Raw genomic sequence first — 72,089 nt, 5'->3', positions numbered from 1 at the left:
GTGTGTGTGTGTGTGTGTATCTCTGTGGACAGAGAAAGTGAGAGCCAGAGTGAGAGGGAGCAAGAGGTGTTCGCTTCTTGTTGACTTAACAAGAGAGTGAATCTGGCTCCTCCAACTTCGTCTTGACCAGAATCAGAGGTCTAGGCATTTCTCTTTTATTTTCCAAGTAGGTTAAACTTCTTTGTCAACTGTCGACCTGAGTAGCAGGAATACTGTAGTTTTCGTTAGGATTTTTTTTTAATTATCAGTTTAACCAGGGGCTCCCAAAGGTATGGGCAATGTACCCATTGCTTCTCATTGAACATCGAAGAGTCCTGTGGATTAAAATCAAATTTCCTGTGGATAAAACTGTTCTACTCTTGATGAAGCTGCCTGCACAGGCTGCATGATGTTCAGGGAAGAAAGTTATATAATCCTGTTCTTTTTTGAAAAGTATAGTCTCAAAAAAATAAAAAATAAATAAATAAATAAATAAAAATAAAAGAATAGTCTCCCTTTCTGAAGGCCACATTCTTTTGGAGATGGCACTTTGAATTCTTAAGACCACTTCTCTTAGTTCTCAAAATTTTGTATTCCAAACTCAAGAATTCTTTGTTTCTATGTCACAAATGATTTGGGTGTCCATCATTCATAGACCAGGAATGATTCCTTGTTTCCTTTCAAGGAACCACTGCAGCAGGAGTCAGTCACATGCTTTAAAAAAAAAAACAAAAAAACGTAAATCTCCATGTTCAGGTTCATGCATTAAAACTTTTTACCCCATCAGTGCTGTTACCCTCTTTTCTGGACAGTAAAACTACATTTATTATCCCACTCTGCCACTCCTGTACTTTAGGTAGACAGACATCTTCAGGCCTCAATAATAGTTTACTTTCTTCAAACCAACAGAGTTTCTTTTAAAATTTGTTTTGCTGCAAAGGATTACAGCTTTCCTCTTTCATGGGCAGGCTCTTTTATGTTCTTTATTTTTTCTTGCTACTGAATATTCTTAGTGTAATATCGTGTTGCTGCTGCTATTGAAATTTTACCTTAACATTTTATAGTATATGTGAGATTTAATAATAATGATACCTTGCATATATATATGGCTGTGTTTTACATATTTTAATTTATTTAATCCACACAGCAACTCTCTGAGAAGATACTATTGTTATTTCTAGTTTCCAAATGAGGAACATATGTGATTGGAAAAAATTTTTAAACGTGGAGATTGTGAACAGTATATGCAAATATAAGAAATTTAAATATGTTTGATACCTGGCATTGAGGAGAGATTATGAGTACTAGTAGAGTTGAGTATACGAGCACTGCAAAATTAATAGATTTAAGTAAAAAGTCAAAATGAGAACAGTTTGAGATAATGAATATATTATGCAAGAATACTCAAGTATAACTACATCAGTATAGTAGGAGTGTGATAGAATTTTAAAATAGTTGGTAGCTATTATAAGGTATTTTATAAAATATGATTTTATATGCACAACAAAGGTATAAAAAGGAAAAATAAATTTAATATGACATTTGCCATGTATTGATATTAATTAACTGAATAATGCATATTAAAAGTTAATTTGCAACTATGTAGGGTAAAAAAAGTCACATGTGTTCTTTGCTTTCATTGTCCAATTATTCTTGACCTGTAGGTGTACCACTTGTAACATTTATTTATTTATTTATTTATTTATTTATTTATTTATTTGACTTTATTTATTCATGAGAGACACCAAGAGAGGCAGAGACACAGGCAGAGGGAGAAGCAGGTTCCCTCTGGTGAGCCTGATGTGGGACTTGATCCCAGGAATCCAGGATCAGGACCTGAGCCAAAGGCAAGCACTCAACCACTGAGCCACCCAGGTGCCCCTCACTTGTAACTTTTATTGCTAATAATTTTAGATTAGGAGTTGTTTTTAGAATTTGATGTAAATCATTAAACTTATGTCATTTAAATTGTAGAATTTTATTTAAAATTATTGAAGTTTCATAATATCTCAGAGCTTCTTCAAATATTCCAGACCAAGACATTTTACTATATATAAAATATACTTTTCACTTTTATGGCTTTATTTAAATGGTCTTTTAGAACCCAAAATAAAAGTAGATGTATATATAGAGTGGAAATGTAAAGAAAGTAAAGGAATACCTTGGAAGTGAACTTGGTTTAAATAAACCTATAGTAATCTACTTTAAATATCCATTGCATCAGAAAAGCAAGAAATGGGTTGTATTTATTACATATTTGTTTTGGTTAAAGATAGAAGTTCTTGGGGGTAGTATTTGTAAAACAATGCAACGAAAGGTCAAAAGTGTACTTTTAGAAGAAACATTATAATTAATCATAATTTCGATTGACTTTGATGGAGAAAATCACTATTCTTCCAGGAAGTAAGAAGAAGACCAAATTCACTGATTCTCAAACTTCTACATAGGAACTGATTCTTTTTTTTAGTCAGATGGAAATCTTAAAATATAAACAACTGTTTCTCCACACTCATCTCACTACTAGATAATTTTCAATATTCAGCTGAATTAAGAATGAGATGTGGTCCAAGAGTCAGCATTAAAAGCAGAGCAAAACAAAGCCTCCCCAGCTGACTCTGAGGTAAGGGGAAGTTTGGCAAAACCTGACCTAATTGACCTCCTGGGCCTTCTTACTTTTCATAAACATTATGCATTTACATATATGTATTTCGAATCTCCCATCTTGGGTTTAAGAATAAACTATGTGGCTAGATGAAACTTATGGCAGAAAACGTTTTTTGTTTTTTGTTTTGTTTTGGTTTTGTATTCAGTCTTTGCAGACCATAAAGAGGAAGATATTTCTTGAGTTTACAACTAAAGACCCAAACTAAGATTCTCTTTTGGTTCAAATAAGTAAAAATGAGGTACATGAGACTTAGAAATAAAAAAGTCTACTGATTGAGTGTACTCAGTAGAACAAGTCTACATAGACTATGAAGCATTTTTATAATTAACTACACTTTCCTCCAAGCTTCCTTAAAAGGAACAATCGGCTATTTTTTTTTTTTTTTTGGGACAATCAGCTATTAACATTCTTCAGTGATGCTTTGGAATCTGCTGGATCTCAAGTAAGGTAGATGGTTTTTGAAAAATCAACTTTTTTTGAAGACCATTTTTCTCAGTTTAGCAAACATTCTTTTTTCTGTTCAATCTTTCATAGATCCATTCGTTACTGAGCACTTTTTTCTTCTCAGATGTTACATATTTCATTTAATTTATACACGTCATTTAATTTAATCCTTATAACAACAATCCAGTGGGGTAAATGTCCTAAGACACAGTTTGCTAATGAGAAAACTGAGGATTGTGGAATTTGAGCAATTTACCCAAGATTAGTCAGTCAGTGAGTGGCAGGACATGAATAAAACTCAGATTTATATGAATTGAAATGCCGTACTTTTAACTAAAAAAACATTTTGACTCCACATACACAAAAAATAGTAATAGAGGCTGAATCAGTTTCACCTCTGACTCTAATTTTATGAAAACTTCTAAATAAAAATATGATTTCAATAAGTTCCTTGAAAGGAAAACAAAATTTTGTCAGTTCAGAAATTAAGTAAAGTAATGGAACTACACAATTATAACATGAAATTTCTTTTATGGATTTAATTTTTCTGATAATAAATATTATTTATACTTAGAATTATTAATATTTTATCTATGTGCTCCTTTGTCTTTTTGTTGTTATTAAGATGGATAGTCATTTAAGAAAGCAAAAAAAAGCCAAACCTATGTAATATTGATACTTTTTGCTCTATTTATAGCGTCTTCTATTTAATTAGCAATATATGTAGGGAGAGAAACCACTTGTTGTTAGAGAAGTTAATCCTGTACTTCAACCATTATATGTCTCTCTATGCAAACAGAATAATTTCCATAACTAAGATCTTCGTTAGCATTTGACAGGAAAAGAAAAAAGACTTGCTGGAGTTTGGCTGCAGCAAGGGCGTGGAGGTACCAGAATCAGAGAGCAGAGACTCAAAGTAGATGAAGTAGAGTTTGAACAGAGCATGCTCATGTAGGAGTCTGATTGATCATTTCACATGACTTTGATGCTTCATTCTCCTTCATGAAGCAGTGACCTCATGTTTCTTAATGCCTTTTATTTTATTTTTATTTTTTATGTTTTAAATATTTTATTTTATTTATTCATGAGAGACACACAGAGAGAGGCAGAGACACAGGCAGAGGGAGAAGCAGGCTCCATGCAGGGAGCCCGACGTGGGACTCGACCCTGGGACCCCGGGATCAGGGCCTGAGCCAAAGGCAGATGCTCAACCACGGAGCCACCCAGGCGTCCCTCTTAATGTCTTTTAAATAGTGAAATGTTTTGAGAACCAAATTAACTGCCTTTGTTGTGGGGAAGGAAATGACCTGTGTTTTCACCCAGGTTTCCATTCCGAATGCAAACATAATTTTTAGGTGCCTATTTGCTGATTTATTTATTTGGCTAATATTTATTATGCTTTTAAGGTATGATAGTAACTGAAATGTTTCTTTTCCTACTCTCTCATGTTATCCTCACAGTGGTCCTCTAATGTAGGTATTATCAGTATCTTCCATCTGAGAGAAGATTTCAAGGCATTGGAAGTGCAGGTAGTTATCTTAGATTTATTGGATTGAAAGAGGTAAAGTTTAGACTCCGTGCACATGACTCCATAGCTTGGAGCAAAGGGCATAGGGTGGCCAATGTCATCACTGTCCCAGACATCCCTGCCTGTCTACATTCCCCACAGCATGAGGACACTAAATATATTAGAAAAATAAGGCTCTTCTGTCAGATACGTTGCCAAGGACACCTCTTAGCACTTTTTCTCTCACTGAGAACTTCAGGAGTCGAAAGGCATCCCACGGGCTTCATGATCATCCCCTCATCTTCTCAGATAGAGCTCAGCCATGAAGAGCGAGCTGAGCCGGAATTCCTCAGGAGTGACTGAGTTCATTCTGCTGGGCTTCAGAACAGCTCCAGACATCCAGATCCTCTTATTCCTATTCTTCTTGCTGGTCTACGTGGTCATCGTGGTGGGAAATAGCAGCATGATAATTGTCATCAGGATGGACTCGAGGCTTCATAGGCCTATGTATTTCTTCCTTAGAAACTTGTCCTATTTAGATCTCTGCTACTCCACAGTCATTGCTCCCAAAGCTCTGGCTACTTTCTTGTCCAAGGACAAGAAAATTTCCTACAATGGCTGTGCAGCACAGTTCTTTTTCTTTGCTCTCTGTGTTGGGACTGAGGGCTTTCTTCTGGCCGTGATGGCCTATGATCGCTTCTCAGCCATTTGCTCTCCATTCCTCTATCCTATCCGTATGTCTCAACAGGTTTGTGTTCACTTAGTAATTGGCTCCTACATCTGTGGAGGCCTCAACTCCATGGTCCAGACAGGATTCACCTTCAGCTTGCATTTCTGTGGAGAAAACCGCCTGGACCACTTCTTCTGTGACGTCCCAGCCCTGATCAAGATCTCATGTGTTGACACGTCTGTGAACGAGATGGTGCTGTTCATCCTCTCCTCCCTCATCATTGTCACCACCACGACTGTCATCCTGGTTTCCTATGCTTACATACTCTCCACTGTCCTGAAGATCCCCTCCACCCACGGCAGGGGTAAGACCTTCTCCACCTGTAGCTCTCACATCACTGTGGTGAGTTTGTTCTATGGGACTGTGTTCTTCATGTACGCCCAGCCCGGGGCCATCTCCTCCCCAGAGAAAAGCAAGATTGTAGCTGTGTTCTACACTCTTATCATCCCTATGTTGAATCCACTGATTTATAGTCTAAGGAATAAGGAGGTGAAAAATGCTGTGAAAAGGGTATTGCTGAGAAGAGTATCTTTCCATTGATTCCAGCCATGTATAAAACTGTATGTTAGACTAAAAGCAATATTTTCAATAATTTGTTATAGAATAGTTTCAAGTAAAGCCATCTAAAAGTTTTGAAGATCAAAGTTTATCTTATCTTTATAACATCAATAGATTCTTTAGGAATGAATTTAAAAATCAACATAGATTTTTCATAATCCTACATAACTATTTCATGGTGTGATATCTAGCTACCATGTAGGTTTGCTGTTTATGTTTTATTTTTCTTAGGTGTATGCAAAGTTGCAACTTACAAATACAGTATACTAAATTAATACACACCTGCAGTTTATTATATCTATAAATTGTTTATATTTACAAATGTATATATGTAAATATTTACATATCCATCTATATGTCTGGGGAGGGAGAAACATGAGAGAGACATTACTGAATGTTCTATGCCCTTTGTTTCCTCCAAATCATAATCAAGCTTGCCACTGTCCAATCTGTCGCAAATGCGTACTCACAGTGATACGGCAATGTAAATTATTGGCATTGTCTAAATTATACAAATTGATACAAAGTATTACACCAATAATATCCTTAATAATATCATCCAAAAACTAATGATTCCTTAATAAAAAATAAATAAATGTGATGTGGTTGCTGTAAAACTATCTTGTCATGGGGGTCTTAGTTGCAAATGTTTGATAATCTTTCCAGTATCACTCATGCTTATTTGCTTGTTGGTCTCATTACTGTCTACTTATATTCTGGGGTCATTTTCCCAACCTGTACACAGATTGAAAAATCCTTATTCTTCTCTAGATTTGAAAAATTATTGCCGTAGAGTGACATAAAATCACATCTTACAATAATTTAATTCTTTCAATGTCTGTGGTTAGTTATGCTTTGTACTATTAATCTTTAGAACTTTATCCTATTTATATTCTTTAATTAAATTTGCCATGGGTTTCACTTCATGCTATCAGAATTTTGAATTTCTGGTCGTTATTTTTAAGATAGTTTATAGTGTGATATCTAATTGTTGCATAGGTTTATTTTTCTAGTTTTGTTTTGCTTAGATGTATCTAAAATTGCAACTCATAAATTTGATTCATACTCATTAATTAGATTCATTAATATAACATCTGTATATACATTTGCATGTATGCATAATTATTTTAACTCATTTACTTAGGATCTTCTGGTTGTATTACATTTTTGTTTCTGATCTCATATGTTGAATGTTTGATTAAATATTTTTTTTGTTTTTACTTTAATGACATATTTAAAACTTTTACACAGTTTTCCATGTGATTTGTATTTGTTTTCATCATTATAAAAATAATTTTTCTATTTACTTTAATGTTAAGGATTCTTTAGATGATTTTTCTTATTCCAATATACTTGACTTATTTAGATGATAGCTTTTTATTGTTGATTAAATATAAAAACAATATTGTCTCATATATAAAAGAATATTTGATAGTTTTTACTCTATTTTATGATTTTAAAAACAGTGAAATCAGAAAACTTAATAAATCTGTCAAATTACAGTTATAAAAAACTGAATGAACACACATTCTAAAGTGGAATATGTAGACGTATTTTCTTTAAAATTAGGAAAAATAATAAAATAAAATTAAGAAAAAGACAAAATGTCCATTATCCCCAATACAGTTCATTTTATTATACCTAGTAAGAGCAATGTGATAATAAATTTAAAGTTAAGGGATTAAGTGTAGGATTAAACTGTTTATTAAACATGATTATTTCCAAAGAAAAAATGAAAGAAGCATTTATATAGATGTCTGGACTAACATAAAAAATCAATTTCATATCTCTAGAACAGTCATGAACAACTAAAATATTTAATTAAAAGCCTGCACCATTATATGTGTATCCAAGATTCTCAAGGGTTTAGCTAATTCAGCAAAAGATGTATAAGATCTCAATGTGGAAAATTATAAAATTCTTTGGATTATGCAATAGAAAAGCATCATTCAAAAATTACGAAGAAGAAAGAAAGGAAGAGTGATGTCAGAAGATGATGAAATAAGCCATCTCCTTTCCATATTCCTGAATGATAATTTGACATCCATCCATAGACAAAACTGCCTCCCTCATGGGAGGTTGGGATCCAGGTAGGAGACTGTGCAACCCTGGTGCAGCAGCCCAAGACCATAGAGAACTGTTTTGAGATCACAGGCCTACACCCAAGCAGCTTGACTTGACGACGGGGTCCCAGCTACAGTGCTGGAATCAGATCCATACCCCTGAGGACTCAAATACAGCCCCTTTGACTTGACTCTGTGACCAGTACCATATGGCAGGGCACTCAGAGGGAATCATGTCCATCCATGGGTTGATTAAGAAGCATGCAGACCGCCACTTGGCTGTGGACCCAAAGGAGCTGCCAAACCAGCTCGAGTCCCTCCTGGCCAGAGTCTGAGAGCCCCTGGAAATGAGCCCACCAAACTGGGTCAGACTGTAGATTCTGAGTAGTTCTACAACAGGGTTCCAACCTGCCCAGGAGCAGTTCATCAATTGTCCTGCTGACACAGGGACTAAGCAGGAAACACTCCGTCTGCACCCCCAAAGATCCTGAAAGGGCCATATACTTGACTTAGCCCCTACAGCCACAGTGGCCAGCAGTGCGGGTCCAGAAGACACTCCCCATTTAATCAGAAAGAAATGAAAACGTTAATCTTTGTCACCTGGCTAAGGTAGTGCTTATCAGGGTTTTCCTCTCTAGAGTGACTTTTTCTCTCTTTTCATACTGTTCTCTTGGAAAGCAAATCACTAAGTGTAGCTTCCTCTTAAGGAATGAGGAGTTAAGCTTTACCTCCCTGTGGGGTGTGTGGACATAAATTATTTGGATTCTATATGTGATCCTCTTTGATAAAGTAAAGGCAACTGAAATAAAAATAATTATGAAGACCTTGGGATGGGAGGACACAGCTATGAGAGTTGATGTGATTCTAAGGCCACCTTAGGTTCAAAATAGGGAGACGTGACCTTCAGCTCTTTGTAGGAAGGAGCTGGAAAATATCACAGTGTTACTTGTCATTAACTACAAAGTGGAAGGTGGAGAGCAATAAGTTACAGCAAATCCCCCTGATGCATGTCCAAGTTATACGCAATTCCTGTGTTGTTTATCTCAGGACATGGCTTCTTGAAAGAGAAATTAATTTATAGTTTATTTGAGCCACGTTAATTTTGTGATTAATGAGCTAACAACTTCCCAAGAATTGCTTGCAAAGATGCAATTTCAGCCTGGAACCTTCTGTAGGGAAGTCAAAGCTTTACTTCCGCCCATCTCTGGTTTTCATCTGGGACTCAAACAAAAAGACAGATTGACCAGAGGAAAAAAAAAATATTTTATTAATGTGTGCAGTGCACAACACATTGAAGAAGCCTAAAATAAAAGAAACTTGAAAAGGCTGTTTGGAATTCCAGCTTATATAGCATCCTCACAAACAACAGTAAATTTACAGAGAAATGGGCAGACAGAGGAAAGCAGTTTTAGGCTCCCATGTGGCAAACTGAGAGAAGGTAAATATATGTCGTGAAACACTAATGGAGTAAGCTGTATTTGCAGATTTTTCTAGTGCCATCTCTGGGCTAATAAGAATCTGTCTCCAGGGGGATCCCTGGGTGGCCCAGCGGTTCAGCAACACCTTTGGCCCAGGGCATGACCCCGGGGTCCCGGGATTGAGTCCCAAGTTGGGCTCCCTGCAGGGAGCCTGCTTCTCCCTCTGCCTGGGTCTCAGCCTCTCTCTGTGTGTCTCTCATGAATAAATAAATAAAATCTTTAAAAAAAAAATCTGTCTCCAGGAAAAGAATTTATTTCTTTAGGCAAAAAGAGAGAGCTTTTTCTGGGTTTGTTATTTCTTAATTGCCTTTACCTCAAAATACTTTTTATGTGAAGGAGGCATATTTTGGGATGACATTCTGCTTCCCTTTGTTCCCCCAGATGGATGATTGCTTCTCCCACACCACAGATTTGAAATTTATTTCCCAGGAAGTGTAAAGCAAAGGACTTCTAGACTTGAAGACAGCACAGAACATGAGTGGGCTTTGTACCAAAAGATCAAGCAATTCAAACTATATTCTAAAATGTGAGGTGTTTCAGGATTTCTCCCTCACTCACATACCAGAATACTGGCCATCAAACTGCTATCCATCCCTCAGCAATTCATATTTCCCAAAAGAGGGACTCAAATATACTGAAATTGAGAATTTATCAATAAATGATCTAGCCAGATTACAATAAATTCTCAAAGCAATAAAAGAATCATGTTATCTAAAGAAAGAAAATGTGCATTTTAGATATTTTGCCTTTATCAAAGGTCTTCAATAAGCAATGTGCCGAATAAATGTGGAAAGATAAAGACACAAAAGTATCAGATAAAAATATATGGAGGAAATTTACATGTAGCAGGGTCTCTTTTGCAACTTCTTTTTTTAAAGATTTATTTATTTATTCATGAGAGACAGAGACACAGGCAGAGGGAGAAGAAGGCTCCATGCAAGGAGCCCGTCATGGGACTCGAACCGGGACCCCAGGGTCACACCCTGGGCCGAAGGCTGACGTTCAACCACAGAGCTCCCAGGTATCCGTCCCTCTTTTGCAACTTCTGAACTCTGTAACAAGAAAACAACCATAGATAACGTGAATGAATCAGCTTGGCAGAGTTCCCACAAAACTTTATTGACACTGAAATTTGAGACATATGATTTTCTTATGTCATAAAATATTCTTCTTTTGATTTTCTCCAATCATTCAAAATCATATATTTAAAAGTGAAAAATGTTGTTAGCTCACAGACATATAAAAACTTGTGACTGGTCAGATTTGACCCAAGAGCTGTGTAGTCTGCTAAACAGTTATCTTTAGGGAAATTTAAAATAAGAAAATCAGACTTTATTGTACCTTCGCTTAGTCCATTTTGAAACTTTTTTCAATTTAAATCAATTTTCCAACATGTATTTCACTCATTTGGGGAACATAAATAATAGTGAAAGGGAATATAAAGGAAGGGAGAAGAAATGTTGGGAAATATCAGGAAGGGAGACAGAACATAAAGACTCTTAACTCTGGGAAACGAATTAGGGGTGGTGGAAGGGGAGGAGGGCGGGTGTTGGAGGGGAATGGGTGACGGGCACTGAGGCGGACACTTGACGGGATGAGCACTGGGTGTTTTTCTGTATGTTGGTAAATTGAACACCAATAAAAATTAATTAAAAAAATTTTTTTCCAACATGTAGTATAACACCCAGTGCTCATCCCCTCCCTGCCCTCAATGCCTGTTACCCAGTTACCCATCCTCCCGTTTTGAAACTTTTCATTTCTTTCTGTAGATTCAAGTTTTGGGTCTGTATTATATTACCTCCATATGAAATACTTCCTTACACATTTTTTTAAACTGGGAAATGGACTTTTAAGTTTTTATCTTTCCCTTTCCCTAAAGACAGTCTTTCCCTTTATATCTGAAGGATGCTCTCATTGGATATAGATTCTAGGTCTCTAGTTTCTTTTTCTTTTTTTTTTTTCTCAGCAAATTAAAGATATTATTCTAAAGAATAATTCTATATTATTCTATTATTTCCTTGCTTGCATGGTTTCTTATGAGCATGAGCACTTTTCTGTTTTCCTATTCTTCTTATCCTTATTTCTTTTATAGGTGCCCTCCCTTCACTTTTCTGGCTGCCTTCAAGCTTTTCTCTTTGTCTTTGGTCTTAAGTACTTTGAATATGATGTCCATGTGCAGTATTTTTTGGTATTTGTCCTGGTTGGTGTTCTCGGAACTTAGTGGATCTCTGGTTTGGTGTTTGTCACTTATTTCGGAAAACTTTTAGCGATCCAGGAGCCTTATTTTTTATTATTATTTTTTATTATTATTTATTTATGATAGTGAGAGAGAGAGAGAGAGAGAGAGAGAGGCAGAGACACAGGCAGAGGGAGAAGCAGGCTCCATGCACCGGGAGCCCAACGTGGGATTTGATCCCGGGTCTCCAGGATCGCGCCCTGGGCCAAAGGGAGGCGCCAAACTGCTGCGCCACCCAGGGATCCCCCAGGAGCCTTATTTATCAAAGTTACCTGCAAACCTATCTGTAACTCATCTGAGACTTCAATTACACGTGTGTTGTACTGTTTGATATTGTCCCACAGTTCTTGGATGTTCTGCTCTCTCTTTTAAAAATTTCTCTTTGTGGGATCCCTGGGTGGCGCAATGGTTTGGCGCCTGCCTTTGGCCCAGGGCGTGATCCTGGAGACCCCGGATCGAATCCCACGTCGGGCTCCCGGTGCATGGAGCCTGCTTCTCCCTCTGGCTGTGTCTCTGCTTCTCTCTCTCTCTCTCTCTGTGACTATCATAAATAAATAAAGAAAAAATATTTAAAAAAAAATAAAAATAAAAATTTCTCTTTGCACTTCATTTTCAATAGTTTATATTGATTTATCTTCATGGTCATTCATGCCTATAGTTTTGGGGAGATGTGTGAAGTATGCTAATGAGAATATCAAAGTCATTCTTCAGCTAGGCTACTGTACTGAATTCTAGCATTTCCATTTTTTTTCTTAGAGTTCCCATCTTACCCCTAAAATTAAATTTGTGATCTTCCATGTTGTTGTTTTTTTTAATTTCCATTACAGCCATTTACATATTATTCAAAGTTACTTTAAAGTCTCTGCCAAAGAGGGGTGCCTGGGAGCACAGTCGGTTAGGCCTCCAACTCTTAGTTTCAGATCAGGTCCTGATATCAGGGTTGGGAGATAGAGCCTTATGTCAGGCTCAGAGTGGAGCCTGCTTAAGATGCGTTCTTTCCTTCTGCCTTTCCCCCGCTACATGCTTTCTCTAAAATAAGTAAAATCTTTTAAATAAATAAACAACAAATACATGCTCTGCTAGAAAGTTACAGATAAGTTGAAAAAAAAAAGTAAAAAAAGAGTTTCCTTAAAAATCCCTGCTTGCCATAATGTTAATGTTTTACATAATCATGGAACAATTATCAAGAATAGAAAATTAAATAGTATCTTGACTAACCCTTATGACTAAAAGCAAAAGGTCATAAAAGTGTTGTAATCCAGTAGGGAAACGTGTTCTTCACAATTTCGTTTTTAATTCAAAAATATTTGACTCATACTTTTTTCATTATTGTGGAGCTCTAAACATGTTTAATAGTTTTTGACCAGTGGTTTACTTGGTAACAGATAAAACATTTTACAAGTATGAAGGAACTGTTGTCCATGGCTCAGAAGCTCAAGGAGACCCTATCCATCACTACCAGTGATGAACGGTCGACTCCTGAGAAGCCAGATTTCTTGCTGCACTTAAGCTGTACCTGGTACTTGGTCTCAGTGCTCTGATACAGTGAGACATTTGCCAAGTTGCTGCAGTCGGAAACCTGAGTGAGCATAAGCTCAGTCAAGGTTGATGGCGTTAGTATGTCCTTATAGAATCTTCTTGCAAAGGTCTGTTTTCATCTCCATTTTTTCGTGGTGGAGTAGACTTCTGCATCTGCGTGTACAGCTGCTCCATCCAGGGCCACTGTGCCTGCCTCCTGGTGAAGGGGAGAAGCCCTTATCTGTTGATGGGAATGCAGCCACCAGACACGGCTGAGCAACTTTCTGGAGGAGATGAAAGTGAGGCTGGCCAAGTGCTGAGCCTGGCCTACAACCTCTTGGGGACAGGGTGCATGACTTGGGCCCACCATGGCCCACCATTCAGATGGCAAAGTGAAACGTTGCATTGGTTTATCTTTTCATTTTTACTTTTTTTTTGTAAATTTATTTTTTATTGGTGTTCAGTTTGTCAACATATAGAATAACACCCAGTACTCATCCCGTCAAGTGCCCACCTTAAGACTAAAAGACAACCTACAATTGCATATTTGTATGCAAATATGGGGGGGGGGATATTTTGCAAATGACATATCTGATAAAGGGCTAGTTTCCAAGATCTATAAAGAACTTATTAAACTCAACAGCAAAGAAACAAATAATCCAATCATGAAATGGGCAAAAGACATGAACAGAAATCTCACAGAGGAAGACACAGACATGGCCAACAAGCACAGGAGAAAATGCTCCATATCACTGGCCATCAAGGAAATACAAATCAAAACCACAATGAGATCCCACCTCACCCCAGTGAGATTGGGGAAAATTAACAAGGCAGGAAACCACAAATGTTGGAGAGGATGCGGAGAAGGGGGAACCCTCCTGCACTGTTGGTGGGAATGTGAATGGTGCAGCCACTCTGGAAAACTGTGTGGAAGTTCCTCAAAGAGTTAAAAATAGACCTGCCCTACCACCCAGCAATTGCACTGCTGGGGATTTACCCCAAAGATTCAGATGCAGTGAAATGCTGGGACACTGCACCCCGATGTTCATTTTTACTTTGACTCTTTCCACCCCTTTTGGCGAGAAGCCCTGATGCAGCCCCCAACCAGCAGGGGCTCTGGTACTAGGCCGGCTGCGTGAGGAGCAAGCATAACCTCTGTCCAAGCTGAGGGCACTTAGTGGACAGCACAGGGTGGTGTGTCCGTCTTCTGTGAGGCCACCCGAGTCCCACAGGTATCCCACATACCCTGCCTGTGGGGACCTGCTCATCGCAGACACCCCCCTTTACTCTCACAGCTGTGGGTCAGGACACCTGATGGCCAAAGGGTAATGCAGGATGCTGTCCATTGTGTTCTCTGCATCCCACCTGTGTGTTCATACACTGGGTGAAGGCTGCCACCCAGGGTCGGGGTCCAGTCAGGATCCCTAATGGAGCAGGACCTGGGCCTTGTTAGTTTACATTTTTTCTCCTGTTCAGTAAAATGTGTCTTGATTAGCATTGTTTGGTGAGTGGTGAGACCGTTTGGGATTCCAGGTCCCTCCTATGGCTGATTGCTCCATGGGGTTTGTCCCACGCTGCGCTCACAGCTGCCAGGTAGGCCCAGCCCAGGGGTGGCCCTTGACCCTGGAAGGCACCTCACGTGCTGGGCAAGGGGACTCCAGGCCACTCCCATAAGATGCTCTTCCTCAGAGATGATGGTCCTCAATAACGCAGTAACTTCTTTTTGATGAACCCTGTCACGTTAGCATGTAATCTACTAGAGAATCCTGTGCTTGACGGGGAGAGCACTGGGTGTTTTTCTGTATGTTGGCAAATTGAACACCAATAAAAAATACATTTATTATTAAAAATAAATAAATAGATAGATAAATAAATAAATAATAATAATAATAATAAAGAATCCTGTGCAGTGATTCCAGAAACTCAAAAATGTACGATATTATATAAGGATTGATTTGCTATCGACAATTCTGGATAAAAGAGAGAGAGACACGTTACACTGTTTTAATGATTTTATGTCAAGATGCTTGTAATAAGCTTGTAAAACAAACAAATATGACAGAACTGTCAAGGAGCTTTTCTAGTTTTTGGCTATTTTCAGAGAATGTTATCTGCATGATACATATTTCTAATTGTGATGAATCTAACTTGATTGCCTAATTTATGTGTGTTTGTTTGTTTGTTTTGTAATCATTCCTCATGTGCTGAAGAAGAAACTATTCTTTTTGTTTTTGGGGATACACACACATTATAACATGTGCCATTTATATATGTCTAATTATATATCAGTCTTGTTACTTGCACTTTTTACATTTTTTCTGATTTCTTGTCTGCTTTATTTTTTTTTAATATTTAGTGAGATATGTGATCATCTATTATGATGGTGAACTTGGCAATTTGTTCCTGTAATATGCTTTCTATATAGAAGCTATTTTATTAATTAATTACAGTTTAATAATAGTTTCATTTAGTTCTAGATTTCATTTTTATCAAGATAAGAATATTTCTATTTAATGTTCTTTACAAAAAAATAATGTTCTTATTATATTGGCATCTTTGTGCATTTTAATTTTTATTTAATTTTTAGATTAAAAAAATTAGTTATTTAAGAGAGATAAAATGCACAGGCAGGAGTGAGGGGAGGGGCAGAGGGAGAAGCAGACTCCCTGCTGAACAGGGAGCCCCATATGGTGCTCAATCCCAAGGCCCCTGAGATCGTGACGCCAGCTGAAGGCAGACGCTTCACCAACTGAGCCACCCAGGTGCCCCCTTATCTATGCATTTTAACTAAATCTGAAGTTGACAAAATGTTTTATACAGCCCCCAGAAAGGTCGGAGAGTTCCATAGCTCTTCATCTTTGCCAATGCTTATTTATCTTCTTGCTATTAGCCATTCTACTCTGTGGAAAGTGAGATTACAGAATGATTTTAACTTTAATTTCCATAGTAATAATGTCAGATTAGTGTGTTTCCATGAACTCATTGGCCATTAGTGGTCAAATAAATGCATGTTCTTTCGTTCATTTTTATGGTGATATGTTTGTCTTTTAATTTTTAAGTTATAGTCAGGATAAAAGTCTCGTGTCAAGATGTATGAATCATAGATATTTTCTCTTAACCCATATTTTGCCTTTTCATATTAAACTGATGTCCTTTAAAGAACAGATATTTTAGATTTGATGAAGTCAAATTTATCATTTAAAAAATAATTAGTGTTTCTTTTGTCCTTTCCCAGGGATCCTTGCCTTCTCCATGTTTTCAAAGATATGCTGTATTTTCTTCTATAAGTTTAATAGTTTTGGTTTTATGGTTAGATCTGTGATCCTCTTGAAGTCAATTTAGGGTGCATAGCATATGGTGGGATCCAGGGCATTTTATTTATTTTTTATGGCTAATTGTTCCTGCACTAGTTGTTAAAAAGAATTCTCTTTGTCCAGTGAATTCTTCCCTGTCAAAAATCAATAAATCACACATGTACAGTCTTTCTGAACTCTCTTTTCTGCTGCTCTTATATACTCTTATGCCAATACAACAGTTTTCTGATTGCTATAGTGTTATACTAAGTCTTGAAACCAGTGTAATTCCTCCAACTTTTTCTTTAAAATAATTATTTTGACTATTTTGTATTCTTTGGCTTTTCATGAAAATAATAGAATCAGCTTTTCAACTTTTACAAGATATGACTGGATTTTTAATTCAAATGGTATTAACTTTATAGTTCATTTTGGGGGAACTCAATATCTTAATAATCTTAATTCATTAGCATAGTAAATCTATTATAATAATAATTTAATAATAATTTATTATTATTATAATTTCAACAAAGCAGATTTCAGTGCATGTTTCGGTAAATTTACTGTAGGCTTTTAGAAAAGATAAATAAATCTTTCAATGCTCTCTACTAGATAGTGTTTTTAGTGCTGTTATTCAGTTGTTCATTGCTTATAGTAAAAATGCATGCTCTAATAAAATTAAATGAGTATCTTGCAATCTTGGTAACTTAGAAATTTTCTTTTTTGTATACACCTTGAAATTCTAAAACATTTTGTGTTGAGATAAAACATACATATAATAAAATTCACCAATTTTAAGCATACAATTTAATGGGTTATGTATATGTATACATTCATTAAACCATCATTAAATCAATGTGGGGGGCACCTGGGTGGCTCGGTCAGTTGAGCATCAGACCCTTGGTTTCAGCTGAGGTTATGTCTCAGGATGCTGGGATCAAACCCCATGTTGGGCTCTGCACTCAGTGGGGAGTCTGCTTAAGGGTCTGCCCCTGTCCCTCTGTCCCTACGTCCCTCTCAAACAAATAAATAAATCATTAAGTCATGACATAAGGGTGCCTGGGTGGCTCAGTTAAGCATCCACCTTTGACTTGGGTCATAATCTTTGGATCCCTGCTCAGAGGGGAGATCTCCTTCTCCCTCTCCCTCTACCCTCCTCCCTGCTCATGCTCCCTCTCCCTCTTTCTCTCTCTCTCCCAAATAAAAATCTTAAAAAAAATAAAAAACAAAATCATGATAGAGAATACTTCCATATTCCAAAAAGAATTTCATACACCTTCACAATCAATCCCCTTATTTCATCCTTCGCCTCTACAAACCACTGACAGCTCTGCCATTATATTTATACATTTTCTAGAACTGCATACAAATGGAATCATGTGACACTTTTTGTAATAACATCTTTCTCTTAGCATAATGCTTTGGAGATTTTTGTATGTTAATAAAATGTTAATATCAGCAGCTAGCATTTTACATTGCTAAGTAGTATTTTATTACATAGATGTACTGTGGCTTGTTTATCCACTTATTGAATTATTGAATCTGAATTTGATTTACTTTCTTTAGCATTTATGGAAAAAGCTGCCTTGAACAATTGTATGCATAACTTTGTGGTGGCGTATATTTTCATTTCCCTTAATAAAATATTTGGGATGAGATTTAGTATGTTTTTTTTTTTATTTTTTTTTATTTTATTTATTTATGATAGTCACAGAGAGAGAGAGAGAGAGAGGCAGAGACACAGGCAGAGGGAGAAACAGGCTCCATGCACCGGGAGCCCGATGTGGGATTCGATCCCGGGTCTCCAGCATCGCGCCCTGGGTCAAAGGCAGGCGCCAAACCGCTAGCCACCCAGGGATCCCTAGTATGTTTTTTTTAATGATACCCCACACTGGCTATATATTTGCATTACCACCAGCAATATGTGAAAATTCGAGTTGCTCCAAATCCTTATCAACACTTGGTATTCTCAGTGTTTTTAACTTTAGTCATTCCAGTGGATATGTATGGACTTAACTAACATTGCCCTGGTGATTCGTGATGTTAGGGATCTTTTCATTTGATTGCTTAACATTCATATATCTTGTCTGGCAATGTTTCTGTTAAAGTTTTTGTCTATGGGGTTCTTTGTTTTTTTGGTTTCGGTTTTGGTTTTGATTTTGGTTTTTTGTTTTGTTTTACTTTGCTTTGTCTTTTTTTTTTTTTTGCCTTTATTCGTTGAATTGTAAAAGTTCTTTTTAATATGTTGTAGATCACTTTTAATAGATAAATGTTTTTCAAGTATTTTCTCCCAACCCATAGCTAGCCTTCTTCTCCTACCCCCCAGCTTTTGGCAATTACCAAAAGATACTTTCTATCTCTATGGTTTTAGTTTTTTAGTTTTTTTTTTAAAGATTTTATTTATTTATTCATGATAGATGCAGAGAGAAGCAGAGACACAGGCAGAGGGAGAAGCAGGCTCCATGCAGGGAACCAGATGTGGGACTCTGTCTGAGACTCTGGGATCACGCCCTGGGCCTAAGGCAGATACTCAACTGCTGAGCCACCCGGGCGTCCCTATATTTATGGTTTTGACAATTTTAACTACTTCATGTGAGTGGAATCATACAGGATTTGTCTTTTTGTCTGGTGATTGCTTATGTCACTTAGCAAAATGCCTTCCAAGTTAATGTATGTTGTAACATGTCAAAATTTCCTTCCTTTTTGAGACTGAATAATATTCCTTTGTGTGTATGTATCATATCTTGCTTATCCATTCCTCCAGTGATATGCACTTTGATTGCTTCCATGTTTTAACTATTGTGAATTATGTTGCTAGGAATGTAGATGTACAAATATCACCTTGAGATCCTGCTTTTAATTCTTTTGAGGATATACCTAGAAGTGAAATTGCCGGATCATATGGTAGTTCTATTTTTTATTTTTTTAAGAACCCACTATGCAGATCTTCCTCCACTATGTTGGGGTTACATTCTGATAAACCTGTCATAATTTGAAAATAATAGAAGTTGAAAATGCATTTAATATACTTAATCTACTGAACATCATAGCTTAGCCCGGCCTACCTTAAGTGTGCTCAGAAGACTTAGCCTCTGATTGGTCATAATAATAGAACACAGAGCCTATTTTATAATAAAGTATTGAATATCTCATGTAATTTATTGAATATTGTGCTGAAAGTGAAAAACAGAATGTTTGTCTGGGTGCAGCACTGATGTAATGGTATTGATGGATTACCTTCAGGATCGTGTGGCTGACTGGGGGCAGCAGCTCCCTGCTGTTGCCCAGCGTTGCGAGAGAGGATCATACCACGTCACCCTCACCTGGGAAAAGATGAACATTTAAAGTGCAGTTTTTACTGAATACATATTGTTGTTGCATGAAGGCAAACTCAAAACATAGTAAGTTGAACCATCATAAATTGGGGAACATCTGTGTATACTGTTTTCCACAGCTGTACAGCCTTACATTCCCATCAAAAGTGTACAAAGTTCCAATTTCTCCACATCCTCATCAACACTTCCTTTCTTCTAAAATAATAACCATCATAATGGCTGTGATGGGATATCTCAGTAGGGTTGATATATTTCTCCCTAAAGATTAGTGCTACTGAGCATCTTTTCATGTGATTCTCATTTGCATATTATCATTTGTATATGTCTATGAATTCCTTTGCCCATTTTTGAGGCATGTTTTTTGCTTTTGTTGTTGAATTTTAGGAGTTCTCTATATAATCTGAGTACTAATTACTTATCAGATATGTAATTTGTTTTTCTAAAAATATTTTATTTATTTATTCATGAGAGACACAGAGAGAGAGAGACAGAGGTAGAAACAGAGGCAGAGGGAGAAGCAGGCTCCCTGCAGGGAGCTCGATGCAGGACTCGAACCCGGGACCCCAGGATCAGGCCCTGGGCTGAAGGCAGTGCTAAACCACTGAGCCACCGGGCTGCCCTGTAATTTGAAAATATATTCAGCCACTTGGGGAACTGCCTTTTTGTTCTGCTGATAATGTTTTTTGAAGCAAAAGATTTAAAAATTTTTATTAAGGTCATTTTGCCTATATTTTCTTTTGCTCTCCATGCTTTTGGTATCATATCAATAAATATCAATAAATCATTGACAAATTCAATATACCTTTAGCTTCATCTCAGTTATCTTGAAGTTTTTTCTCCAGTATCATTTAGTGTAAAAACAGTTAATTTTTTTCTTTTTTTAAATTCTCACATTGATTCATGGATTTTTAGATGTTATTAACTCCGACTATTTGGAGATTTTCTAGATGTATTATTGTTGTGGATTTCTAATTGAATTACTGCTTTCCTATTGTGAATTGAATCAAGAAATAGTGTGAAGAAGTAAACCATGGCAATTATTGAAGATTCACTTAAAATAATATGCCTTAGCATTATGCAGTAATGCTAACTTAGAAAATATGATTGTGAAATTAAAATGAATAATTTAAAAGAATTAATGAATCTCTTATTTTAGATGTTTGTTTTATTTCTTCTAAAATATGATAGGTATCTGATGTTTTAAGTTGAATATAGTTCATCCTGGGAATAGGAAATGATGTATGCATTGTTTGCCGGGAGTTTTTAAATCAGTCTTTAAAAGAGTCTGTGACAAAAATAAATAAATAAAAAATAAAATAAAATAAAATAAAATAAAATAAAATAAAAATAAAAGAGTCTGTGACATAAGGCTGGAATTCTTATGGATTTTAAAATAAGAAATATCTGCAATGTAAAATGATAAGTCCATGTGCACACTTCTTTTTTGTCCCAATTGCTACTAGAATCCAATTCCATTTATTCCAGATTCCTAATTTTTTCCACAATACTTTACCTACATTTAGATTAGCTATTAGATAAGAGAAAAATAAGTCTGGATAACTAGATTCCCACCCCCCTGAGGGGGGAGTTTCCTCGGGAAATTGGGGAATTGATGGGGAAATTTCCTGTTTGTTTGTTTATTTATTGTCTCATCTTAATTATGAGAGAAGACAAAATCCCTTTAAGGTACCCTTTTCACCTGAAGTGTTTAATGCACCTTCTGGGGTTTATAGTCAAAAGACATTTACATCTTTGGAGCAGCAAACCCCAGAGACCAATCAGAAACTCACATAGCACTCCTCTATTGTTGCCATTAATCGTCTTTGTCCTTCGTGAATATTTACGTAAATATTTTTAGTTCAAGATGAAGTCATCCTCAGGATAGCGTGTTTGAATCCAGCTCTGATGGTTTCTGAACAGCGTGATTCCCACTGGATGTCTAAAATAATACTCCATTTTCACAGTTAAGTGTGCCAGTTAGAGGGATACCTACGAGAGGAAGATTGATGCCTTTAAGAAGTTTAATGAGAAGATGGGACCCCACTGGTCTCAAGATACAATCGCGGTGTAGAGTAGATAATTCCTCAAACTTCCTCATACAAACTGATCTTGTTTTGGCATAATTAGCTATAGGTTACACCAGGGCAACCAGATGATTCCCACTGGTGGAATGAAGCTTTTATATCCTGCTATGAATTATTTTAACTAAAGTCCAGGCAAAATAACTTGATTTTAATCAGTCTCATTGGGCCCCATTAAAAAGTGCGCTTAGTCAAAGAGCTAAATTAGAAAGAACCTTAGGAAGTCCCTGAGCAGGTGATTACAGAGTAAGTCAAGCTTGAAATAGTTTTAAGTGATACATTAAATGTCAAAAAAATAGAGTCAGAGACAAGTGTTTCCTTTAATTTTCATACTTGTCACACACACAGACACGACACACACAGGCATCGCAAGAATCTCTTGGGGAGATGCTGATGCTATTAGAGTAGTTCCCAAATAGTCTACATGTTAAAAATGACATATATATGTAAGCACTATTTTCTGACTCTTTCCATGAAAAATTACATCTGCCCTTGACCACATCCCTTTTTTTTAAAGAAATCTATTTGAAGATTCAATTTATAGCATCCGGTTTAAAATTATTTTACATTCTTTAAGCCCTGGAAGTCAGTTTAGAATTTTATATTTATTATCCCTTCAGGGAAATATTGATCTTACATTATTGATAATGTTTAATAAACATAACCTAGATAAATGTGAAAAAATCAAAATCTTTTTCTAAAACTGTTTTCCTTATGTATACACAAATTTGAACGTATTTCTCTCACTTCTAGTACACACATGTAAAATGATATTTTACTTAATTTTCCAAGAGTTAAAATATATTTTTCTTCTTTTAAGATCAGTTTGAATGACAAGATACAATTAAACAATTTCTCTTTAGATGCTGCAAAATTTTATGGGAGAGTTCAAAGAAGATATTTCTATTAGTCAAACATGTTACAATCTTTACTTTCCTTAATTAATATACTATTATTATTTGTAATTCCTTTAAGCTTTTATGTACATATATCATATATATAACCTTTATATAATGTATAGATTCTTTATCTATATATTGCATATATATGATATATACTATATCTATATAACACCTCAGGGCTGTTGTTTGATTGATTAGATTGAATAGTTGTTTTGACCTACATTAGAAACTATGTGAGAATGACGCATTATTTTAACCTAACCCCTTTAACCAGAGCAGCCACAAAACAGAATGATGTTGAATTGATTTCCACATTAATGCTCCTAAGACTTAAAAAAAAAAAAATGCTCCTAAGACTTGATATTACTTAAATATCAAAACCACATCACAAACAACCTGTAATAACATGTATACACGGAATTTTGAGGAATGGTATCAAAAACATCCTTATTCAAGTCTTCTCAAAGACGTCTATTATACTTGGTCATCTTAAAAGAGTTTTCCTCCTGCCCCCGACCATGAATCGGGGATAACGCTGGGAAGATAATTATATGGAGGAATTCCATGACGGTAGTGACTGAAATTGGTAGATATGAAAGAAGAGAGTGAAATGATGAGAATGATGAGTCTGTAATTTACCTAAAACAATGCAAAATGGACTGTCTTCAAAAATACGAAATTCTCATTTGTTGAAACCAATCAAGTGTATCCTAACTGGCTATTGATTTAGGAAGTAACAACACACTCAACAACTGGTGATCAAAAACAAAATATTTTATACCTTCTTTTTTTTAATTTATTATTTTTTTATTTTATACCTTCTGATTGAGGCTAATCCCAGACCTAAATAATTAAGCTATAATTCAAATGTTTCTTTTACACTTGCTAGAATGTTCTATCACGTAGAGACAGAAGATTTCTTATTCTACATAAGAGATATAGTTTCTAAAGCTTTAAAAACTGTTAGAGCTTTTGGGGCAGCTGGGTGGCACAGTCAGTTACTGTGGGACTCTTGGATTCAGCGTGGCTCATGATCTCAGGGTCCTGAGATCGAGCCCTGCCACCAGCTTGTGCTCAGCAGGGAGCCTGCTTAAGACTCTCTCCCTCTCCTACTGCCCCTCTGTCTCTTTCTTTCTAAAATAATAAATGAATAAATCTTTTTTTTATTTCTTTAGAGATTTTATTTATTTATTCGTGAGACACAGAGAGAGAGAGAAAGAGAGAGAGAGAGAGAGAGAGAGGCAGAGACACAGGCAGAGGGAGAAGCAGGCTCCATGTAGGGAGCCCAATGCAGGACTCGATCCCGGGACCCCAGGGTCATGACCTGAGCCAAAGGCAGATGCTCAACCCCTAAGCCACCCAGGCATCCCTTTTTTTTAAAAAAAAAATTAAAGCTTTTCTCTAAAGTGGATAGATATTCTTGTTATTGTTTTTAGTTAAATAAGAATTTGATGATAAGTTATCAGATGATTGTAGAACAAGAATTATTCTTAAAGAAATGTTTAATTTTAGGGACACCTGGTTGGCTCAGTGGTTGAGCATCTGCTTTCTGCTCAGGTGGTGACCCCGGGATCCTCGGATCGAGTCCCACATCGGGGTCCCCCGCAGGGAGCCTGCTTCTCCCTCTGCCTGGGTCTCTGGCTCTCTGTGTCTCTCATGAATAAATAAAATCTTTTTAAAAAAAGTAATTTTTAATTTTACTTGTCTATCTTATAGTATTCATGCATATAAATAATTCTTCAAAAGATTAGAAACCATCTTCTACCTAAAGATAGAGGATAGAGGTCAGGAAGGAGGAAGACAATGGAGATTTAGATTTTAGGTACCCTCTTTTAGTATTTAATACTTTCAAATGTAAAATGTGTTGTGCTTTGTTATGTCATAGTAGTGCATTAAATAATTTAATCTAACAGAATTCAAAGTGATCTTTTTCTATGCACTTCCCAAACCAATTACAAATTAAGATACACTTGAATATTTTTGTCAAGAATTTCACATTTTTGAAGGCAATCAATTTCATGTTCAAAAAGCTCTGCTTCTTGGAAAGATTTTCTTTCTACTGAGAAGAAAGGTGCTTTCCTACAACTTCCTCCTATTGTTTTAAATTCTATGTTTTCTATCTTTAAGAATAAATCAAACCTCTTGTAAAAGTCCTTTAAATGTGTAGCAATGACTTTGTCTTGTTTAATATTCAGCTTCCCTAACAACTTCCGAAAGACCTTGTCATGGCGAAATGTGACATTTCTGTCCACCCCTAGGAACTTGCTCTATTACTTCATCTGGGTCTTTCAAACACTTAGAATTGAATAAAACATTCAATCATTTATTTATTTAAAATATTTATTTAGTGCTTTCCAGGTCCTCTTTGAAGGATGGAGATATAATCTTTGAACTTCTTGGATTGAAAATTATGAAAATAATTGTCATGACAATAGTCATCTCTCCTCTCAAGCAGCTTATAAGTTACTGTGGAGAGAGATGCCAGGGAAACATAAATGCTTTTGAGAATAATAAGATTAGGTAACAAAAAAAATGAGTCATTTGTGACAGGTTCTTTGGTATATACAAAAAAACAGAGTGAAGGAGCAAAAGAGGCAATGATCGTATTTCTTTGGGTAAATTTTAAATAATTGTAATCAACCTAATAATTTTAATAAAATCGCATATATCTTGAGAGCTAAAATGTCACAAAGTATCCGATTTTTTTAAGTGTAAAAATGTGCAGGCAGGACATACATTCAGACACAGTCAGTACAAATATTGGCCATCAGATGGCACTACTTGAGAGCTTTTCAAATGACAGTCACTGTCCAAGTCCTGCACAGGAAGGTAAACTGCCTCTGAGTGGATTCCTTTAACTTGTAGAGTGTGATAAAGTTATATGTCATTTCTTTTTGAATAGGAATTTATTCAACCGTTGTACCTTGAATTGATTGTATTGTTTATACTGAAGATGTATAACTTGATGAAAATTTATAAGTATATAAAATCGTATTCTGGGTTATTATTCTTGTTATCAGATTAATCAACGTTGTCAAATCAATCAATAATTATTAATAAATATTTGGCATCTGCTTCTCCCTAGTGGCAACTGTATATAGAAATTGAGAAGACATTTTTTTGTCTTACTTAAGCGTTATTTTTAAAAATTCAAAAATTAAAACATAATCACAATGGTGTGTATTTTTATTTTTGGAAAAAGCCAAAATTCTCTTGAGTCAGTTGATTTGGTCACAAAGATTACGTGTGCATTATCTAATTTGTTCAGCCCTTTCCTTTGAGGAAAATTGAAAAACCTCTTAAAATTAAAATCCTCAGGATTCCTGCCAAACAAATGGCTAACTCTGAATTGTTTATTCCATAATATTTGAATGATATTTATTGAATAAAGTTGCACCATTCTGGAATTACTCAAAGCATATGTGAGTGCTAGATTTGTTGGAATAAATAATGGAATTATTAAACATATTTTAATTCATGAAATTTGTAGGGAAAACCATTGGACATTTTAACCACATAAAGAAATGCCAACCTAGAATGGACAGCAATAACTAATCTTTTCTAGAAGAGTGAAAAGATGGATTTAAAAAAAAATGGCTGTGTCTTAAGTTTCTAGAACATGAGTTTAAAAGTTTTTTGACTTGTTGAGGATGTTTCAGTTGCTAGTAAGGAAATACCTGATCTCAGAATAATGTAAGAAATGATTTTTTAAAAAGGAGGAGGGCATTATTGTCTCATGCAACAGAAAAGTGCATTATTAAAACTGGCCTTGTAAGTGGTCCTGACTCAAGATTTATGCAGCTCTAGGCAGTGCTTTCCTTTCACTGACATTACAATCAAGTTCTCTTTCCTTGTGCTACAATCCCCAGAAGTCCCAGAGGTTTGTATTTCCAAGCTCAAGTCCAATAGGAAAGATAGCACTTTCTTGTTTGCTTAAGTAAAACCTCAAAAGTCAGTTTGGATGGACCTTCCTGAGACCTCAGACTTGGAGCCACCGTCTTCCGTGAGGCTTGGGTCACACCCGTGTTCTGTGGTGCTGACGTGTAGTTTGAGAGTTGGGAAGACACATTTCGGCAAAGGGACAATGATGGCTAAGGAGGTGAAAAGTTTAAAAAACATCACCTACGCATTAGGATTAATAAAAGATGTAAGAACCAAAGCATAAGGAAATGTATTTAGAATAGATTCCTTTCCTCCCACCACATTTTCGCAGAGTGCGCCTGCCTGTTTTGCCTTTCTACCCATTTTCCGTTGCTTTGAAATGGCAGATTCTTCCAACAGGGATGTTTCCTGACCCGCGCTCCCAGCATGACAAACACCTCCTTCTAAAAAGTGACGTTCGGGTTTAATATTTCTTGTATGCATTTGAGACTTTCCTACTAAAAGACTTTCTTACAAAAATTGTGAAAGAGTAGTGAAAGAGGAAGAACTCAAAGTGAGTAAGTTCTATGTACCTTTTAGTTGATTACTTTGCAGATCAGCATGTTAGCTACCGAAGAGATGATCAATTTAATATTCACAAGGCGTTCATTGCTTTTGGTAAGTTCTCCCGCTTGGGAAATGGTGGGAGGATGGATGGTTCCAGTCATTCCACTCCACTTAGGCCGGAGCACCACATGCCTACCATGTGCCACTGACCTTCAGGCGAGAAATAAAACATCCGCAGCAGAAAGCTCGAGTCTCTAGGGACACCACTGGCCGTACCTTTGCCCAATGGCTCTTTGATCTTGCTGTTTTGACTTCCTCTTTTGTGTTCCTGAAGTATCTCTGTCGGTTTCTACAACTTTCAGAGGTTGCCTTTCTTGTTATCAACGTTCAGTTAATTGGAATTCTCAATCTTTCATCTCCTGTCATTCCAAATCCAGCCAAAGCCTAACAGCGTGTAGACCCTGGGTTGACAAGACCCTGGGGGGAGAGAGAAGAAAAGGGCAGACGCGTCACTGGGTGAGGCCCACTCAGGGATCGGAGGCAGTTGACAAGGTGGTTCTGTTGCTGATGCATACAAGGCAATTATCTTTCCATGTTTTTTAGTTCTTCTTTGATTTCTTCCATCAGGGTCTCATCGTTGTCTTCACACAGACCTTACACACTTTCTGTTAGGTTGGTACCTGAGCTGTTTATTTTTTTTCCAACAAACTTCATTCCTGTCGAACCCTGCCTTGAAAGATTCCTATGGTGAACCTACAAATTATACTATTGATTGGACACAAATGGTTCTCACCTTTATGAGCCCACCACCCCCCAAACTCCAGCAAATATAAACAGAATTTATGCATTTAGTATGAAACATTTCATCAATTGAGGCTTCACTCGGATGCACAGGTGCCGCATTTCAGCAAGCGTCCAAACAGGGAACTATAGTCCGATTTCACCTTTTAAGAGGCATGCTGTTTTCTACAAATAATTCTCTATGAGGCCCCCAAATATAATTAGGGGTACTTGGCAGTTCCCCACGTCCCATGTGATATGTAGAGTAGAAGAAAAATCTCCTGAACCTGACAGTTTTGCAAGTATAATAGTTCCAACTGCCTCATGTCTTCCTCTGCCTTCCTTATACACAGGGAGGTGGCTGGGGTGACTTTCTACCTTTTTATTAAACCCAATTATTATTGTCTCATTGGTACTTTAATTTTTTTTCTCATTAAACTTTTGTTTTAATGGGTCTCAACATTCTGTGACAGATTTTTGGTCAAGTTGTTTCTATTAAAAAGTGCTGATTTTTAAAACTAATAACTTAAAACTTTAGAATTTAAAGTTCCTCTTGCCTTCAGTTTTGTCTTCATCTGAAACTGCTAAACAGATGGAAAAATCTCCGCTCATGTCAATCACATATTGAAAACAATAGTTCCAGTGAATATAATATGAAGTCTCTCACATGATTTTAAAAATGCTTTAATATCTTTAAAACACAGAATAATAATTGTAGTGTCAGCTTTTATCATTTTGGACATCTCTTTACTACTGACTAAAGATCTTTGGTACTTAAAATCAGTTTGGGCTGCGGAAGCGACATCAGGCTGTCTTTACATGGGGGAGCTGAGTGTTGGGCAAGTCTCGGTGAAGAACGCATGTGCGGGAAAGCATCGCTTTAATGTCCATAGCTTTTTATTACCTAAATTCAGAATCTATACATTTTACAATACGGTAATTTGTGAGGTTGTTTTTAGAATGTCTCCTCATTTTTCTTTCTTTTTTTTTTTAAATTTATTTATTCATGAGAGACAGAGAGAGGCAGAGACCCAGGCAGAGGGAGAAGCAGGCTCCCTGCAGGGAACCCGACGCAGGACTCGATCCCAGGACCCCGGGGTCACACCCTGGGCCCAAGGCACATGCTCAACCGCTGAGCCACCCGGGCACCCCTCATTTTTCTAGACCAACAGTCAGTATTGATTTATCTTTCGTGGTATGCATGAAATACATTCTTTAAACTTTCAACTTGATGATAAGCTGCTTTGCATTCAAGAAATAGAATGCCGCACAGTTTACTAAAGAAATTTCTTTCACCTCTTTTTTTCTGCAAGTTCAGCATCATTCTGAAATTCTAGGAAACTGGAGTTTGGGATATATCACTTCCAGGGCAAACACGGATGGATTTCTTAATAGTTTGGGAATCGGCAGCAAGAGCAATGCCTCTGTAAGTGGCCCTGCAGGGAGGGGAGTATTTGAAAATGAGAGATCAGAGCCGGGGCTGGGGGATGCACCTGTCAGGTACAGGTGAGCGCCTCGGGCACAACTAGGAGGCCGCTGGGAAGGGGGAGGCTCTGCTGCTGCGGGTCCGCTCAGCCTCCAGGCTCGCCTCTCTTCTGACCCTTCCCTCCAGCTCACCATGGCATCCCTTGCACAACCACGACCACCCACAGGCAGAGCACGCGTTCACGCTGTTCACACACGGGCCACACGTAGGTCTGGTCAGCTTCTACTTGCGGTCATGTCTCATTTCTGGCTGAAAATACCCCGCCGAATCCTTCCCAGTTGTAATTCGATTGATAAACCTCCAGGCTCTGATCATCATTACTCTAAAACTTAGGACCTGGGTGATAAAGTGACTACGGTGACAAGTCTGAGCAAAAGAGTGTTGTGTTCAGTACAAAGGAAGACAGGAAAATGGGGGAGAAAGACGTTCACAATTTAAAAATAAGTAGGAAACAACTGGCCTGACAGTGCCACATTTTTATCATCTGCCCAGCAAACACACACACACACACACACACGCACATGCACACACGCATTATATAATCTTTTTTTCCCAAAATAGTGAATGGAAGGTAACTGGGAGGACCAGTGACTGATGATGTGTCAGTTTTTCTCACATCCTGCAACGTGAAGTGAATCCTTGGTGGTTAAATATAGCGGCTTCGCTTTCTGTCCCCTCGACGTATTTCCTTACTGCTTGGCCTTCCTTGAACATCAACGATAAGAGTAACGAAGAATTGCTCTTAGAGAAGAGTAGGATTGAATAATCAAAATAACTATTAAAACAAGAAAACACCATTGCTCAGTATGTGAAAGCCAAAACTAAGTATTTATGTCCACAGGAGCTAACTTACTTCCCAATGCTCTTTTAATTAATTGATTTACCGGAGCTTGAGAAGCCAGAGCATGTGGAACAGTAAACGACGCCTGGAAGTAGACTCACAAACACAGTAAAATGTCTTGCAGAAAAATCAATTTCTGGGTGCAGAAGAATGTCTTAAAATAATTTGCAATACAGTGATTTTCATAAAAGCTTATCAATTATTAATAAAGTTAACAGGAAGTATTAACAAAATGCCATATTATTGTATGGCTACTCAGTGTCGGGACATGACCTAGGTGATTCTTAATAAGGTTTTACCCATTTAACCACCACAAACTATAAACACTACCAGAAAGGAGATAATTTGTTCTTTTGTTATTGCATTATGATAAACATATTAACAGGTGCAGTGTATTCACACGGAGTTCCACTGGCAAAAATCTCAATCCCATTTATGTTTATCATAAGGGGGTGTTTTGTCCTGGGAGACACAGGAAGGAGTATTTGAGTCCCTCTAGCCAATGAGCCTGCGACCTAAAACAGTAGTGGAAGGGTCCACGAGGGGCCTGAGAGTATCCTTCAGCCTGCTATAAAGGTGGATTTTGTTTTTATCTTTAACATAACTGGGGTATTTAAACCTAAATACAAACCAAGTGGTGTCACATTACCTTGTATAAAACATTATAAAATATTTATAATGGTGGATGCTCTGATGAACAAACTTAAATAATGGCTTCTTGCCTGTTTTGTTTTCCACTTATAGCACTAAGTGGATGCACATACAGAAAGAAATAGTAAAAATGACTAATCATATTCAGTTTAAGTAACGGGCCCTTGGAAACGTTTCTCTGGGTGATCGTGTGTTTGGGTCGCCTCACTTCTCCAAAGCTGCTATAAGAAACCAGCATGTGTTTAAAGGTTATTTAATCTCTTAAGGAAGTCTTATTCTTCATTATTTGGGGGCCAAAAATATAACAGTTAATTAGAATAAAGTGAGTCCCTAAAAGAAGTTATATTCAAACCCATACATTCAAACAAGGTTTGCAGGGGGAGTAGCGAGGGTGAATGTCATGTAGGGAAAGCTTTCTCTAAAACGTCATTCATATGAAAAACTAAGTAAATAAGAGCAAAGGAAGAGTGTAGTTTTGGGTAAAGAATCAGGGTTCCACGGATTTCCAAGTTAGACGCACCTCAGCTCTTAGGTGGTTTCGGCCCTAAGGCTGCCCTAGGTGTGCACCACGCAGCAGTGCGTGTTGACAGTGGGTTCTTCCAGACGCGTGGTTCTGCAGTGTAGACAGCTAAGGCACCAAGGGAGCACCCGCCGCTTACATTCCAACAGCCTGTATTTGACACCAAAAATGTACTGATTACTTCCCATTCATTTTCAACATTTTCCCACAAGAATCTTTCATGTTCCTCTGAAAAAATGGTGTAAGGGATACGAACCTTCGCCCGAGCGCCCATGAAGAGTGTCCAGGACACAAGAAATGCTTCGGAATTCACTGAACAAAAGACAAATAGTTTAAAGATCGTACTGCACAGTTGCTTTTTGCTTAAACACCTTGAAAAATGTGCATTTGCAAGTGTTTCCCAGCCGGACGCTGTAAATGCTTTAAAGGCAATGAATAGGGGCCCCCGGGGCTCGGCGGTGGAGCACCTGCCCCTGGCCCAGGGCGTCACCCCAGGATCCTGGGTTCGAGTCCTGCTGTGTGGAGCCTGCTTCTCCCTCTGCCTGGGTCTCGGCCTCTCTCTGTGTCTCATGAATAAATAAATAAAATCTTAAAAAAAAAAGAAAAAGACAATGTGTACCGGAGGAGGGATCATAAAACCTTGGCCAACTTTTCTGTATGAACAGGGGGGATCCCCCCGGGGCGGCCGCTATGACCTGGGCGCCCTGCATGTCCGTGGAGTGTGGTCCGTGTCGGGGTGAGGATCCGGGATGGCCCGGCCTGGGACAGCCGCCGAGGGGCTTCGCACCTGCCAGCTGCTGGGGGCCCCGGGGGAGGGGGGGTTAGGGTAGGGGCCCAGGTGAGGTAACAGGAGTCCTAGGGCACCTGCCAGCTGCTGGGGGACCCCTGGATGTGGGGGAGTCTTGGCTAGGGGCCCAGGTGAGCTAACGGGAGGCCGAAGGAACCTGCCAGGTGCTGGGGGCCCCAGGGGGGTCTCAGGGGCCGAGGTGGTCTAACAGGAGTCCTAGGGCACCTGCCAGCTGCTGGGGGACCCCTGGGTGTGGGGGGCGGGTCTCGGCTAGGGGTCCAGGTGAGCTAACGCGGAGGCCTAAGGCACCTGCCAGCTGCTGGGGGACCCTCCCGGGGGGTCTCAGTTAGGGGCCCAGGTGAGCTAACGGGGAGGCCTAAGGCGGCGCCCAGAGACGTGAGCATCCCAGTCTCCGCGTGGGAGGGATAAGCCCCGGTGGTCGGGGACCTGCAGCAACGCCGGGCCCAGGAGAGCAGAGCGCGGGGCGGCCCAGGATCACAGCCAGAGGCAGCCCTGCGGACAGGTGCGCAGGTGCGCGGCAGGCCCCGAGGCTCCTGACAGGTGCGCAGGTGCGCCGCCCGGCCCGCCGCCTCGTGCCCCGCCCCCCTCCCCGGCAGGTGCGCCAGCTTCCGAGGCACCGCACAGGTACCAGCGCTTCTCCAGGACGGAGCAGTGAGGGGGGGAGGGGTGACCAGGTGGGGACGGGATCAGGGAAGCTCCAGCTGGCGCTCGGGCTGGTTTCCACCTCCTGGGGCTCGTCTGCGGAGGCGGCGGGAGGACAGAGAACGCTGAAGGGCAGCCCAGGGCCTTCCTGGGGTCCCTGCCCTATATGTGAACCAGACATGTGGGTTCCTTCTGCTGAATCTCTTTCTTTTTGCATATTTTTATTGCAGTTGGACTTGCGCACACAGAGTAGGACGCCCAGCGCTCATCCCACCTCGAGCCCCCCTCGCGCCCCTTTATTCCTCCTGACTGGGGGTGCTGGGTCTTAGGCATATTCAGGGAAATTTAAAGAAAACAACGGCATCAAGTTGCACGGGGATTCTGTCGTCGCCTTGCTGACACTAATGGTGCACACAGGGTGGGCTGTCAGTTCTGCCGGAGGCCCTCCAGAGTAAAGGGGTATGGAAAAAAAGGGGGTAAACTCTTGGAAAACGTGAGTGTGTAGAGTGGAACATAAACGGGCTGTATTCAGGTCCTGGATTTTGCACACTTTTTCTTAAAACCACACTTAAGGGTTTGAAAGGGACTCTGTGTCCAGACATTCATCTATTTTCTAACCTATTTACTCATTTAGATTTGAAAAGAATAAGCCAAGGATTAGCAGCTAAAATCCATGGAAACCAAAACGAGCAGAATATCCTTTCCGCACCCGCAGTGTGATTTTTACAGGAAATCATGAAGAGGAGAACATGCCCACTCATCAGGTGAATTTTCTTTTCCTTGGGCTTCTAGACCTTCTAGGATTCCAAGCTGGTGATGCAATAGGCAGCATTTTTATTCTGACTGCAGACCAGAGGGCTTGCATTCGCTTACAGCTTAGTTAGATTTTTCTCTAGAGGAATTTCTTCAGAAATGACAACAAACATTCAATATAAATTTGCTTTTCGTTTTTTGAACACATTTTCCACAGACGATCTACTGCTGCTAGTTACATCACTTTAAGTTTCAATGCATGAAACAAGAAGCCTCCAGTGGATTTGCATCATGAAACTGAAATAATTACTGGATTTACGAATATTTGCTGGAGTAATCCTCTTTAAGCTCAAACAGACTCTTCGGGTCTTTGTGACAAAGGAGGCTCCATAAACACCACAGAGGGTTTTCACTTCATCTATTATTGATGTTTAAATTAACATAAATAAATAGGCTCAATCAGGAAATTCCAAATTTTTAATGTTTTGTTACTGGCTTATTTCACTTAGCATAACGCCCTCCAGGCCCACCCATGTTTCCTTCTTTTTTATGGCTAAATAATATCTCTCTTTGACGTTGGTCTTCGTGATGATTCTTTGAATATGACACTGAACGCACAGGCAAGAAAAGCAAAAATAAACAAGTGGGACTACATCAGATAAAAAAGTTTCTGCACAGGGACACCTGGGTGGGTGGGACGTCTGGGTGGCTCAGCGGTTAAGCGTCTGCCTTCAGCCCAGGGCGTGATCCTGGAGACCCAGGATCGAGTCCCACATTGGGCTTCCTGCATGGAGCCTGCTTCTCCCTCTGCCTCTGCCTCTCTTTCTGTGTCTCTCATGAATAAATAAATAAAATCGTTTAAAAAATTAAAAAAAATAAAAAGTTTCTGCACAACAAAGCAAAGACAGCTAAGAGCATGAACCAGACCGAGATTGTTTATAAGTAAATAGAAACGAAGAGGTGAGAAAACCCAGTGGGAGCAACATGTTCCAGAAGTTTGGCCATGAAACGGAAGAGAAAGATAGGGGGATACCTAGAGAAAAACAAAGGGCGGGTAAGATTGTTTATTATTGTTATTCATTGTATTTTTAAGATGGAAAATCATGAGCCTCTTTGTGATGTAAAGGAACCATCTGAAATAAAGCTCTTCCGCCCTCATTTTGGAAATAAAATGGTATAACTTTTAATTTTTGAATTGAAGTATTAACTTAGAAAACTATGAACATCTCAAGGTAGAATAGTTGCAAACACATTTATCATGGTGAGATCTAAACCTCTAGTGCTTACAATGTTTGATTCGAGATAAAGATTAACGTACCACTTCCAACAAGATTAAGATGAAGCCGAGTGCAGGGGAATGAAGGTGGACCACTTTCTTAAGCCATACAAGTAATAAATTCAAAAATGCATGAAAGACCTAAATGTGAGACGGGAACCATCAAAATCTTAGAGGAGAACACAGGCAGCCACCTCTGGGGCCTCGGCTGCAGCAATCCTGAGGGAAGGGAAGCCAAAAGGAAAAAAAGCTATTGGGACTTCATCAAAATAAAAAGTTTCTGCACAGCGAAAGAAACAAACACCTAAAGGCAACCTTTGGAATGGGAGAAGATATTTGCAAATGACGTATCAGATAAAGGGTTTGTGTCCAAGATCTAGAAGGAACTTATCAAACTTGACACCCCGAAAATGAATAACCCTGTTAAGATAATCTTATAATAATAATAATAATCTTTTAATTTTTTTCTTTCTTTTAATAATAATAATAATAATAATGACGATGATGATAATTGGCCATAATTGTAGCTAATATTTTGTGCTTACCATTGGTAGATACATCTGACAGTTCATATATGTTGCCTCATTTAATTTTTATGACCACTCTCTAAAAGAGTTAGTATTGGAATCCCCATTACAGACTTCTTGGAAACTCAAAAAGAGACATATTAAATAATTCCCTGAGGTATTATGGGTACAAAGGTATGGAGTTGGGCTTTGAGGTCAGATTGCCCCACTTAATACCAACATATATAATATTTTTCCTTTCCTTTAATTGCCCTCTGCCCTCTTCTATAAATTGTGCTGAAATAGATGGTAGAAATTGTGCAAATAAACATTGTGTGGTTGGGAGAAAAGGAAATGAAATATCTAGAGATCTTTCTTTAAAGAGTGTCCTCCAGTAACTTCTTGCAAGATACATCCACAAAGGCAAAAGAAACAAAAGCAAAAATGAACTATTGGGACTTCATCAAGATAAGAAGCTTTTGCACAGCAAAGGATACAGTCAACAAAACTAAAAGACAACCTACAGAATGGGAGAAGATATTTGCAAACGACATATCAGATAAAGGGCTAGTTTCCAAAATCTATAAAGAACTTATTAAACTCAACACCAAAGAAACAAACAATCCAATCATGAAATGGGCAAAAGACATGAAGAGAAATCTCACAGAGGAAGACATGGACATGGCCAACATGCACATGAGAAAATGCTCTGCATCACTTGCCATCAGGGAAATATAAATCAAAACCACAATGAGATACCACCTCACACCAGTGAGAATGGGGAAAATTAACAAGGCAGGAAACAACAAATGTTGGAGAGGATGCGGAGAAAAGGGAACCCTCTTGCACTGTTGGTGGGAATGTGAACTGGTGCAGCCACTCTGGAAAACTGTGTGGAGGTTCCTCAAAGAGTTAAAAATAGACCTGCCCTACGACCCAGCAATTGCACTGTTGGGGATTTACCCCAAAGATTCAGATGCAATGAAACGTCGGGACACCTGCACCCCGATGTTTCTATCAGCAATGGCCACAATAGCCAAACTGTGGAAGGAGCCTCGGTGTCCATCGAAAGATGAATGGATAAAGAAGATGTGGTTTATGTATACAATGGAATATTACTCAGCAATTAGAAACGACAAATACCCACCATTTGCTTCAACGTGGATGGAACTGGAGGGTATTATGCTGAGTGAAATAAGTCAATCGGAGAAGGACAAACAGTGTATGTTCTCATTCATTTGGGGAATATAAATAATAGTGAAAGGGAATATAAAGGAAGGGAGAAGAAATGTTGGGAAATATCAGGAAGGGAGACAGAACATAAAGACTCCTAACTCGGGGAAATGAACTAGGGGTGGTGGAAGGGGAGGAGGGCGGGTGTTGGAGGGGAATGGGTGACGGGCACTGAGGTGGACACTTGACGGGATGAGCACTGGGTGTTTTTCTGTATGTTGGTAAATTGAACACCAATAAAAATTAATTTAAAAAAATAAAATAAAAAAAATAATTATTCTTTTCATCTTCAAAGAACTATTTGAATGACTAAAATTTAAAGAATACGACAAATCAAATGGTGCTGAGAATGTAAAAAAATGGAATTCTTACAATTTATAACCGTTGAAGAATAATATGATAGTTTTTGGTAAGCTTAAACATACTTGTGACCCTTTTATACAGAAATTCTACTCTTAGATGTTTACCCAAGAAGAATGAAAATAAACGTAAAATACACAGCACACAACAAGAAATGTACGTGGATGTGTATGGAAGCTGTGGTCATCACGGTCTAACCTAGAAATGCGCCCAAAGCTCTTTGACACGCAAATAAACAGATTTTGGTTACTCATATGATACCACTAAAAACAGAAGGAGCGACCGACTCCGCTGTGACAGACACCCAGCTGAGAGCAAGCACACAGACTCCAAGTCCCAGGCACCACCGACTCCATCTACTGGGACTTTTATTTATTTTATTTTATTTTATTTTATTTTATTTTATTTTATTATATAAATTTATTTTTTATTGGTGTTCAATTTGCCAACATACAGAATAACACCCAGTGCTGGGACTTTTAGAGCAGGGAGTGAACATCTATGGGGACAGAAATCAGAGAGTGGTCGCCTTCGGGGAGGGAAGCGGACTATGAAAGCCATGAAGAAACTGGAAGAATTCGGTGTTTGTGTGTGTGTGTGTGAGTGAGTAATTACATAAGATTGTTAAAAAATCACTGAACTGAAAAACCTGAGTTCTGTACCTTTTATTCTTTGCTGACCTGTGTGCACCATGAGGCTCAGCTATGGCCGCAGGTGACCCGCGGAGACCTGGTGGCCTTGGCTCCAGGCCCCTGCAGGGAGGTGGATGCGGCAACAGAGTGAGGCCCGCGAATCTTTGGTGTCCCAGTGCTTACAAAAGTTCTGATTACACTATACTGTAGTCCACGAGGTGTGCAATAACATTATTTCTAAAAACAATGTCCGCCTCTTAATCAAAAAAATACTTTGCTGCTAAAATATATTAACCATAATCCGAACTTTCAGCAAGTGGTCACAGATCACCATAGCAGTAATGATGAAAAAATGTAAAATATTTTAAGAATTACTGAAAATGTGATACAGAGAAATTAAGGAGCAAATGCTGTTGGAAAAATGATGCTGACAGACTTGCTTGAGGCAGGGTTACCACAACCTTCAATTTGTAAACAAAAAACAAAACCCCGGGGATGCTCAGGTGGCTCAGAGGTTGAGCATCTGCCTTGGGCCCAGGGCGTGACCCGGGGGTCCTGGGATCGAGTCCCATGTCGGGCTCCCTGCATGGAGCCTGCTTCTCCCTCTGCCCGTGTCTCTGCCTCTCTCTGTGTGTCTCATGAATAAGAAAATAAATAAATAATACAATCTTTTCTAAAAAATGTAAGGGCACTTGAGTGGCTCAGTCGGTTAAGCATCTGACTCTTGATTCTGGCTCTGATCGTGATCTCAGGGTTGTGGGGCTGACCCCCACATCAGGCTGCACGCTGGGTATGAGGCCTGTTTAACATTTTCTCTCTCTCTCTCCCTGCTTCCTGCTCACTCGCTCTAAAAAATAAATAAATAAATAAAGAAAAATAATGCAGTATCTGCAAAGTGCAGTAGAGCAAAGTACACTGATCAATGGAGAGATAAATAATGAAAAAACGAAGTAGTTAGAATTATACTATTTTCTGCAGATATAGTATCCATTTTTCATTCTTTCTAGCCTTTTTAGCTTTTGGTGTTTTTAAACTTACATTATTGCATCACACAGAAAAAAATTCCAGAGTTTCCCTTAAAGCCTTATGATCACTTTAGTTTAGTTTTGTTTTTTTAATGTAGATACACTTTCTAGGTGCATCTTGAAAGATGCCTTTTGTAGTAATCCACCTCCAAAACAGCCCCCAATAATTCTCATCTCATGCTGTTCAGTCATCACGTAGCTCCTTCTTACATGGCAGAAATGGCATGATCTACAAGTTTGCAATAAAAAAAAGGGTTGGATATGTTAATTAGTTTGAATATGGTAATTATTTCACAATGTATATGCATATCAAATCATCAAATCGTACACCTTAAACATATACAATTCTTAATAGTCAAATATACCTCAATAAAAAAAGGTCTTTTTAAAAAATACAAAAATTAAAAAGAAGATATTGGGTCTTGTGCCTTGTTCTTTTTTTTAAGATTTTATTTATTTATTCATGAGAGACACAGAGGGAGGCAGAGACACAGGCAGAGGGAGAAGCAGGCTCCATGCAGGGAGCCCGACGTGGGACTCGACCCTGGGACCCCGGGATCAGGGCCTGAGCCAAAGGCAGATGCTCAACGGCTGAGCCCCCAGGAGCCCTGCACCGTGCGCTTTAGAATCACTGTTCCCACAGCCAACGTGCCCCGAGAACTCCAAGCAGCCCCATGGGGAGATTCACATGGCAAAGCTGCCAACAGCGGGACCAACGGGCGGCGACGTGTGTCAGCATCAGGAGGCAGGAGGCAGGGGACCAGCCCCAGCCTAGTCTTCAGAGGGCTGCAGACTTCGCCTGTAACTTTTTTCCAGCTTTCCTGAGACATAACGGACATACAGCATCGTACAAATAAAGGGTGTGCAGTGTGATGCCTTGATACACGCGTAGCTTGTGAGGTGATGACTACAGGGTCAGTGAGCGCCTCCGTCACACCCTCCGTTACCTTTTTGTGTGCATGCGGCGAAAACATTTAAGACCTACTCTCAGCAACTTGTCCAGAACGTTTGCATCCATGTTGCTCAGGGATATTGGTCTATAATTCTCCTTTTTGGTGGGGTCTTTGTCTGGGTTTGGAATTAAGGTGACGCTGGCCTCATAGAACGAGTTTGCAAGTATTCCATCTCTTTCCCTCTTTCCGAACAGCTTTAGTAGAATATGGTTTATTCTTTAAACGTTTGATAGAATTCCCCAGGGAAGCCACCTGGCCCTGGACTTTGGTGTCTTGGGAGGTTTTTGATGACTGCTTCAATGTCCTCCCTGGTTATCGACCTGGTCAGTTTGGCAAATTGAACTCCAATGAATAAATTAATTAATTAATTAATTAATTAATTAATTAAATATCTACTCTCAGCAACTTTCTACTTATTGTTTGGCAAATTGAACTCCAATAAATAAATAAATAAATATCTACTCTCAGCAACTTTCAACTTATTGTTAGCTATAGTCGCCATTAGGTCTCCAGAACTTATTCACCTTATACCCGGAAGCTCACACCCTTTGACTAACACCTTCCCTCCCCACCCAGCCCTGCCTCTGCCCCTGGCAACCACCAGGCTACTCTGTTTCCTTGAGCTCAGTTTCCTGAGATCCCACATACCAACGAGGGCATATCTAAGTGCAACCTAATGAATGGCCCTGAGCCAAAACCTCTCAGATAAACTGAAATTCAAAAACCATGGGAACTGTGAAGTAATCAGTGTTTATTATTGTTGTAAGTGTTGAGTTAATTTGCGACATGGTAATACAGAATTATAATCAATAGATTGCTGAGAGTTTTTATAAAGAATGACTGTGAAATACAGTCAAACTCTTTGTATTCACCTAACAAAATAAAAGATCACGTGATTTTCTGTTTTTATCTCTTAAAATGGTAAATTATATTCACTGGTTTTCTAATGTCAAATTTGATCATTATATGTCATCATTTTCATGCATTACTGAATTATTTCTCCTAATACCTAATTTTGGGTTTTTACACTGATGTTCAATAATAAAATTGGTAATATCCCTTCCTACTAGAGAATTTATTGCAATTAGGTGTCAATAGTGATTCGATTATACAATAATTTTGGAATATTAACATCTGTTATTTACACACAGAAACAGTTTGTGAAAGACTTGATTGTGTGTATGTATTTGTTTTCATTTGTTTGGTAGAGTTTTCTGGTGAAGACTTCTGATTCTATAATTTGAAGGGGAAGTCTTTAGACTACTGATTCATTTTTTTTCCTTAAGATTTATTATTTGTTTGTTTATTTATTTATTTTTTATTTATGAGAGACAGAGAGAGAGAGAGAGAGAGAGAGAGAGACCAAGCACCAGAAGGGAGGGGCAGAAGGGGAGGGAGAAACACCTCCCTGCAGAGCAGGGAGCCCAGCACCGGGCTTGATTCCAGGACCCCGGGGTCATGACTCAAGCCAATGGCAAATGCTTAACTGACTGAACCACCTGATTCATTCTTTAAAAATTGTTTGTCTGGTCCAGTTATCTATTTCTTCTGGAATCAGCCTCAGAAAATTATATTTTTTCCTTAGGGTTTTAAAATTTTATTCATCTACATTGTTATGTTTATTTGATGTTTATTCTTCTTTTACTGGATTACCTGATGGGAGGTACCACTTATTTATTATTTATTTCTGTAATGTATTATTCATTATGCTTTTTAGAATATTATCCAGTTTATTTTTTGAGTATATCTTGACAGAGTACTGCCAAATTTTAATTCTCAAGGAATCACTGTTGACGTCACTAATACGCTCCTCTGTACATATATTTTGTTTCATTAATCTCTGATGTTTTCTTTGTAGGTTATTTCCTTCCATTTTCATTTGGTTTAATTTGCTAGTTTTCTTTTTAATTCTAGGGATGAATAGTTAAGTCATTATTTTTTGATGTTATTAAAAATAATTCTCAATGCAATTTAATTAGAAATTTTATGAATTCTGGATTATTTTTTGACAAATCAATATGTCAGGAAGAATAATGGCTCCCCAAAGATGTCCATACTCTAATACTCAAAATCTGTGAATATGTTACCTTATATGGAAAAAAGTCATTTTGTAGGTATAAAAATGCTAGAGACTTTAAGATGGAGAGATTATTCTGAGCAATCTGAGTTAGCTCAATCTAATCATGCGAATCCTTAGAAATGACTATTGGAATGCTACTCTTGCTACTCGTGATCTCAGGTTCATGAGTTCAAATCCCAGGTTGGGAGGAGTTTACTTAAAAAAATAAAGCATGTATGTCAACTATACTCAAATTAAAAAAAAAATAAAAGATATATTCCTCAGTTTAAAGCACACAAATAGTATTTTACACACCTTTAGTGTTTACATAAGTTTCACATTTACACAGCACTTTTAGATGAGTTTGTGTTTGTCATCCTCTAAGAGCTTGATATTCTCTGAATTGAGTCATACATTAAAATCTGAAATCGAAATCTTTTTTAAAAGGTTTTATTTATTTATTTATTTATTTATTTGTTTGTTTATTTATTTATGAGAGACACACAAAGAGAGGCAGAGACACAGGCAGAGGGAGAAGCAGGCTCCATGCAGGGAGCCCGATGTGGGACTCGATCCCGTGTCTCCAGGATCACGCCCTGAGCCAAAGACAGTCAACCGCTGAGCCATCCAAACGTCCCTGAAATTGAAATCTATGTATCAAATCCTAGACAAAAGTAAGGTCATATTTTAACTTTATTTAAGAGGTACTAGACACTCTTTCTTGTTCACATATCTTCATTCTTCACACTTTCAAAATGAATTTCATCAAATGAGAATTACTATGTAATTTTTTGAAATGAGAATCTGTGTCTAACTTTCAAACTCTTAGCACAGTGCCTGCTGCTTCATAGGTGAACAAAAAAATCTATAGGAAAAAAGTCATTAATTTGTTTTCAGGCAAATTACTGGAAAAATTTTGGTCAAAATTGTATGATGAACTATCCACAAGATGGCAGTAGTATATACTCAAGGAATGCAGTGTACAATGTGACTTTAGAAATTGGTAAGAAGTTAAACTATTATAGAGTGGCATTTGGACACATACGATGAGCTTACATAGTGTATTTTACCTGAATTTTGTTTGCATTGAGACAGTGTTACTCATTTAGGAACAGATAATTTAGAAATAATTCCATTGAAATTCACCATATGGTTGGACAAGCTGATTTTCAGTTTTCTTATTGAGATCTTATAAAATATTTATTTATTTATTTATTTATTATTTATTTATTTATTTATTTATTTATTTATTTATTTATTTATTTTTAAAGAGGGGTTCCTGGGCGGCTCAGTGGGTTAAGCATCCAATTCTTGACTTTGGCTCAGGTCATGATCTCAGGGTCATGCTCAGCATGGTGCCCCTCCCTTTTTCTCTCCCTCTCTGTCTCTCAAATAAATAAATAAATCATTAAAATATAATATGATGTGGTCTATTTATACAATGGAATATTATTCACCCATCAGAAAGAATGAATACCTACCATTTACATTGATGTGGATGGAACTGGAGGGTATTATGCTGAGTGAAGTAAGTCAATCATAGACAACTATCATATATGGTTTCACTCGTATGTGGAATATAAGAAATAGTGAAAGGGACGATAAAAGAAGGCGGAAACAAAGTGGGAAAAATTAGAGAGGAAGACAAACCATGAGAGACTCCTAACTCTGGGAAACAAAGGGTTGCAGAAGGGAAGGTAGGTGGGAGGATAGGGTAATTGAGTGATGGGCATTAAGGAGGGCATGTGATGAGATGAGCACTGGGTGTTATACTATATTTGGCAAATTGAATTTAAATAAAATTAAATTTAAAACTAAATAAATAAATAACATTAAAAAAAACAACAGAAGCCTGATGCATGAATTTAGTAATGCACCATTTTCCACTGATTTTCTTAGCCAACTTCTAACTATATCCTTTATATGATGCCTGGTTACTTATTTGGTACAGGTATGAATTAAGATAGATCAAATACAAGACAAATATCGTATGATTTCAGTCATATGTGGAATTTAAGAAAAAAAACAAATGAACATAAGGGAAGGGAAAGAAAAATAAAATAAGACAAAATCAGAGAGGGAGAGAGACCATAATAGGCTCTTTCCTATAGGAAACAAACCGTAGGTTGTTGGAGGGGAGGTGGATGGAGGACGAGGTGACTGGGTGATGGGCTTTAAGGAGGTACTTGATGTAATGAGCACTGGGTGTTACATGCAACTGATGAATCACTAAATTCTATCCCTGAAACTAAAAAAAAAAAATGTTTAATAAATATTTCATATTGATAATGAAGCCTTAGAAATTCTTAGGATAAAACATTCCTGGTATTGAAAAAAAGAAGAAGAAGACTTACTTACTTCTTCTTACTTACTTCTTCATTAACCATGTTAGAGACTACAAGCTACTGCTTCCATGGAACAGTATGTGAATCTTGGTACTGTTTACAATGTTCTTCTATTAAAATAAACCAACAGCCAAACTATTTTTTTAACAGCTAAGCTATTTAGAATTTAAGACAATAAAATACATGCTGATTATTAGCTTAACTTGATGCGTTTAATCATTTGAAAAAGATTATTAGGAAAATTTATGTTTAAATTAAGATTCAAAAATGAAATAAAAATTGAAATTTAAAAAGTATGCAAGTTTCAAGGACATGGTGTAAATATCTTTTATCAGTATCGGACCAAAATCTATTCCACAAAAAATACAAAAATCTTATGGGGAAAATTAAAATCCTGTTCCTCACATAGTCTTGACATATTAATAATTATAATCCTGAGGGATTTGACCAGTGTGCCCAACAGACGCACCACAAATTTTCTATTATTGAGAAGTACATATTGAATTGCAGTCATTATAACGTAAAGAAAATATAAACAGTTCCATGAAAATTCTGTATTCTCCCCTATGAGATAAAAGGGTTGTTTAATTAACAGTAGTTCCTTCTAATGTCCCTGGGATCGTTTCCCCAAGGCCAGTCGCATTTTAAATATTACCATTAAAATATATCAACCATTTAGTGCCAATGCAAAGTAGGTTAGTCTGCCTAAGGTAATTGCTTAATTTTTTAAAGATTTTATTTTTTTACGAGAGAGAGAGAGAGAGAGAGAGAGAGAAGCAGACTCCCTTTTGAACAGAGAGCCTTACATGGGGCTCAATCCCAGGACCCCGAGATCGTGACCTAAGCTGAAGGCAGATACTTAACTGACTGAGCCACCCTGGCACTCTCATATTTGCTGAATTCTGAAGATTTGAACCAGTCAACAGAATTACTTATCTTTACAAATATCATTGTTTCTAATTAAAGAAGAAATATGGGGTTTTATTTGGTAAGATACATCACAATATTCTTTATGGCTTATTTCATTCCCAATTTTTAAGAAAAAAAGCTAGTTTTTCTGGATATCTGTGTGTAATAAAAACATTTTAAGAAAAGTAAGTATGGGACTTTATTTTTGGAAAAAGGAGTGAGTTTATGCTTTATTAAAGTAAAGAAAACAAAAAGTAATCGGGCCTTTGTTTTCTCTAGGCTATAGAATGCTAAAGAAAAAAGGTTTTTTTTTTTTTACAGTTTTTATTTATTTGTTCATGAGAGACAGAGAAAGAGAGGCAGAGACACAGGCAGAGGGAGAAGCAGGCTCCATGCAGAGAGCCCGACGTGGGACTTGATCCCGGGACCCTGAGGTCATGCCCTGGGCTGAAGGCAGCGCTAAACCACTGAGCCCCCCGGGCTGCCCAAGAAAAGAGTATTAAGGAAAAAATGAGAGTTGTGTACTGAAGGAATGCTGTGGATTAGAACCATACAAAGTATTTCAATACTGATACTGGGTTCATTTGTTCTCCAGTTTACAGATTTATTTTGTGTTGCGCTGTTCCTGTTAGAGAAATTTAATAACGATAAGAGTGTTGGCTTGTATTCCAAATACTGATGATGTAATTGCATTGATTCGTAATTAACTTTTTTTAAAAAAGAAAACATGTATTTGTGAGAAAGCTGGCCAGAAGGAAAGGTAAAGCCTATTTTTTCAGAAACACTTAAAGTTGACCTGCTTAGTAAGTGAAGCAGGTCTTAGCCTCATTAGAGCCAACTACATTAGTAGACATAAGAAAATAGCATTAAATTACCAAAATGCCACGCAACAAGTAAAATAGTATATTCTCTAGAGCTACATAGTAATCATGGCAACTCAGTCACTGTTTGCAAATTAAAGAAAACAGATATTCATATAAATCGGGGGTAGTGACTGAAATCATTGCTGATGGATCTTTTTTTTTTTAAGAGGATATATGCAATGTAATGTGCCCAGGCAAGGTGAAGAGTGTACATTAATTATCAAGAAATCAAGAAACTGACAATTTTCTTGGACAGCCTTGTTCATATTTTACATTAGAGACCATGAATGGTACACTGTAGACCCTGACCTCTCAAAGTGTAACCAATCTAGCCTTGCTCTCTGCCGTATCAGTATTAGAATTCTGAGAGACAGTGATGGTGTGGGCCCTTTAGGCTTACACTAAATATCATAACATAATAAATATAAATGAATGAATATCATGAAATAGTGATACCTTCATCAACTCATATTCTTTTTTTTTCTCAAGACAAAAAAGTGGAGTATTTTTAGAGCCATAACAAGTCTAGAGTGGTTGCAAAACACTGGTGAGCATGGTAATACAAGTTTTTTTTAGTTTTGCTACATGTGCCAGCAATAATGTTGTTGCTATTACTGAGGATGAGCATGGTATTGAAGTAGGTTTGGCAATTATGGTGAGAGAGTAATGGGCACAGTCACTGTAACATCTGTTACCTATTGTCCTGGGACTTCTAGAGGAATGGATAGCTGTCGGGTCACCAGAGCTCCTTTCCTCATGCTATTGAGGAATTGGCTCAGAACTTACAGAAAGCAAAAAACGCAGGTGAGATACTATCAAAGGTACATATGTTTGGGGTGGAATTAAAACAGAATTCTTTGATTAAGCTACTTTTTTCAGAATGGACCTATAGGCTCTGAGTTCCCCACACCTTACTCAGGGAGGGGAAACCCATTTTAAATACAATTTTACTCTAAAATGAAGTAGTTAAACTTTCTTCTACATTAAACTTGAAATATGTATTGTGAACTAATAGGTCCAATATTCACCTAACTCCAATATTTGGGGAAAAAAAAGAAACATTGCTCATCCCAGCTTCCATGTAGCATCATGAATAACTGTTTTTCATGAGATGACTAATGTTTGATATGCTATTGCCAAGTAAAATTTGTACAGAAAGTATTTTTATAATTCTTCTTTCAGCCAAAATATTTTACTCTAAATAAGATATAATGCTTGAGTTCAAAATAATTGAGTCAGTACTTTGACAACTAGATTTTTAGTGGACATACAATAGTGACTGAGTCTCACTTCTCACCATGCAGTTTTGGAAGTGATTGACCACTGTTGAGAGTTCGGCTAAACCACTTCATAAAGCTGCTGACTCGGCATCCATCTGCGGTAGCCACGATGCCTGAGAGACCTTGAGCCAACATTAACCCTTCCTTCAAGTGTACGTCCTGGACTACAGCCCATAGAGTCACAAGTAAATGTAAGTTCTGGCTACAAACACCACCCCCCATGGGCCTTGTGATGAATAATAGGCTCCCTTATCTTCCAGGTCCTTCTTCTACACCCTTAGCTAAAACTACGGGGAAGCATATAGAAATCCTGTTCTTTTTGGCTTAAATTGACCAATCTGGCATCAGCCAGGGAACTCCGAAGTACTCCACCCTTGAGCCCTAATAAAAGCATGTGCCGTCAGCCCCTGTTCCAGTCCCTCTGCCTGCCCTGCGTGTTGACTTCCCCATGTGGTCTTGAGCGGGCTGTGTTCTCCTCCACATCCAGCGAGTAATAAATTCTATTTTGCTTTCCCTTGTGGTCTTTTGCTGAACCATGTCCAACATCCTGCACTCCATCATTACTTGGTAAATGATGATTGATCAAAGTCACAGCTCAGTGGGAGGCAGGACTGTTTTGACGGATGAGGACTGCAATGAGTGTTGGAAGGAGGACTTCTCTATTGAATACCATATTCAGTCAGAATATGGTGGGGTTTTTTTACTACTCAGTGATTATGACGTTCAATACAGAAGTCTTCCTTCCAACACTCATTTCCATTCCCATCCATCAAAATAATTCTGCTTCCCACAACTCGAATAATATGACTCTACTATGTGCATAATAAGAAATAGGGGCCCAGTGAAGTCAAATTATGATTCAAGAGACAATATCAAAAATCACATACAACTGATGAATCACTGTACCTCTGAAACTAATAATACATTAAATGTTAATTGATTTTAAATAAAATTTAAAAAATTTTAAATCACATAAATTACCAGTCCCAGGACAATTACAGAAAAGCAGCAAAATCAAAAGTATATGTTATATTTATTTTTTACTTCTGTTTATTTACTGATCTCATATATGTATATGCAGGTGTATGTGTATGTACATAGTGAATGATGATGTGGAACACACTCCATTCAGGAGAAACGTGTCGTTAATATTATAAAAGACTAGAAAAATAAAACTAGCCCATAATTTATCTCTTTGTACCTTGGACTTACTTCATATTTTTTAAAAAGTGGTAGATGATTCTATCATAATGATGACCTATCTAAGCTACTTCTACTTAATGATAATAGCATGTCTCTGATGAAAAATATGAGCTGCACGCTATGACCACTGACCAGACAAAAACCACACCTAGGTGATAAGCATTAGTAAGATTCATGCAAAATATTTTTTCCTTAATTGTATCTTATTTTACACATTCTTTCTGCTTCAGAGAAATAGAATGGTGAGACACATGAGCACAGAGACACACTTAATGGCCTTTATTGATATTTTTGAAGTTGTTTCTATATTTAAATGGTATCTTTTGATGCACATACTTTTATTCTTACAGGGAAACGATTCTAAAATATGATTTGTGAAAATCACACCAGAGTCACTGAATTTGTTCTTCTCGGTTTTACAAATAACCCTGAGATGCAAGTTTCCCTCTTTATTTTGTTCCTCATCATCTATACAGTCACTTTGTTGGGCAATTTCCTTATCATCACAGTTACCAGTGTGGATCCTGCTCTTCAAACACCCATGTACTTCTTTCTCCGAAACCTATCATTTCTTGAAGTCTGTTTTACCTTGGTCATGGTGCCGAAGATGCTGGTGGATCTAGTGTCCCTAAGGAAGATCATCTCTTTTGTGGGCTGTGGTATCCAGATGTACTTTTTCTTTTTCTTTGGCAGCTCCGAATGTTTTCTCCTGTCTATGATGGCATATGATCGCTTTGTGGCCATTGGTAACCCTCTCCGTTATTCAGTCATAATGAATAGGTCCCTATGTTTATGGATGGCTGTCGGCTCTTGGATGTCTGGGGTTCCTGTCTCTATGCTACAAACAGCTTGGTTGATGGCCCTTCCTTTCTGTGGACCAAATACCATAGACCACTTTTTTTGTGATGGTCCCCCAGTGCTGAAACTAGTCACTCAAGATACAACCATGTATGAAATGCAAGCACTTGCTTCCACACTACTGTTTATCATGTTTCCCTTTTCCCTCATTTTGGTCTCCTACACCCGCATTATCATAACCATCCTGAAGATGCCCTCTGCTACCGGTCGTCAGAAGGCATTCTCCACTTGTTCATCACACCTCATTGTGGTATCCCTTTTCTATGGAACAGCCAGCTTGACCTACCTGCGACCCAAATCCAACCAGTCCCCAGAGAGCAAGAAGCTAGTGTCATTGTCCTACACTGTCATCACTCCTATGTTAAACCCCATCATCTACAGCCTAAGGAACAATGAAGTGAAGGGGGCAGTCAAGAGGACAGTTACCCGAAAAGTCTTGAAGTTAGATGCATTTTGACTTCTTTTGCATAGAATGTTTCTATACAAAGTAGGGGCAACAGAACCCACAGACAAAAGCTTAAAAGGAGTGAAAGACTTGCTCTGAGTTTTTTAGTGGCTCTTACTGTGAGGAGTGGATCTCAGGGTATCAGTCAGAGTCCCAGCAAAACATAGATGGTATTCTTAGGATAATTGAGACAATCTTTATGAGGGGGGTGTTTATGAATTGGGGAGTTGGGGGGCAAAGATAGATAATTATCTCACAGCTCATATGACGGAAATTCCACATTCTTGATCTGAAGAGGCAAGGGGAAGAAGTAAGACCTGGAACCTGGACGATGCTACAACTATAAGTAAAAGCCACCCAACAGGGGCTCTGTTCTTTAGTAGAAGAAGGCAGCCACCCCAGCCTTAATTTATTCTGAGTCGCCTGAATCTGCTGATGCCTGTACTTCATCAAACCAAATCTGAGAGAGAGGGCAAGAATTGCTGTCAAAGAAGTAGATGGAGGTCAGCTTTGTGGGGTACAGAGAAGAATAGAAAAGTTATGAAGCATAAATGAAAATATTCAGCCACAAGCCCCTATATATTCTGCAATATGATGCAAATATAATCTTGTAATGTGTATTAACTTTTTATTTATTTTTTATTTTTTTAAAGATTTATTTATTTATTTATTTATTTATTTATTTATTTATTTATTCTTTCATGATAGACACACAGAGAGAGAGAGAGAGAGGCAGAGACACAGGCAGAGGGAGAAGCAGGCTCCATGCAAGGAGCCCAATGTGGGACTCGATCCCGAGACGCCAGGATTGCACCCTAGGCCAAAGGCAGGCGCCAAACCATTGAGCCACCCAGGGATCACTTAAGTAACTTTTTAAAAGATGTATTGAAAAGTGGAGACTTGTAGTTGCCAAGAATTCATGGTGCAGATTCTTTATATGGGTTGCTGTTTGTTTTTTTTTTTAATTTTTATTTATTTATGATAGTCACACAGGGAGAGAGAGAGAGAGGCAGAGACACAGGCAGAGGGAGAAGCAGGCTCCATGCACCGGAAGCCCAACGTGGGATACGATCCCGGGTCTCCAGGATCGCGCCCTGGGCCAAAGGCAGGCACCAAACCGCTGCGCCACCCAGGGATCCCCTGGGTTGCTGTTTTAAATGAGGTTATATAATAAGATTACCTTCATATTAACTATTTGATGACATGGTTCTGGACTTCTTTGGTTATTGGCTTAATCATCTATTAATTTTTATTTTATTTTTTTTTTAGTATTATTTGAGAGAGAGAATGGGGGGAAGAGTGAGGGAGAGAGAATCTCAAACAGACTCCACGTTGAGCACAGAGCCCAACACAGGGCTCAATCGCATGACCCTGAGATTATGACTTGAGCAAAAACCAAGAGTCCTACACTCAACTGACTGAGCCACTCAGGCTCCTCTATTAATTTTTATTAATTAGCTATTACTTCTTAGAATTTAAACAAGAGATACTTGCTTGCCACTATAATGAAAGCAAGAGTAGTGATAATAATAACCAACGTGATCTAACAAGGCACAGTTTTTCATAAATGCCCTTGCAACAACCCAACAGGTAGATCCTATTATACATTTATTTTTCATAGAAGATGAATTAGGACCAGAAAGTTTAAGTATCTTTACAGGGCAAAAAGTTATTGAGAGGTAACCACAAAAATTCAAATTCAGACCTTTCTGCATTTGACATTCAAATATTGACTTCTTAAAAATCTCCAGGATATTTTCATCCTGATAAAACACCACTTATATGTGGGAATTTTGCCTTTAAGGCCATAAATACCTTAATTCAACTAAAAGACAAAAGGTAACCGAGTCAAATGTAATTTGGGAAAATTTCATATTTCCACACTCATAAAGATATATTGGCTTTGAATATGCAATTTATGCCTGATACTATCTGTTGCTCTAAGTCTTCATTAGCCAATGCTCTTCTTAATTGTACAGATTTTTCTTTAAGCAGAAACTACCCTTTATCATTCTTGTTCAGTATCCCAGAAAAATTTTAAATCATCACAAATTTGCAACTTGTGATGACTTTTAATTTAATTGTAATTTCCAGTGGTATGTATCCACTGAGTATAATGGGAGTTTGGGATAAGGAATGTCGGTTCCTTTAAATCTTTCTCCTTCAGTGGCCTTTTAATTGTTTAAACCTAACTCACATACTCCAAATTAATGTTGCTAAGTTCAGTGATCATCTGGTAAGACTGTTGCAATAGTTTTCTTTTTTAAAAAAATATTCATTTATTTGAGAGCAATATAGTGCAGTGGGAGGGGTAGAGGGAGAGGGAGAGAATCTCAAGAAGATTCCCCACTAAGAGTGGAGCTCACTCGCAGGTCACCATGCCACCGGCCTTGATCCCACAACACTCAGATCATGACCTGAGCCAAAATCAAGAGTAGACACTTGACTGACTGAGCCACTCAGGTACCCCTGGTTTCTTACTATTCGAATGTGACTCATGAGTAGACTGTGAGATTATAAAATCAGTTTAGTAGTGTATATGTATGTGTATAATAAGCTAGCATAATAAAATCAAGAATAGATTAACATAACAATTTATGGAAAGAGTTTATGGGAGCATCTGATACATAGTAAACCCTATCTGAGTGTCTCACAGTATTATTGTTAGAATAAGAGAAAATATAGGGACATCTGGGGGCTCAGCAGTTGAGCATCTGCCTTTGACTCAGGCTGTGATCTCGGGGTCCGGGATCGAGTCCCACATCAGGCCCCTGCATGGAGCCTGCTTCTCCCCCTGTCTCTCTCTCTGTCTTTCATGAATAAATAAATAAAACCTTTAAAAAAAGAGAGAGAAAATATAAATTGGATCCCACATATGAAAAAGTATGTTTTAGTTATGCATGTATTATGTTTTGAGTGAAAAGTAAAATTAATTTCTTCTTGTAAGATGTAAGCAAAAATTTTTATAAGGCATTCACTTATTGCATATTTTGTATGATTTATATCCCATGGCTTTTTGCAGGGAATTTAAAATACAGTTATTATTTAATAAATAAATGAATAAACTGTATTTAAAAAATACAGTTTTATTTAAATTAATATAAGCCACAGAGCCACAAAAGCCTTGAGGAGACTTTTTAAGCCTGTCATCCTTAATTTACAAATTGATTTTTTTGTTAGAATTCCAAAAGCTAATTAATGGAGTCATTATTATATCTGGAGAGATGATTAAAAAGACACATTGGGGGGGAGGGGCAAGACGGCGGAAGAGCAGGGTCCCCAAGTCACTTGTCCTCAACAAATTACCTAGAAAACCTTCCAACCATCCTGAAAATCTACGAATTCGGCCTGAGGTTTAAAGAGAGACCAGCTGGAACGCTCCAGTGAGAAGAGTTCGCGCTTCTATCAAGGTGGGAAGACGGGAAAAAAGAAATAAAGGAACAAAAGGCCTCCGAGGGGGAGGGGCCCCGCGAGGAGCCGGGCTGAGGCCGGGGGAGTGTCCCCAGGACAGGAGAGCCCCGTCCCGGAGGAGCAGGAGCTGCACCGACCTTCCCGGGGGAAAGGGGCCCGCAGGGAGCTGGAGCAGGACCCAGGAGGGCGGGGATGCCCTCGGGCTCCCGGGGACACTAACAGGCACCTGCGCCCTGGGGAGACGCGGAGCTCCCTAAGGGCTGCAGCGCTCGGCGGGACCCGGAGCAGCTCGGAGGGGCTCGGGCGGCGGCTCCGCGGAGGGGGCTGCGCGGCTCCGGGAACAGCTCGGCAGCGGCGGCTCGGGCGGAGGAAGAAGCTCCGCGGAGGGGGCGGCGCGGCTCCGGGAACAGCTCGGAGGGGCTCGGGCGGCGGCTCCGCGGAGGGGGCTGCGGGGCGGGAGCGCGAATCCAACAGCGCAGGTCGCGGAGCACAGGGCGCCGGGACACAGCCCAGGATCCGGCCTCCCCCCGGGACAGGCAGAGGCCGGGAGGGCCCAGGACAGCGAGGACGCTCCTGCCTGGAACTGAGCAGATCAGCGGCCCCGCCCCGGGAGCCCCCAGGCCCTGCAGACGGAGAGCCCCGGAGCTACTGCGGGAGCTGACTCCAGGGTCCCAGAGCTGCCCCCGCCACTGTGGCTTCCTCCCGGGGCCTCACGGGGTGAACAACCCCCACCGAGCCCTGCACCAGGCAGGGGCAGAGCAGCTCCCCCAAGTGCTAACACCTGAGAATCAGCACAGCAGGCCCCTCCCCCAGAAGACCAGCGACACGGACCAGTTCCAGGGGAAGTCAAGGGACTTAAAGTACACAGAATCGGAAGATACTCCCCCGTGTTTTTTTTTTGTTTGTTTTTGTTTTTTTTGTTTTTTGTTTTTTTTTGTTTTTGTTTTGTTTTGTGCTTTTTTTTCTTTCTTTCTTCTTGATTTCTGATTGCTTCCCCCACCCCACCCCCCTTTTTTTCTTTTTTCTTTCTCCTTTCTTTTTCTTTCTCTTTTTCTTCTCTTTTTCCCCTTTTTTTTCTTCTTTCTCTTTTTTCTTTTTCTCTTTTCTTTCCTTCTCTCTCTTTTTCTCCTTTTCCCAGTACAACTTGGTTTTGGCCACTCTGCACTGAGCAAAATGACTAGAAGGAAAACCTCACCTCAAAAAAAAGAATCAGAAACAGCCCTCTCTCCCACAGAGTTACAAAATCTGGATTACAATTCAATGTCAGAAAGCCAATTCAGAAGCACTATTATACAGCTACTGGTGGCTCTAGAAAAAAGCATAAAGGACTCAAGAGACTTCATGACTGCAGAATTTAGATCCAATCAGGCAGAAATTAAAAATCAATTAAATGAGATGCAATCCAAGCTAGAAGTCCTAACGACGAGGCTTAACGAGGTGGAAGAACGAGTGAGTGACATAGAAGACAAGTTGATGGCAAAGAGGGAAACTGAGGAAAAAAGAGACAGGCAATTAAAAGACCATGAGGATAGATTAAGGGAAATAAATGACAGCCTGAGGAAGAAAAACCTACGTTTAATTGGGGTTCCTGAGGGCACCAAAAGGGACAGAGGGCCAGAATATGTATTTGAACAAATCCTAGCTGAAAACTTTCCGAATCTGGGAAGGGAAACAGGCATTCAGATCCAGGAAATAGAGAGATCCCCACCTAAAATCAACAAAAACCGTTCAACACCTCGACATTTAATAGTGAAGCTTGCAAATTCCAAAGATAAGGAGAAGATCCTTAAAGCAGCAAGAGAAAAAAAGTCCCTGACTTTTATGGGGAGGAATATTAGGGTAACAGCAGACCTCTCCACAGAGACCTGGAGGGCAGAAAGGGCTGGCAGGATATATTCAGGGTCCTAAATGAAAAGAACATGCAACCAAGAATACTTTATCCAGCAAGGCTCTCATTCAGAATAGAAGGAGAGATAAAGAGCTTCCAAGACAGGCAGGAACTGAAAGAATATGTAACCTCCAAACCAGCTCTGCAAGAAATTTTAAGGGGGACTCTTAAAATTCCCCTTAAAGAAGAAGTTCAGTGGAACAATCCACAAAAACAAGGACTGAATAGATATGATGACACTAAACTCATATCTCTCAATAGTAACTCTGAACGTGAACGGGCTTAATGACCCCATCAAAAGGCGCAGGGTTTCAGACTGGATAAAAAAGCAGGACCCATCTATTTGCTGTCTACAAGAGAGTCATTTTAGACAGAAGGACACCTACAGCCTGAAAATAAAAGGTTGGAGAACCATTTACCATTGAAATGGTCCTCAAAACAAAGCAGGGGTTGCCATCCTTATATCAGATAAATTAAAATTTACCCCGAAGACTATAGTGAGAGATGAAGAGGGACACTATCTCATACTCAAAGGATCTATCCAACAAGAGGACTTAACAATCCTCAATATATATGCCCCGAATGTGGGAGCTGCCAAATATTTAAACCAATTAATAACCAACTGAAGAAATACTTTGATAATAATACACTTATACTTGGTGACTTCAATCTAGCTCTCTCTATACTAGATAGGTCTTCTAAGCACAACATATCCAAAGAAACGAGAGCTTTAAATGATACACTGGACCAGATGGATTTCACAGATATCTACAGAACTTTACATCCAAACTCAACTGAATACACATTCTTCTCAAGTGCACATGGAACTTTCTCCAGAATAGACCACATACTGGGTCACAAATCGGGTCTGAACCGATACCAAAAGATCGGGATAGTCCCCTGTATATTCTCAGACCATAATGCCTTGAAATTAGAACTTAATCACAACAAGAAGTTTGGAAGGACCACAAACACGTGGTGGTTAAGGACCATCCTGCTAAAATATGAAAAGGTCGACCAGGAAATTAAGGAAGAATTAAAAAGATTCATGGAAACTAATGAGAATGAAGATACTACCGTTCAAAATCTTTGGGATGCAGCAAAAGCAGTCCTGAGGGAGAAATACATCGCAATACAAGCATCCATTCAAAAACTGGAAAGAACTCAAATTCAAAAGCTCACCTTACACATAAAGGAACTAGAGAAAAAGCAACAAATAGACCCCACCCCCAGCAGAAGAAGACAGTTAATTAAAATTCGAGCAGAACTAAATGATATCGAGACCAAAAGAACTGTGGAACAGATCAACAGAACCAGGAGTTGGTTCTTTGAAAGAATTAATAAGATAGATAAACCATTAGCCAACCTTATTAAAAAGAAGAGAGAGAAGACTCAAATTAATAAAATCATGAATGAGAAAGGAGAGATCACTACCAACACCAAGGAAATACAAACGATTTTAAAAACATATTATGAACAGTTGTACGCCAATAAATTAGGAAATCTAGAAGAAATGGACGCATTCCTGGAAAGCCACAAACTACCAAAACTGGAACAGGAAGAAATAGAAAACCTGAACAGGCCAATAACCAGGGAGGAAATTGAAGCAGTCATCAAACACCTCCCAAGACACAAGAGTCCAGGGCCAGATGGCTTCCCAGGGGAATTCTATCAAACGTTTAAAGAAGAAATCATACCTATTCTACTAAAGCTGTTTGGAAAGATAGAAAGAGATGGAGTACTTCCAAATTCGTTCTATGAGGCCAGCATCACCTTAATTCCGTAACCAGACAAAGACCCCACCAAAAAGGAGAATTACAGACCAATATCCCTGATGAACATGGATGCAAAAATTCTCAACAAGATACTAGCCAATAGGATCCAACAACACATTAAGAAAATTATTCACCATGACCAAGTAGGATTTATCCCTGGGACACAAGGCTGGTTCAACACTCGTAAAACCATCAATGTGATTCATCATATCAGCAAGAGAAAAACCAAGAACCATATGATCCTCTCATTAGATGCAGAGAAAGCATTTGACAAAATCCAGCATCCATTCCTGATCAAAACCCTTCAGAGTGTTGGGATAGAGGGAACTTTCCTCGACATCTTAAAAGCCATTTACGAAAAGCCCACAGCAAATATCATTCTCAATGGGGAAGCACCGGGAGCCTTTGCCCTAAGATCAGGAACAAGACAGTGATGTCCACTCTCACCACTGCTGTTCAACATAGTTCTGGAAGTCCTCGCCTCAGCAATCAGACAACAAAAAGACATTAAAGGCATTCAAATTGGCAAAGAAGAAGTCAAACTCTCCCTCTTCGCCGATGACATGATACTCTACAGAGAAAACCCAAAAGCCTCCACCCCAAGATTGCTAGAACTCATATAGCAATTTGGTAGCGTGGCAGGATACAAAATCAATGCCCAGAAATCAATGGCATTTCTATACACTAACAATGAGACTGAAGAAAGAGAAATTAAGGAGTCAATCCCAGGATCCCTGGGTGGCGCAGTGGTTTGGCGCCTGCCTTTGGCCCAGGGCGCGATCCTGGAGACCCGGGATCGAATCCCACATCGGGCTCCCGGTGCATGGAGCCTGCTTCTCCCTCCGCCTGTGTCTCTGCCTCTCTCTCTCTCTGTGACTATCATAAAAAAAAAAAAAGGAGTCAATCCCATTTACAATTGCACCCAAAAGCATAAGATACCTAGGAATAAACCTAACCAAAGAGGTAAAAGATCTATACCCTAAAAACTATAGAACACTTCTGAAAGAAATTGAGGAAGACACAAAGAGATGGAAAAATATTCCATTCTCATGGATTGGCAGAATTAATATTGTAAAAATGTCAATGTTACCCAGGGCAATTTACACGTTTAATGCAATCCCTATCAAAATACCATGGACTTTCTTCAGAGAGTTAGAACAAATTATTTTAAGATTTGTGTGGAATCAGAAAAGACCCCGAATAGCAAGGGGAATTTTAAAAAAGAAAACCATATCTGGGGGCATCACAATGCCAGATTTCAGGCTGTACTACAAAGCTATGGTCATCAAGACAGTGTGGTGCTGGCACAAAAACAGACACATAGATCAATGGAACAGAATAGAGAACCCAGAAGTGGATCCTGAAATGTATGGTCATCTAATATTCGATAAAGGAGGAAAGACTATCCATTGGAAGAAAGACAGTCTCTTCAATAAATGGTGCTGGGAAAATTGGACATCCACATGCAGAAGAATGAAACTGGACCACTCTCTTTCACCATACACAAAGATAAACTCAAAATGGATGAAAGATCTAAATGTGAGACAAGAGTCCATCAAAATCATAGAAGAGAACACAGGCAACACCCTTTTTGAACTCGGCCACAGTAACTTCTTACAAGATACATCCACGAAGGCAAAAGAAACAAAAGCAAAAATGAACTATTGGGACTTCATCAAGATAAGAAGCTTTTGCACAGCCAAGGATACAGTCAACAAAACTAAAAGACAACCTACAGAATGGGAGAAGATATTTGCAAATGACATATCAGATAAAGGGCTAGTTTCCAAAATCTATAAAGAACTTATTAAACTCAACACCAAAGAAACAAACAATCCAATCATGAAATGGGCAAAAGACATGAAGAGAAATCTCACAGAGGAAGACATGGACATGGCCAACATGCACATGAGAAAATGCTCTGCATCACTTGCCATCAGGGAAATACAAATCAAAACCACAATGAGATACCACCTCACACCAGTGAGAATGGGGAAAATTAACAAGGCAGGAAACAACAAATGTTGGAGAGTATGCGGAGAAAAGGGAACCCTCTTGCACTGTTGGTGGGAATGTGAACTGGTGCAGCCACTCTGGAAAACTGTGTGGAGGTTCCTCAAAGAGTTAAAAATAGACCTGCCCTACGACCCAGCAATTGCACTGTTGGGGATCTACCCCAAAGATTCAGATGCAATGAAACGTCGGGACACCTGCACTCCGATGTTTCCATCAGCAATGGCCACAATAGCCAAACTGTGGAAGGAGCCTCGGTGTCCATCGAAAGATGAATGGATAAAGAAGATGTGGTTTATGTATATAATGGAATATTACTCAGCAATTAGAAATGACAAATACCCACCATTTGCTTCAACATGGATGGAACTGGAGGGTATTATGCTGAGTGAAATAAGTCAATCGGAGAAGGACAAACAGTGTATGTTCTCATTCATTTGGGGAATATAAATAATAGTGAAAGGGAATATAAAGGAAGGGAAAAGAAATGGGTAGGAAATATCAGAAAGAGAGACAGAACATAAAGACTCCTACCTCTGGGAAACGAACTAGGGGTGGTGGAAGGGGAGGAGGGCGGGTGTTGGAGGGGAATGGGTGACGGGCACTGAGGTGGACACTTGACGGGATGAGCACTGGGTGTTTTTCTGTATGTTGGTAAATTGAACACCAATAAAAATTAATTAAAAAAAAAGACACGTTGGATGAGTTGTTCACACACAAAAATGCTAAGATTTTTCATCACTTAACAGCAATTCCAGAATTTTCTATGGACAAATATTTTCATCACTTTTTTAATGATGATATGATTGATTTTTTTCAGTTATCGTGCAAAAAACATTCTGTAAGGAGTTTATCTTAAGTTTACAATTCCACAAATCACTGCCCTATATGTGCCTCTATTGTTATTTAGAAGCATTTCTGGTTGTATGTCCTCCAAATATCTGTAAGTTTAAGTGTCAGAGGATATCTTCAAAGGCCAACCCTGGTATCCCTAAGATAAGAATTGGTTAGATCAGTTTCTTTACATATTATCCAATCCTGTCACATGTATGAGAGCTGAGGTAAGAAGAGCAGTCAACATGGTTGACATTTCAATGTAGCTTAAAAAGCCTATCTTTGCTCTATTTCAATGGCAGTCAAGTCAAATTAGTGAATCCAATCCAATGTGTAGCATTGGTTTATATTTATATTTAACATGCAGGAAGTAACACTGCCCCAAGAGACTTTTATTTTGGTTAGGAGACAAAACTTAAGAGCAATTAGTAAAAATACAATTATATAATGAGGTGACAAAGCAAAATTCTCAATTGTTAAAATCAATGCTATAAAATGACCATACATTCACATTTATAAACTCTTATAAAATAATATTGATAGTGAGTGCGTGATATTTAGGTTGTAGAGAGGATAAAATATACTTAAAATGCTGATTCATTATGGAATGAAACTTACATACTTGGTAGTCAGATAATCACAATTTTGAATTCCGGATCCAATAATCAGTAACTATTTACTCCCCATGAACCATCATCTGTGCCACAGGCTTGTGGCAAAGTCATGTGAGTTTTCATTGTGCTACTACAATTCAGTATATTCGGAAAGGAGGGAGCAGTGATGATTTACTGACCACTTAGCCTCTGGACTCCTCATTTTGAGTCTTAGAGAAGGCAAAAACCATTTCCCATGGAGAAGTGAAGTCCGGATATATATTTTACCAGACTCCCTTAGAGCTCGTTTGCAAATTTGTAAGCTAAGCTCAACTAATCAGATTTTAAATATTGATTTAAGGATGCAAAGAAATGGGGACAGTGGGGTTCACAGGAGCCAGTGATTCCCGGTGTCCAGGGGCAGAGGAGACTGCAGTGGCGGTGGCCATCCCCAGAGTCTAGTACTGGTAGTGCAAGATTAAGCTGTGGCGTCCATGTTTTCACTGTGGTCACACCAATGTGTCTACACAACTAAATCTGGAGTATTAATTTAGATTTTCACTATGGCCCTGACTGCTGCTTATCTTTGTGTTTCCTTTCCATTTTATATGTGGTATACTTCTCAACATCTTTTCAATATTTTTCCTGTGTAAATCATCAAAAATCAATTTCAGTTTTTTTGGTTTTCTGTTTTTGTTTCTTTTTTATTTTATTTTATTTTTTTGTTTCAATGAACAAGTCTACTGGATAAAAAAAATAAATCAGAAAACAAATAAACAAATGTCATTTGACTGAATTAATTTGTAAGTTCCAGCAAAATGGCTCACACAGACATATTATGAAAGGAACATTCTAAATCTAGAAGAAACAAATTACACATGCATATGTATATATGGGATATATTGATATATAGAGACAGAAATCCCTCTTCATCATAAATTAGTTGGGAATTACCTTCTGTGTGTTTCAAGGCCATCTGGAGATGGTGCAGAAATAATTTTAAACAGGCCTTTGAGGATACCTTGGTGACTTAGTTGGTTAAACATCTGCCTTCAGCTCAGGTCATGGTCCCAGGGTCTGGGATCAAGCTCTGCACCGGGCACCCTGCTCAGTGGGGAGTCTCCCCTCCCTTTCCCTCTCTCTCCCTCTGTCCCCACCCTTCAGGCTCTCTATCATGCTCTCTCTCCCAAATAAATAAAATCTTCAAAAAACAAAACAAAACAAGTCTTTGGATATGGCCTTAAAAGTTATAATATTAATTTTCAAATTTGTTGGATGTATTTTCTCTATCTACAACCATTGATAAATTTGTATAGAAATATTTGATAGAAAAAATTTGATAATTTGTTTAATCAATTTTTAAAATTTTAATTGAACGAAAACTATACATGAGGAAAACAAAAGCAAACATGTGGTAGAAAAAAACAGTAATCTTACTTTTTGAATACTAGATGCATATACATCAAGTAATATTTGAGAAGGGAGAAAAGACAGTCATTTCAATAAATTGTGCTAGGAAAATTGGGTATTCACACATAAAAGAATGAAACTAGGCCCTTATCTTATGCCACTCACAAAATTAACTTAGATTAAAGACTTAACTGAAAAAAAAAATAAAGACTTAACTGTTAGACCTGAAACCATAAAACCCCTAGAAGAAAACAGGGAAAATAATTCTTAACATGGGTCTTAGCAATGATTTTGGATGTAATACCTTAAGCAAAAGTAATAAAATAAAAAATAAACAAGTGAGACTGCATCAACCTGAAAAGCTTCTGCACAGCAAAAGAAACAACCAGCAAAATGCAAAACAATCTATGGAATTGGAGACTATATTTGCAAATTATATACCTGACAAGGGATTAATAACCAAAATATATAAAGAATTCATACAACTCAATAGCCTAAACCCCCAAATAATCTAGTTTAAAAATAGGCAGATGATCTGAATAGACATTTTTCCAAAAAAGACATTTAAATGCCCAAGAGGTATGAGAAAATGTGCTCAAAGTCACTAATCATCAGGAAAACTCAAATTAAAGCCGCAGTGAAATATCCCCTTGTACTTCTTGAAGTGACTAGCATCAAAAAAGAAATCACAATGTCAGAGAGATATATATACACTCCCATGTTCATTGCAGCATTATTTACAATTATATTAACAACACATATATATGCAATGGAATACTATTGAGCCATAAAAAGAAGCAAATCCTGCCATTTGTGACAACATGGATGGACCTGAGGGCATTATGCTAAGTAAAATAAGTTAGGCAGATAAAGCCATGTACTGTACGATCTCACTTATGGAATCTAAAAAACACTCATAGGGAAAAAAAGATCAGATTTGTGGTTATCAGAGGCAAGGCATATGGGTAGAGAATACGTGAAGTTGGTTAAAAGGTACAAACTTCCATTTATAAGATAAATAAGTACTGGGGATGCAATATACAACAACACGACTCCAGTGAATGCCACTATATGGTAAATTTGAGAGTTGCTAAGAGAGTATATCCTAAAAGTTATCACAAGGGAAAAAAATTGCAATTATGTGAGGTTGTGGATGTTAACTGAACTTATTGTGGTGATCATTTTGTAATATACATATGTCAAGACAGTATACTCTACTCCTTAAGCTTATATGGTATCATACGTCAATTGTATCTCAATAAAATGGCAAAAAATAAAATTAGTGAAATCTGAAAATAAAATAAATAAAAACCAAGATGTTATTTCTGGATCTTTCATTAACTATCTTGTTGACCTTGTTCAAGATAGAAAGTCTTGAGACTCACTTTGATCATCTATAAAGGAGTAAGTTCTAAAATTCTATAAAACAAAAATTTGAAACAATAAATAATAATGTTTGGATTATAAATGGCAAAGTGGTTGAGAGATGGCATAGGAATTGTCATGGACAAATTTGCAAAAAGAACTTAACTTTAAGTTGAAAAAGAAGAATGCCTTGCGTTTGCAAGGGAACACAGGCAGTGAAGGGCAAAAAGAAATGAAGGAAGCTGTTTGCATGTTAATTGGCATTTTCTCTTTTTTAATACACTTGTTTATAGGTTGGTTATTTATTTATTTATTTATTTATTTATTTATTTATTTATTTTACAGGCTTATGTTTTTAACGATAATCAGGATATTTGTATTCCATACAACATCTGTGATGTTGTCAATTGAGTTGTTTCCTCCCAGATAAGTTGAAGTCCAAATAGTGGATATGTGTGGATGTGACTTTATTTAGAAATAGGACATTTACATGTGTAATCAGTGAAGATAAGGATATACTAGATTTGGCCCTAATCAACCCATTGGCCTCCAGATACCAGTACTCTCAGAATAGTCCTAATAAATTACCTTTTATTTTTTATTTTTTACTTATTTCTTTTACCTTTTATTATTTATTTATTTATTATTTATTTATTTATTTATTTATATTTTTAATTTTTTTATTTTTTAGAAAATAAAACATGCATTTGCTCACTGGGGTTTCTGACAAAAAGATGATTAAAAATAGCTATTTTAAAAAAGAATAGAAAAAAATAAAAATAAAAAAAGAATAGCTATAAATAACATTTGCTATTTGCTGTATCATCTACAGAAAAGATGATAATGACATGATGTTGAATATTTGTGGAAAATATGCAAAGGAAACAATATCTGAATATATTTATGCTTATAATGCTTAATTAGAGAAATTAGAGTGGCAGTTGGTAAAAATAGGCTCTTTATTTTTTCATCTTTGGAATAACACCCACGCAGTTGCAAAGTTAATAAAGCCTTTCCCAGCGAATAGCGAATTTGTCTATTATGTGAGAACATAGAGTGGGTTACAAGGCATGAGAAAATTTTAGGGTTGGATGGGTATATTTATTTTCTTGATTGTGGTGAAGTTTTCATACATTTGTGACATATCTCAAAATTTATCAAACTATATATTTTAAACATGTAAAATTCATTATATATTTATAATGAATTTATACCTCAATAAAACAGAGTATCTGCTTTAGACATCTAATTTGGCTTAAATAAATCCTCAACATATATTTACTCAGCAAAGGTATAATGCTGTGTGTACCTCTTGTAGGACAAGAAATTATATATATATATATATATATACACATATATACATTTTTGATATATATTTTTGTATATATTTTATACCAAATCTGTACAATTTTCTGGCCTCTGTATAAAATATATATATTTATGTATATATATATATTTATACACATATATAACACCCTGCTGTATCATAAAGAATCTAGTAGTTGCCCGACACTTCTACAGGCATACAGAGAAGCTAGTACATGGAGTCCTTCACTTAGTGGAGACGCTAGACAATAAACACACAGCAAGTAAAGAACTAATGGAATTCAAGAGATGTGTGAACAACAAAAAAACATACTCTTCATAAAATATCAAGCCAGTTAAGGTGTTCGACAGGGATTGAGCAGTGGCTGTCTTGGGTAGTATGATCGGGAAGCCTCCCCTGAGGCCTGTCCCATTCTGAGTTCTCAGTGACATGAGAGAGCTAAACATGCGACGCCTGGAGAAAAAACATCACAGAAAGAGGGAAAAGCCATTGCAAAGGCTTTGAGCAGACGATGGACTTGGCTGGCAGAGAAATAGCAAGATGTCGATTCACATACCAGAATTAATAAGAAAACTACTGATAGATCAATCCTACCAGTGGAACGGCCAGGGAGGCTTGGCAGAGGATTTCAATCTGCTTATATGCAGTCTGTTTCTTCTATTTTACCTGTTAATTTGACCTCTCTTTGTTGGGACAGAAAGCCAGGTATTCCTGAGCATTTATTTTTTAAAGACTTTATTTATTTATTCATGAGACACACACAGAGAGAGAGAGGGAGGCAGAGACACAGGCAGAGGGAGAAGCAGGCTCCACGCAGGGAGCCCAAAGTGGGACTCGATCCCGGGTCTCCAAGATCAGGCCCTGGGCTGAACCGTTGAGCCACCCGGGCTGCCCTCCTGAGCATTTTGAAGCTGACAAATTCTAATGACTCAGGGACCATTTCCCAGTGGGTCCTAGACCTTTATATTCTCTTTTTTTTAGCCATGGAAGGAGCTTATTTGAAACTGAGGCAGAAGTGACTCACTTGGAGGTAGGAGAGGATTGCTGGTGGCTGTATTGAATTAGAGGTGAAAAGTCTCTTTAGTGTTTTGTCCACCTTTCACATTTGCTTGTTGACACAACTGTGTACTCATTCTAAATAAATTTTGATCGATCTAAGCAAATACAGGTAAAAAATTCAAAATACGATAGTTTAGCATATATACATATTTTCAGGCAGAAAATGTTACACCACACTCACAGAATAGAGCTTAAAGTCAAATTACACTTTCTTCTGTTTTACCACGATGCCCATTTCTACTTCTCATGGATTCAATATTCTTCATTTTCCTCCTAAATGCTTCTTAAACTAGCAAAGAGGTCCGCCACAGAAGGAGACAAAGGCTAAATATGAAAGTTATATACAATTCACCATAGAGATGATTTTACTTTAGGCAGAGATAACTGAAGCTATCCAGAAAAGATTGGGAAAGCTCTTCCACATTCTTTTTTTTTTTAAGATTTTATTTATTTATTCATGATAGAGACAGAGAGAGAGGCAGAGACACAGGCAGAGGGAGAAGCAGGCTCCATGCGGGGAGCCCGATGCGGGACTTGATCCCAGGACTCCGGGATCACGCCCTGGGCCAAAGGCAGGTGCTAAACCACTGAGCCACCCAGGGATCCCTCTTCCACATTCTTTTAATTAAAAATAAACTTTCTTCTTTTTTAGAAAAAAAAACAGTGTTCTAGTAGTAAATCTTTTAAGTAAATATATTTTTTGCCAAGTAAATCTTGTTTGAGTCATATGTTTTTTATTTGATCATATATACATACATATGACTATGTGTATATCACATATAGCACATATATTATTTTTCTAGGAATATTTATTATAAATGATTATCATATTTTATTTTGATGAAAGAAATTTGATTAACATAAGTTTTTCTTCAAATATAAAAATTCTCATTTTGTTCTTTTATTCAGTAGATGGTGATGTCACTTACTAATATATAAATGTTTTTGCTCTCATTCTTGGACACTTATTTACTCAGTAAAGTGTTTCTATGATGTGAGAATCATTTACAAAGTTTTAACTGTGTCAAAAATGATTATTTAAACAATAGAAATTTCGCGATATTAATGTTCTTTAGTGAATGCAATTGTAAAAGTACTTTCTAAGTTAGAATTTTCGGTCTTAATTAATAGTTAAGATCTCAAATGAGAAGATTAACATCAATATATCCAAATTATCTGACACTAGTTATTTTCATGTAGAGACAGAACATCATTACCAATTGTTCAAATCCCCAAGATTTATTGCAACTAGTTTTGGCAATATTACAATTTAATGAGCTATTTTGTGAAAGAGGTGAAAGTGAAAGAGGTGTGCTCTAATATTTTTCTGCATATAAAATATTGCTGTAAAGCTCATTGTGCATGATTTTTTAATTTCCTACGTTTATTTATCTGTACTAATTACAAAGTAGTAAAGAATACATTTAGACATAGGTAAGCCATTATTTCTACTAATATTTAAATTTACATTTTTGATATGTTAATCTAATTATCATTAACAAAACAGAATTTTTAATAACCCTGATAAGCGCATAGCATATTATACTTTTAAAATATGTTAATATAGGGATCCCTGGGTCGCGCAGCGGTTCGGCGCGTGCCTTTGGCCCAGGGCGCGATCTTGGAGACCCGGGATCGAATCCCACATCGGGCTCCCGGTGCATGGAGCCTGCTTCTCCCTCTGCCTGTGTCTCTGCCTCTCTCTCTCTCTGTGACTATCATAAATAAATAATAATTTTTAAAAAAATTATAAAATATGTTAATATAGAGGTATTTAACAAAAGAGACAATTATCTACAAGAGTACAAATTGATTGAAATTATGTTAGGAACTCTGAAATTTTCCAGATATAATTCTTCTAGACAATTGGCCTTTCTAAGTTGGCAAAATTGCTGTTTTGTATTTATTAAATACTTCTGGGGTTTTCACCTTGATAAGAATATATTATGTGTAGCTATTACTAACTTATCACATAGTGTAATATGAAAACATGTCAGTTGTTAAAATGAAAAGAATTTTATAGTTTTTTTGAGTAGAGAAAAGCCAGATAAAGAGATATCCTTAATATCTCTTTGTGTCTGATGTTGAAAAATATTAAAAGAAAAATTTAAGGGACTTATGCATACCCTTAATTGGAAGTTTTATTTGCATAAAAACCACAGCATTTAATAAAATAGGGGTATGAATCTTTAAAAAGTCAAAAAAATATTTCACATTAAATTTTTACCAAATCAGTACAATTTTCTGGCCTCTGTATAAAATATATAGAGAAATAAGACCTTATTCTAAGGGGTAACTCATTTATGTTAAAGTTGGACAGATAAAATGTACATACTTGATATAACTGGAAAATAATTTGACTTTATTACCAAGTGTTATGCTGTGGTCAAGTTTAATAAAGGAGAGGAGACAAAATTATTGTTGATTGTGATTATTAGATAAAATTTATGGAAAGCTGAGATTGAGCTGACATTTAAGGAACTATAATTTGCTGATGGGACCTGCGTTCAGCCAGAAAGCACCATCAGTGAGATTATTTTGAGTTTTGCCAAGTACTGACCAATCCACCCATGTATCTATATTAAATGGTGATAGTGTTTATGGAGCCCTTGCCATGAGCCAGGAAAGGTAAGTAGTATGATTCCTAACATTTTATTAACAATTTCGGGGCTGAAGGGCGGGGGCTGCGGGGCTGTAGTGAACCCCACAGCCCATGCAGTCCCCAGCCCCAAGGCCTGGCCACAGGTGCAGCCCCAGCCTGAGGCCCGGCCACAAGTGCAGGCCCCAGTCCAGAGGCCCGGCCACAGGTGCAGCCCCGAGCCCCCAGGTCAGGCCACAGGTGCTGTCCCCAGCCCAGAGGCCCAGGCACAGGTGCAGCCCCGAGCCCGAGGCCTGGAGGTCAGTGCAGCCCCGAGCCCACATCACCTCTTCCACGACCATGCCGTATTTCTCAACCTCATCCTCTGGGAGCGGCTGGTATTTGTGCTGTGTGGGCTCCTATGTCCTTGTCACTTGAGATGCCTGTGGCCATTTCCTTGAGGATGAGCCTTCCGTCCGCACACCGAGCTCAGCTGTGAGGGGGCTGCTTTCGCCCTCAGCCTGGCTCCGGGGAGCCGCCTGCACCTACACCTGCACACCTGCCCCCCCGCCCCCCAGCGGAGGGCTGCAGGGATGGGGACCCAGGGGCCAGGCCCTTCCAGCCCCGGGGTGGAGAACTCGGCCCAAAGGCTCTCGCCAGAGGAGGAAACGTGCTGCAGTTGAAGTGGGATCAGACGGTGCCCTCCTCAGCGTCCTTTTAAAAACCATATACTGTAGTCCAATAAGACAGCAACTGTATAGATTTGCTAAAATAGATTTTAGAATCATAAAAAAAAAGAATTAGGGAAAAAATCGATCCAAATGTAGAGCTTTAGTAAGTGCACAGAATTATTATTCAAAATGAGAAAATTGAAATAAAAAATACAAAACAGCAAAAAGAAGAAAATAACCAAGTTCAGTTTTTTTTTTTATTCGCAAGTTCAGTTTCATTCCTGTAGTTCATACTTTGATTTATTTTTACTCCATTGGCCAGAAACTGAGAGTTAAGAGGTTGATTTAAGAAATCTATTTAATCAAATAAAACCTAGTCTCTAAAGTTGTTTTAGGTTTGTCTACATACATATGACAGCATCCAATGCTTTTTTTTAAAAAAGATTTTATTTATTCATGAGAGACAGAGAGAGAGGCAGAGACACAGGCAGAGGGAGAAGCAGACTCCACGTGGGGAGCCCAATGCGGGACTCGGGGTCACGCCCTGGGCCCAAGGCACACGCTCAACCGCTGAGCCACCCAGGCGTCCCAAAAACATCCAATAACTTAAAGAAAAATCAAAATACAAAGATTAAGAAGGAAAACATAAATGAATGAAAAAAATGGTGAGAATAATTGAAAATGTTCTTAAGAAGCAAGACCTCTGATAATTATAAAGTAAAATAAGAAAATGCAGATGGAACTAGAGGGTATTATGCTGAACAGAATAAGTCAATCAGAGACAGACACCATGTGGTATCCCTTATAGGTGGAATATAAGAAATAGCACAGAGGACCACGGAGTAAGGGAGGGAAAACTGAATGGGAAGTCACCAAAGAGGGAGGAAAACCATGAGACTCTTAACTATGGGAAGCAAACAGCATTGCTGGAGGGAGGAAGGGTGGGGGGAATAGGGTACCTGGGTGACGGGCATTAAGGAGGGCACATGTTGGGATGAGCACTGGGTGTCATACACAACTGATGGGTTATTGAATACTACATCAGCAACGGAGTATGTACTATGTCTTGGCTAATTGAATTTAGAAAAATAAGAAAATATGTTGATCGCTTCATGTTTTTATCATTTTCTGTCTTCTTTGTCTGAAGTTAATGATGGGAAACCAGACGTCGGTGATAGAATTCATTCTTCTTGGACTGACGAATGACGCTGAGCTTCAAGCTGTGCTTTTCCCTTTTCTGCTGCTAACTTACGTCTTGAGCATCATGGGAAACTTGACCATCATCATTCTGACCCTGTTGGATTATCGCCTCCAGACTCCTATGTATTTCTTTCTCCGGAATTTTTCTGTTTTGGAAATATCTTTTACTTCTGTCTTTGTTCCCAAAATGCTAGTCAACATCGCAACTGGAGACAAGACTATCTCCTTTGCTGGTTGTTTCACTCAGTATTTTTTTGCCATCCTTCTGGGGGCAACTGAATTTTATCTTTTGGCTGCCATGTCCTACGACCGCTATGTTGCCATTTGTAAACCCCTGCACTATACGACTGTAATGAGCAGGAAACTCTGCTTTCAGCTTGTTCTGTGTTCCTGGTTCTCTGGTTTTTTGGTTGTCGTTGTGCCACATGCAATGACTCTCCAGCTGCCTTTCTGTGCCTCCAATGTCATCAACCATTATTGCTGTGACTATACTGTTCTGCTGCATCTGTCCTGCTCAGACACACAGTTCATAGAAGTGATGGAGTTTATCTTTGCAGCAGTTACCCTCATCTTGACCTTGGTGCCGGTGACTCTTTCCTACACGTACATCATCAGGACAATTCTGAGAATCCCCTCTGTTCAACAAAGAAAAAAAGCCTTTTCTACATGCTCCTCTCACATGATTGTGGTCTCACTTTCTTATGGAAGTTGTATCTTTATGTACATAAATCCTTCTGTTAAGGATGCAGAAACGTTTAATAAGAGAGTGGCTGTTTTAAATACCTCAGTTGCCCCTCTGTTGAACCCTTTCATCTATACCCTAAGGAACAAGCAGGTGAAAATAGCCTTCAAAGACATGGTCAGCAAGATAACAATGTTTTCAGGAAAACGAAAGTGAGGTACATAATAATAAAAAAGATAATAAATAAATGTTTGGAAAACTATAGATGTACATTATTATAACATTGAAGTGTTTGCTATTATCTATCATCAATATTCCTAACTGGACACCAAAACAGTAAAGCTACTTATTTAATGAAGCCTATTTTGCCATCACTTTATTTCTTTTCTTTTCTTTTTTTATTTTTGCCATCACTTTATTTCTTTTTTTTTTTGCCATCACGTTACTTCTTTTTTTTTGCCATCACTTTATTTATTAAAAATTTACAGACCTGTGTGTATATCTGTGTGTATCCTCAAACATATTCTTTTTTTAAAAATTAATTTTTATTGGTGTTCAATTTACCAACATACAGAAAAACACCCAGTGCTCATCCCGTCAAGTGTCCGCCTCAGTGCCCGTCACCCATTCCCCTCCAACACCCGCCCTCCTCCCCTTCCACCACCCCCAGTCCGTTTCCCAGAGGTAGGAGTCTTTATGTTCTGTCTCCCTTCCTGATATTTCCCAACATTTCTTTTCCCTTCCTTTATATTCCCTTTCACTATTATTTATATTCCCCAAATGAATGAGAACATACACTGCTTGTCCTTCTCCGATTGACTTATTTCACTCAGCATAATACCCTCCAGTTCCATCCACGTTGAAGCAAATGGTGGGTATTTGTCGTTTCTAATGGCTGAGTAATATTCCATTGTATACATAAACCACATCTTCTTTATCCATTCATCTTTCGATGGACACCGAGGCTCCTTCCACAGTGTGGCTACTGTGGATATTGCTGCTAGAAACATCGGGGTGCAGGTGTCCCGACGTTTCATTGCATCTGAATCTTTGGGGTAAATCCCCAACAGTGCAATTGCTGGGTCGTAGGGCAGGTCTATTTTTAACTCTTTGAGGAACCTTCACACAGTTTTCCAGAGTGGCTGCACCAGTTCACATTCCCACCAACAGTGCAAGAGGGTTCCCCTTTTCTCCGCATCCTCTCCAACATTTGTTGTTTCCTGCCTTGTTAATTTTCCCCATTCTCACTGGTGTGAGGTGGTATCTCATTGTGATTTTGATTTGTATTTCCCTGATGGCAAGTGATGCAGAGCATTTTCTCATGTGCATGTTGGCCATGTCCATGTCTTCCTCTGTGAGATTTCTCTTCATGTCTTTTGCCCATTTCATGATTGGATTGTTTGTTTCTTTGGTGTTGAGTTTAATAAGTTCTTTATAGATTTTGGAAACTAGCCCTTTATCTGATATGTCGTTTGCAAATATCTTCTCCCATTCTGTAGGTTGTCTTTGAGTTTTGTTGACTGTTTCCTTCCCTGTGCAAAAACTTCTTATCTTGATGAAGTCCCAATAGTTCATTTTTGCTTTTGTTTCTTTTGCCTTTGTGGATGTATCTTGCAAGAAGTTACTGTGGCCAAGTTC

General features: G+C 38.2%; 3 protein-coding genes across 4 annotated transcripts; all 3 read left to right on the top strand.

The window, feature by feature from the left end:
• Positions 1-4,917: 4,917 nt before the first annotated feature.
• LOC112911287 (olfactory receptor 9S13-like) lies at positions 4,918-5,865 on the top strand. Its single transcript, XM_025987749.2, has one exon. It carries the CDS (start codon positions 4,918-4,920, stop codon positions 5,863-5,865), a length of 948 nt encoding a protein of 315 aa, XP_025843534.1.
• Positions 5,866-48,709: 42,844 nt separating this feature from the next.
• Positions 48,710-49,657, top strand: LOC112911279 (olfactory receptor 10A7). Its single transcript, XM_025987740.1, has one exon. The coding sequence runs from the start codon at positions 48,710-48,712 to the stop codon at positions 49,655-49,657; it is 948 nt and encodes a 315-aa protein (XP_025843525.1).
• Positions 49,658-69,719: 20,062 nt separating this feature from the next.
• Positions 69,720-71,314, top strand: LOC112911305 (olfactory receptor 6C4-like). Of its 2 annotated transcripts, XM_072765080.1 has the most exons (2): positions 69,723-70,639; positions 71,272-71,314. In XM_072765080.1, exons 1-2 carry the CDS (start codon positions 69,723-69,725, stop codon positions 71,312-71,314), a joined length of 960 nt encoding a protein of 319 aa, XP_072621181.1. The 2 variants fall into 2 exon arrangements, with proteins under 2 accessions (XP_025843562.2, XP_072621181.1); XM_025987777.2 differs by lacking the exon at positions 71,272-71,314 and having other exon boundaries at positions 69,720-70,667.
• The last annotated feature ends 775 nt before the right edge of the window (positions 71,315-72,089 follow it).

Source organism: Vulpes vulpes, chromosome 8 (assembly GCF_048418805.1).
Source record: "Vulpes vulpes isolate BD-2025 chromosome 8, VulVul3, whole genome shotgun sequence".
NCBI classification, from domain to species: domain Eukaryota; kingdom Metazoa; phylum Chordata; class Mammalia; order Carnivora; family Canidae; genus Vulpes; species Vulpes vulpes.
This window is presented reverse-complemented; position numbering and strand designations above follow the sequence as displayed.

Bases quoted from the DNA above. Each gene is read 5' to 3' on its own strand.
- LOC112911287 (XM_025987749.2), top strand. From the start codon at position 4,918: ATGAAGAGCGAGCTGAGCCGGAATTCCTCAGGAGTGACTGAGTTCATT.
- LOC112911279 (XM_025987740.1), top strand. From the start codon at position 48,710: ATGATTTGTGAAAATCACACCAGAGTCACTGAATTTGTTCTTCTCGGT.
- LOC112911305 (XM_072765080.1), top strand. From the start codon at position 69,723: ATGGGAAACCAGACGTCGGTGATAGAATTCATTCTTCTTGGACTGACG. The intron at 70,640-71,271 runs AACAATGTTTTC...TCTCCGATTGAC, and splicing joins AAAGACATGGTCAGCAAGAT to TTATTTCACTCAGCATAATA.